The sequence below is a fragment of the Garra rufa genome, chromosome 12 (assembly GCF_049309525.1).
Source record: "Garra rufa chromosome 12, GarRuf1.0, whole genome shotgun sequence".
Taxonomy (NCBI): Eukaryota; Metazoa; Chordata; class Actinopteri; order Cypriniformes; family Cyprinidae; genus Garra; species Garra rufa.
This window is the reverse complement of record NC_133372.1, coordinates 33,469,015-33,538,212: the sequence shown is the minus strand read 5'-3', so window position 1 is coordinate 33,538,212 and position 69,198 is coordinate 33,469,015. Positions and strand designations below refer to the sequence as shown.

At 36.2% G+C, this 69,198-nt stretch overlaps 9 protein-coding genes across 13 annotated transcripts in view; 5 read left to right on the top strand and 4 right to left on the bottom strand.

Annotated features, from left to right (window-relative positions):
• The window catches only part of p4htmb (prolyl 4-hydroxylase, transmembrane b), a 7,751-nt gene extending 7,523 nt beyond the window's left edge, over positions 1-228 (top strand). The window contains exon 9 of the mRNA XM_073851522.1: positions 1-228. This exon is cut by the window's left edge and continues 1,525 nt beyond it. The gene's annotated coding sequence lies outside the window, so the exon portion shown is untranslated.
• Positions 229-363: 135 nt separating this feature from the next.
• slc26a6l1 (solute carrier family 26 member 6, like 1) lies at positions 364-9,445 on the bottom strand. Its single transcript, XM_073851523.1, has 19 exons — positions 8,571-9,445; positions 8,346-8,485; positions 8,150-8,260; positions 7,822-7,997; positions 7,538-7,702; positions 7,305-7,457; positions 6,917-6,999; positions 6,573-6,720; positions 6,376-6,489; positions 4,920-4,997; positions 4,751-4,846; positions 4,274-4,380; positions 4,094-4,163; positions 3,819-3,911; positions 3,086-3,196; positions 2,428-2,841; positions 2,298-2,352; positions 2,054-2,199; positions 364-540 (listed from the first exon to the last, which is right to left on the bottom strand). Exons 1-19 carry the CDS (start codon positions 8,702-8,704, stop codon positions 517-519), a joined length of 2,418 nt encoding a protein of 805 aa, XP_073707624.1. The 5' UTR covers positions 8,705-9,445; the 3' UTR covers positions 364-516.
• Positions 9,446-11,032: 1,587 nt separating this feature from the next.
• Positions 11,033-16,176, top strand: kbtbd12 (kelch repeat and BTB (POZ) domain containing 12). The gene is made up of 6 exons (XM_073852120.1): positions 11,033-11,185; positions 11,436-12,602; positions 13,235-13,505; positions 13,699-13,849; positions 14,825-15,022; positions 15,156-16,176. Exons 2-6 carry the CDS (start codon positions 11,518-11,520, stop codon positions 15,323-15,325), a joined length of 1,875 nt encoding a protein of 624 aa, XP_073708221.1. The 5' UTR covers positions 11,033-11,185; positions 11,436-11,517; the 3' UTR covers positions 15,326-16,176.
• Position 16,177: 1 nt separating this feature from the next.
• On the bottom strand, positions 16,178-19,966 carry ccdc36 (coiled-coil domain containing 36). Its single transcript, XM_073852121.1, has 7 exons — positions 19,911-19,966; positions 19,610-19,766; positions 18,678-18,829; positions 18,487-18,535; positions 18,309-18,396; positions 17,280-17,377; positions 16,178-17,188 (listed from the first exon to the last, which is right to left on the bottom strand). The coding sequence occupies exons 1-7, from the start codon at positions 19,964-19,966 to the stop codon at positions 16,178-16,180; spliced, it is 1,611 nt and encodes a 536-aa protein (XP_073708222.1).
• A 2,088-nt stretch (positions 19,967-22,054) lies between these two features.
• Positions 22,055-27,276, top strand: c12h1orf159 (chromosome 12 C1orf159 homolog). 2 transcript variants are annotated; one of them, XM_073852091.1, is made up of 8 exons: positions 22,055-22,107; positions 22,788-22,872; positions 23,808-23,894; positions 24,378-24,419; positions 24,533-24,667; positions 25,929-25,954; positions 26,064-26,094; positions 26,270-27,276. In XM_073852091.1, the coding sequence occupies exons 2-8, from the start codon at positions 22,833-22,835 to the stop codon at positions 26,380-26,382; spliced, it is 474 nt and encodes a 157-aa protein (XP_073708192.1). In that variant the 5' UTR covers positions 22,055-22,107; positions 22,788-22,832; the 3' UTR covers positions 26,383-27,276. The 2 variants fall into 2 exon arrangements, with proteins under 2 accessions (XP_073708192.1, XP_073708191.1); XM_073852090.1 differs by having other exon boundaries at positions 22,072-22,633.
• A 2,624-nt stretch (positions 27,277-29,900) lies between these two features.
• LOC141347493 (RING finger protein 223) lies at positions 29,901-32,629 on the top strand. The gene is made up of 2 exons (XM_073852509.1): positions 29,901-30,083; positions 31,296-32,629. The coding sequence occupies exon 2, from the start codon at positions 31,320-31,322 to the stop codon at positions 31,995-31,997; it is 678 nt and encodes a 225-aa protein (XP_073708610.1). The 5' UTR covers positions 29,901-30,083; positions 31,296-31,319; the 3' UTR covers positions 31,998-32,629.
• A 782-nt stretch (positions 32,630-33,411) lies between these two features.
• On the top strand, positions 33,412-42,337 carry perm1b (PPARGC1 and ESRR induced regulator, muscle 1b). Of its 2 annotated transcripts, none has more exons than XM_073851270.1 (4): positions 33,412-33,518; positions 36,668-39,112; positions 40,859-40,975; positions 41,114-42,337. In XM_073851270.1, exons 2-4 carry the CDS (start codon positions 36,673-36,675, stop codon positions 41,179-41,181), a joined length of 2,625 nt encoding a protein of 874 aa, XP_073707371.1. In that variant the 5' UTR covers positions 33,412-33,518; positions 36,668-36,672; the 3' UTR covers positions 41,182-42,337. The 2 variants fall into 2 exon arrangements, with proteins under 2 accessions (XP_073707371.1, XP_073707370.1); XM_073851269.1 differs by having other exon boundaries at positions 36,668-39,118.
• rereb (arginine-glutamic acid dipeptide (RE) repeats b) lies at positions 41,038-54,354 on the bottom strand. 3 transcript variants are annotated; one of them, XM_073851267.1, is made up of 17 exons: positions 54,083-54,354; positions 53,206-53,254; positions 52,407-52,531; positions 52,146-52,245; positions 51,900-51,998; positions 51,672-51,752; positions 51,444-51,597; positions 51,218-51,310; positions 50,047-50,243; positions 49,793-49,969; positions 49,592-49,702; positions 47,453-48,606; positions 47,019-47,271; positions 45,497-46,187; positions 45,277-45,417; positions 44,447-44,624; positions 41,038-43,407 (listed from the first exon to the last, which is right to left on the bottom strand). In XM_073851267.1, exons 1-17 carry the CDS (start codon positions 54,106-54,108, stop codon positions 43,395-43,397), a joined length of 3,642 nt encoding a protein of 1,213 aa, XP_073707368.1. In that variant the 5' UTR covers positions 54,109-54,354; the 3' UTR covers positions 41,038-43,394. The 3 variants fall into 3 exon arrangements, with proteins under 3 accessions (XP_073707368.1, XP_073707369.1, XP_073707367.1); XM_073851268.1 differs by having other exon boundaries at positions 41,038-43,364; positions 45,322-45,417; XM_073851266.1 differs by having other exon boundaries at positions 41,038-43,364; positions 54,083-54,353.
• A 1,266-nt stretch (positions 54,355-55,620) lies between these two features.
• On the bottom strand, positions 55,621-61,647 carry eno1b (enolase 1b, (alpha)). The gene is made up of 12 exons (XM_073851390.1): positions 61,518-61,647; positions 60,619-60,707; positions 60,422-60,517; positions 59,281-59,339; positions 59,108-59,177; positions 58,166-58,299; positions 57,662-57,884; positions 57,375-57,572; positions 57,095-57,296; positions 56,265-56,373; positions 56,109-56,167; positions 55,621-56,011 (listed from the first exon to the last, which is right to left on the bottom strand). Exons 2-12 carry the CDS (start codon positions 60,701-60,703, stop codon positions 55,945-55,947), a joined length of 1,302 nt encoding a protein of 433 aa, XP_073707491.1. The 5' UTR covers positions 60,704-60,707; positions 61,518-61,647; the 3' UTR covers positions 55,621-55,944.
• Between the last annotated feature and the right edge of the window lie 7,551 nt (positions 61,648-69,198).

The window sequence follows — 69,198 nt, the reverse complement described above, 5'->3', positions numbered from 1 at the left end:
GTTTCTTACACTTATTCTCTCTCAGATGTTCCTAAAAGAAGCATGTAAAACTTGCACAATCTTGTATGAATTATTTGGATTTCAATTATTTATTTTGTAATGTTTTTTCTTGTCTTGTTAATTGCAGTGCATCCAAAGACTGACTGAAGTTAACTTATTCTATTTATTTGTTGGAGTTGAATCACATTGTTGCACAGAATCACTTTGTCAAATAAATTATTAAAATGACCAATCAGAGACTAGATTTTAAAATTTGACATTTTGCAAACAGATTCTTATACAATGGAATCTGTATTATTCACAACAGTTCCAAACAATACAAACACAAACAATAATAATATGAATAAATTGAAAACCCTATGTTTCATAATTAAATGAGAAAAAAAACAGACATGTTTCATTAGTGTCAGCTCCTGAGCCAAATTCTATTTGAAACTTCATGGAGAGGTTCAGTTTTTTATACCTTAAATAAAATCAGAAGAGCTTGTAGAACAAGAAGAAATCTGATGACTTCTGTCATAGTCGGGTCCCACTCATATCCTGTAATAAGAAGGTTGAAATCATATATATGGCCATTCTACAAAATTAGAAATGGCTCCAAAAAGATTATATGCATGCATATTGTATAATATCCAAGGAACAACATTTCTAGTAATTGTGCAGTTAATTCTCACATTGTATTTTCAGAAAGTTTTGGAATATTTGTTCTCCCCAAATTTGTCATTACTGAAATACAGTAATAATAATTTAATTATAAGTATTATATATTGACCAATTATGATTTAGTTTACATCTGCATTGTAAATATATTTTTTGGTATTTTATAAAATAAGTAAATCAATAACAATAATTTTTTTAACAATATTTCAAATGTGATTTATTTTACATTTATTTTATTTTTTATTTATTATTTATTTATTTTATTTTATTTTCATTTTATTGGATTTTAAGTCCAATCTTTCTTTGTAAAAGGCCAATATTTGATCTTACTGATTTCAAAGTTCATGATTCATTAAATTATACATTGAACTAAAAATTAACATAACATCTTAGTTGAGAATTCAGTATACTTTATTTTTGACAAAACATTCAATTAATTGGTAGTGACTACACATTTTCCGTAGTGACAATAATGCTTTGGTAGCGACCACATCACATTACAGAATTTTGACTTGCATACTAAAACACTACTAAAACATACAAAATACAAAAAATTGCATAAGTTTATTTCCTCCAAATAAAGGATTATGTGTTTCCTTTTGTCACTACCAAAACAATGACATGTTTCAATCCTGATTGTTTTGGTAGTGACAGTTTTATGGGATTAACACCCAAAAAAAAACAAAGATGTCACTACCGAAATAACATGTTTTGGTAGTGACAATTTTAGATACTTTTGAACCTAGCTCAAAGATGCTAATCAGCAACTGGTTAGCTAACAGCACACCTCTGAATAGTGGTGCACATATAAAAACTAAATGTTACGAAATAACTCCTAAGAAAGTGTGCTAAATTGCAAAAAAGGGTGTTAAGTAGTGACCGTCCTTAAAGTTACACAGATTTTCAAACTTTTGAAAACAATTTACCACAAAATTATGGGACTTAAGTATTTACCCCTTGTAGCTATTAGAGAGGAGGACAGGAATACTTTCTGATCATAAATGTAAGAGTGTAGTTAAATCAGTCTCAGTTTAATGATTTACAAAACAAATATAAAATCAAAAAATATATTTTTAAAAACAACAATAGAATAAAATGCAAACATTCTTTCAATATTGTTTTCATGAGTTGAAATGTAGGGGTTAGGGTTCAGGATAGCCACCTCCCAATTGAAAGTACCCAATAAATGCTGATTTTATATATATCAATAGATAATAAAAGAATCTTAAATTTTGAATTCTTAAATGCTTTTTTAAATGTGTTTTTTGGTTGTGGGACAGCAGTTTGCACTAATTATGTAAAATGGCCCAGATAACTCATTCCACTGTAATTCCATGTACTGTATACTATGTGTGAATGTGATAAAAGTGAGTGCATATATTGGTAAACCTACCAGAGCATTCTCATAGCAGTGGATGGTCTCAGCTCCCCGATGTTTGAGACAATACAGAACTGCATCATGCACAGTAGCAAAGACACGTCCTTCAGTAATGACATCAGAGAAGAAGCCGCCACGTTCAAGCTGTTCCACCACCAGAGCTTCGGTGAAAACACAGACATTTTCCAATCATTCACTGAATTTAACACCAGACGGGAAGGCTTCTCTACAAAGTTCACTGTGACCTTGACACTCTTACCTTGACAGCCTGCCAAGTAGATATCCACACCAATCTCCCCAAAATCATGGAATATCTACAAAAAGAGATAGTGATAAGAGGTCGGCTCCAATGCACAGTCACTTTTCTGATAGACCTTTGAATCACTTACATTTCTTAATGTCTTAATGGCCACTGTATCAATAAAGTTAGCAGTGGAGAAATCCAAGATGATTGAGTGGATGTCCCAGGTCCACTTTCCCAGGGATCCCAGAGAAACCCTCTCCAGGTCATGGCTTAAAGTGTCCTCGCTGCTGGAGTCTAGAGTGGTGGTGTCCCCATCATGTAGATCTGACACTGACCCCAGGGTGGTGGTTTCAGGGTCAGTGCCCTTAAGGTACATCCAGGTGTGATGGCCATCAGATGTCCTCGCTGTCTCCGGTATTACAAACACTGTACTGTTTTCCCGCTCTCTCCAGGCAAGCTCTACTTCTCTGTGCATGTCTCCATTCGACTGCCCTGCTTCCTCTTCAACTGAAAACACAGCTTTTTTGGATCGCCGAGAGGCTTCCCTTAAAGCTCTTTTCTGTAAAAGAAGGATGATCTTATCTATTATCTATGCTGCAAGTATTTGATCACAAATATCTCGACAGAATGCATTCTGGGACTGCCTTATCCACAAGGATGAAGCTGCCTTAGAATTTGCACAAAATTTTCGGAACTGGATACTGGATTAGGCCCAGCTCATGCTAATGGAGTGGTTTGTAATATCATGGATATTAAATATCAGTTTATATTAACCATGTAATCCATTAGCAGAGATCATCTACCTGTCTTTTAGTCTCTCTTCGGGCTCTTCGCTCTGCTCTCCTCTCTCTGCGTCTCTGCTTGGCCTCCTGTCTGCGCTTATAGGTAAGCATTTTCCCGATGTCCAGGCCACTCTTTGTGTAAACATCACCAATTAATATGCATTAGTGATAATAATATAGGTATAACTTCTTTCTCCAAAAGGCCCCCATTGTCCACAACAATATTCAGAGGCCCTCTAGTTTTGTTTTTAATCTATGGCAACTCCTCATTTCTGTAAATCACAAAAAAATGTAACTGAAATTAAAAGAATTCCAGAACGTTTGAACCTTGTGTAACAGTTGCGTATGAGTGCCTCAGTTGTCCTCAGTGTGAAAAGATGGATCTCAAAATCATACAGTCATTGTTGAAAAGGGTTCAAATGCACTAAAATGCTGAAAAACCAAAGAACTTGTTGGACCTAAAGGATTCTTCTGAAGAACAGAACTGTTGAGGACAAACAAGGGACTCATGAACAACTATCACTGAAAAAAAACACAGCTGTGGATCATTCAGGTAACAACACAGTATTAAGAATCAACTTTTTTTTTTGTAAACTTTTGAATGGGGTCATTTTTATAAATTCAACTATTATTTTCTTTTGTAGACTATATGTAAACGTCTTTTGTGACGTATATATATATGTGTGTGTGTGTGTGTGTGTGTACTGAAAAAGACATACCCTATGACTACCAAGTTCAAAATAAAGAATTTTACCTTTTTTTTAAGGGCCTCAAGATAAAGTTCAGCATTTGCGAAGTACATGGTGGCAGATGAGCGAAATATGGTGATACCTGGTACCTCCCTTACCTGCAAAACACAAAGCACATTTGCGATATCTTAATAAATTGATTACGAAAGGTCAAATAGGCATAATGAAGGCTAGTTTGCTATTAAAACCTGATATTTCTGGAGTTATAGTGAGACAAATTTACAAATCATCAAAAATAGCATACAGTTCAACATTTCAGTGCAGTCAATGTAAACCTTACCTCCATGTGTGTCTCCAAATCTAAATACAGCTCAGTGCCAGGGAGGTGTCCCAGCAGTGAGTAAGTGGGCCTGAGAGACAGAAAGAAGTCATGTGATAAGGTCAGACATGATGCAGTAAGAGAATGGAGCAGATGACAGTAGTGAGAAACAATGCTGAACCACTAGGGAAAGACTCCAACCGTTGAGTTCTGAAGATAACAGTGAGCAGAGCAAAACCCATGGAGGCTCCCAGACCCATATCCAAATTAAAGAGCACAGTGGATACATATGTCACCAACCATATCAACTACAAACACAAAAACAGAGCAAACAAATGAATGTATAAATAAGTTTAATGGCAAACCAGCAATCATGGAAATGATCAGAGTCATGGTACTCTGACACAGAAGAGAAGACATTATTGAATAAAGTATTTTTGTTTTCTTTGCACAAAAAAAGTATTCTCGTAACTTCATAAAATTAGATTTGAACCACAAATGGACTATTTTAAGGATGTCCTTACTACCTTTCTGGGCCTTGATGGTGGTAGTTGTGTTGCTGTCTATGCAGGCTCAGAAAGCTTTCAGATTTCATCAAAAATATATTGGAACAACACCAGGGTGAGAAACTAACCACTAAATACTTGTGGCTGAAAAAGCTACTTCAGCATAACTTACCAGATCAATCTTACTACTACGCCACAGTGTGACTATGTCGTAGTACTGCTTGAACATTCCCTTCAGATTCACAAATACAATGGCCGCAAGAACTGCCTAGACAGACACACAAAGAATGTAAATTCTAATCACACTTTATTCATAGCTCGTACCTAAATAAAGCACATACCTTGGGCAGCTCTTGGAAAAGTGAGCCTAACTTTAGTACCGTCACCAGTACTATTACACCAGACACTACTCCTGCGATCTAAAATAACATAAAATCATGAACAAACATGTATACAGTTGAAGTCAAAAGTTTACATACGCCTTGCAGAACCTGTACAATGTTAATTATTTTACCATTAACTGTTAGTTGTTCACGAGTCCCTTGTTTGTCCTAAACAGTCTAAAACTGTCTGCTGTTCTTTAAAAAAAATCCTTTAATTAGGTCCCAAAAATTTGTAGTTTTTTCAGCATTTCTGTGCATTTGAACCCTTTCCAAGAATGACTGTATGATTTTGAGATCCATCTTTTCACACCGAGGGGGCTCCAGAAGGAAAAATGATGCATTAAAGGAGAAGTCTGGTGTGATATTGACCTAAAGTGTAATGAATCATGATACCGAGTGTGAACTTACCTTTCATAGCTCATCTCGGCTTGTCCCCTGCACTCCGAACTCTGGCGCTAGTTAGCCGATGCTAACAACAGATTGTCGTTGAGGGTGCATCGGGCATCGGACTAGCCATGTAAATAAATCACTGTTTTACACCGTTTATGAGGCACAAAGTAGCTCCACACTTCATTGGTAGACTTCCAAGGGCCCTGACATTTAAAACAAGACATTGAGAACTTTGAAAAAGCACTGGTAGTTTATTTACCAGAAGGTTTATACACACAGTACCTTCAGGAAATTTACCGTTCGCCGCCATCTTGAATTTAGTCAGGATAAGTCGAGTGACGAGCATGAACGAAACTACAACCTGATAAGTCATGTGAGTACTCGCGTTACTTTTGGACTGGAGTTAGTGCAGACAGTTGGCAATTGCAAGGATGTCGGACGATGAAGCTACTGAGTTTTATGAAGTAGTAGTTTAGTTTCCTTCCTGCTCGTCACTCGACTCATCGTGACTAAATTCAAGATGGCGGCGAACAGTAAATTTTCCCCGAAGGGGAATTTTCCCCTGTGTGTATAAATCTTCTGGTAAATAAACTACCAGTGCTTTTTCAAAGTTCTCAATGTCTCGTTTTAAATGTCAGGACCCTGTTCACACTCGGTATCATGATTCATTACACTTTAGGTCAATATCACACCGGACTTCTCCTTTAAGAGCAAGGGGTCTAAACATCTGACTGGAAAGAGGATGTATACATTTTTCTTATTTTGCCTAAATATCATATTTATTTATGTAGTACTCCCCTTCAGAAGCTTCAGAATATTCTTACTTGTTTTCCAGAAGACAAAATAAGTTAAATCTACCTTAATATTTAAAAAGTTTTCACCCCCTTCCTTCTGAAGCATCAGTTGAGTGTCCCTCAGTTGTCTTTAGTGTAAAAAGATGGATCTCAAGATGTAGGTAAACTGTATATAAACCTGTATATAAATGCATGCATTCACAGAGTTTGTACAAGTGTATCTGTCTTGCCTGTGTCTTGCCTCCTGTGCTTTCTTGTATGAGACTGCGAGACATTGAAGAACAAACTGAAAAACACTGGAAAAAACCTCCAACTGTATTACTGAGACCCAAAGCTACCAGCTCCTACAACAATGAGAGAAAGACAGAGATCAGGTGTGCAAGTGTCATTATTTGTTTGTACATATGCATTATTTTGATTTACCAACCTGGTTGCTTTCTACTTTGTAACCGTGTTTGAGAGCAAAGGTTTTGCCCAAAGAAATGGAAATTGCATAACCCACAATGGCCATGGCCAAAGCATCCAACACCACCTCAGAAAAGACACTGGCGTTTGGAATGCTTGGAGACTGAAGTCTAAGAAAACACATCAGAATGACTACAGTAAAAGAAATATCAGAACTATTTCTGTATTATTTTAAGATATATAAATTGATCTGAAGAAAATCTGAGTCAAAACATTGCTATTGTGGTTGTCATTGCCTTCCGGAACACCATTAAGAAAAATACCTTTTATTTAAAAATACAACATATTTTAGATGTGAAAACTCACCCACTTGGGATCTCGCCAACGACTGATATCTTATAGCTTTCATTCAACTGGGTGTAGAATGATATAACTGTCGCCACTACAATCTATCATAAAAAAAAACATACACAATTTCATGAACTAAGGATAAAATTATGTTAATGATTCATGTGTAGTGAATGAGAAGCCAGACTAGTTGCAATAAGTTATTGCTAGGATATAATGCAAACACTATGAAGCAGAAAGCTGAAATGCTGACTACACAGATTAATAACAGAAAGGTCATTAAGGACATGCACTACTGATAGATACAGAGTTACTCAAGTATAACAAATGCTGCATATGACTGAATCAAACAATGAAGAAGATAAAGAGATGGTATTTAAAACGTAATTTTTCCTTGATTACATACAGTGCAGAGTTCCACCGGAATAGGCACCAGTAGTTTTTGCCTAAGTGCATTGTTAAGCTCTTTGGCAGTGATGAGAACCACAATGGACACAACACCGGCCAGCAGAGTTGGGAGATGAGTCTCTGGCAACAGCGTAAACAAGTCTGCTAGAATCTGCATAGAAAGATGACAGAGAAATATTAAATAATGCATTGAGGCATGCACATCCAATGCATGTATTTGATTGTACTCACATAAACAATAGACAGAGGTCCACTGAAGCGCTTAGGTGAGACTCCAAGGATGTACTTTAACTGTGCTACTACAGCATGAGCAGAGGCAGCTGTGGTATAACCTCTGACCAAGGGCTCTGAGAGATACGTACCAACAAACCCAAACTGCACCAAGCCTAAAACAACCTATTGTGAGAAACCAAGATTGTATTTACATCTGAAAGTAAATTATGTATCTATACATTATTAGGTACAAATTTTTGTGTGCATCGGCCTGAGTTTGTATGTGGGTATTTATTTATTACCTGAATAAGTCCTCCCAGTACAGTGGTGGCAGCAGCAACCTGCACTCTGTATAAGTCTCTAGATATGATATCCACCTCCTCAGTCACATTAGTGCCATTGTAAATAAGGAAATCTGAATCAGGAGCCAGTCTCTCTGTCACACTACCAATCATAATACTGAGGATAGTAAATGTGCCTATGTGTACACAGACAATCAAAATTCAAAAGCATTATACAAATTCAAAGCATTACAAGCATCAAAAATTTGACAATTCAAGCTAAATTTAGACAGAAAACAATGCATTTTGAATATAAGTTTCAGCAATGTTCAAAAATAAATGATCTCACCTATAGATATGTGTCTGGAGGTCCCAAAAATAAAATAAATCAATGGAGGATAGAGCGATGTGTAGAGTCCAAATACTGGAGGCAATGAGGCCAACAAAGCATAGGCCATTCCTAAAATACACAAAGTCTTAAACACCCACAAATGAAGATTATATTGTACTGTCGGTCATTAAAAAGTACAGAAACATGATCTTACCTTGTGGAAGGTGCATGATGCCCACACTGATGCCTGAGATAAGGTCTGGCATGCCATAGTCCCAGATGGAGTAACGTGGCAACCAGGACAGAACAGGCAAGAAACCAACTATGCTATGTTTTAGTCTGTGTGTAGAACAGCTGGTACAGAAAGAACATAGATTAAAATTGGTGTCAATGATGTCTAATTTCTTTCTAACACTTGTTTTTATTGGCTGTATCCTACCTGAGTGATTTCTTCAGTCGGTGAAAGATGGGAAGGTTGATCTGGGAAGGGTCCATTCTCTGAGATCGCTCTTTTAGCCTCTGTTCATCTATAATTTCTCTCTGTACTCGATACTCTGCATGTCCCGAGTCCATTTTCTTTATTTTGTGCTAAATAGCTACTGTAAATAGCTTTGTCAAGACTTAATTACAAATCACAAAGTTACACTGACCTCAGTCTAGAAAAAAACTTCCGAAAAGACTTTCTGCATGTCATCTGTGATTTACCTCTAAACCTGTGAGGGTTATTTAAAAGGGAAGATAACAGGGTTGGTTTGTATTAAAAAGAGGCTGTGCTGTCTACCAATAATTAACTTAAGAACTATTAACTATTAACTTAATAGTGTATACTAATTTGAATGGATATATGCAATTTCAGAGGAGTTAAAAAAGCAAAACAAGTTAATAAAAATATTGCCAATGTGCATTTTATTCTAGGAAAAACTTAAGTGTATCTTTCAACTACTGTCTTATTTTATTAAGTGCAAATGCTGACTCAGACTTTCCTCTTGTGTTCATTAGTAGTCATTCGTTTTTGTACTGGTGAACTGCAATGGAAACTTATGCTGTTCCGGTAGAAAATTCCACAGTGATGTGCAGCATATTATGAACTGATGACTTAAAAAAAGAGGACAGGAAGAGATCTTTTGACGTCATTCATCCTGTAATTTTGCAACGCATTAAGTGTTCCTTAAAAGGGCTTAAAATAAATGAGATGGGTTGGTACAGGGGGTTAAAAGTTTAACATCTCTCCTCTGTGGTTAATATAGTGTTTAATAATTGAGTAGACTAACATCTTTAGGCCTCTGACTTGTACTGATTGCACTTATGTTCCCATTTTTATATTCTGGGGAGCTATAAAAAGAAATCTGTTAGTTTACAGTTAGTGTAATATGAGTTCAGGGGAAAATTTGTACTGAAAAAACTATTGGCTTCTAATCTTGTCACATTTTGGAAAAAACATGGCACACTGTAGAGTTCAAAGGGCGAATTCACCCAAAAAATTATCTGTACAGAAAGTTTACATACACCTTGCAGAAACTGCAAAATGTTAAAGAGGAATTATACAAAATGCATGTTATTTTTTATTTAGTATTGACCTGAATTTATAAAAATGTTCAAAAGTTTGCATACACTTGATTCTTAATACTGATGTTACCTATTTTTTGTGATAATTGTTCACAAGTCCCGTGTTTTTCCTGAACAGTTCAGAAGTCAGAAAAATACTTCCCAAAAAACTCCCACAAATTCTTTGGCTTTTCAGCATTTTTGTGTATTTAAACCATTTCCAACAATGACTGTATGATTTTGAGATTAATCGTTTCACATTGAGGACAACTGAGGAACTCAGTGCAACTATTACACAAGGTTCAAACACTCACTTATGCTTCAGAAGGAAAAAAACATGCATTAAGAGCCAGGGGTTGTAAACTTTTGAATGTAATGAAGATGTGTAAAAATTTTCATTTTGTATTGCCCTTGAAGAAACTAACATATTTCATATACTTTTTCAAATTCAAAAAGTTTTCATCCCCTGGCTCTTGCATTGATTTTCCTTCTGAAGCATCAGTGAGTGTTTGAACCTTTAGTTGCATGTCCCTCAGTTGAGTCCCTCAGTTGTCCTCAGTGTGAAAAGATGGATCTCAAAATCATACAGTCATTGTTGGAAAGGGTTCAAATACACAAAAATGCTGAACAGAATTTCTGGCACCTGAATGATTTTTCGGGTAACAACACAGTATTAAAAATAAAGTGTATGTAAACTTTTAAACGGAATCAATTTTATAAATTTAAATATTATTATCTTGTGGACCATATGTAAACATTTTATGTAAAATATCTTATTCAGGGCAGTACTGAATAAAAAAATTACATGAATTGTGCATGATCCCTCTTATTTTGGTAAAATAATTAACATTTTGCAGATTCTGCAAGGTGTATGTTAACTTTTGACTTCAACTGTATATGTATATTAAAAAAAATGTTTACAAATAAAATGTGTGGGTTTAATATTGTGCAGTATTAAGAAATAATAATTAAATCACAAAGTTCTGTTTCATTGCTTCATCAATAAAATGATAATACTTCATAAATAGCTATAACTGCATCAAACGTAATGCTTAAGAAGCTCCATTAAGGAACAAATGCTTACACACAGATTGTGTGGACCCTTTAAGAGCGTGATGGGGTGAAATTTGACCTCAGCTCTTATGTACTGAGGGCCTTTCCCCGATTCATGCCAGAAATACCAAAACATAAACATTGCAAACACACTGAGCAAAATGAGAATTTATCGTTATATATATATAATCTTGTAGGCATGCTGTAATATCAAGTAATGGTTAGTGTTCATGTATACTTGTTGAATATATTTTGCTTGTTCTCCCTTTCGCCAGTTTGACAAATCATGTTCTATAATTAGCACTATTGCTTAGCTGAAATGGGCATGGAAGGTTGAGCATGCTCCCTCTCCCAGTGTTTACTGTCAGTCGCAAGGCAGGCAGCGTGTTTGTGTCGAGTGTGGGTAATGGACGAATTGTTGCCTGAAGGCAGACACCACAGGAAGCCAGAGATCTGGTACGATTCACTGATGCATGTGCTAATATAATGCAATAGACTTAGGTTGTTGTCAATACTGTGACTGATACAACAATAACTGCCTTCTTTTGACATGTCGGAGCACTGACCTGTTTAGCACTGACCCTTAGAGCAAGATAAAATTATTGGTGCATTAAAATGCGCCAACTTTCAATACGATTCTGTGGACTTTTCATTAGTATGTTGTCATTTAGCTGCATTAGCTAATAATTCTTTTTTATCTCTTCAGATAAAACTTGTGAAGGACATCCAGGATGTATTTGGGCTAACGGTAACACTACTCTAAGTTGTAAGCTGAAAAAACACCCAAAATGGATCTGAGAGCCAAGCATGGTTTAACGCTGTTGGAACAGCTAAATCGAATGCGGGATGCTGAGCAGTTAACAGATGTGGTTCTAGTCGCTGAAGGTGTTAGCTTCCCATGCCACCGTGCGGTGCTTTCTGCCTTCAGCCCCTACTTCCGTGTAATGTTCACCTGTGGCCTGCGTGAGTGTACCAACCGTCAGGTGGTGTTAAGAGACATGCCAGCCCCAAGCCTGGCCCTTCTGCTGGAATACATGTACAGCTCCAATCTTCCACTTACCACAGCCAATGTGCAGGGAATCTCTGTTGCTGCTTTTCTCCTACAGATGGACGATGTTTTCAGTCGTTGTCAGACCTACATGATTGACAACATGGATGCTTCCAATTGCCTGGGCATCTATTATTATGCCCGCGATCTAGGGGCAGAAGAATTGGCCGACCAGGCTCAGCGATATCTGCGGCAGCACTTCACTGAAGTATGCCTTGGGGAGGAAGTCCTTGAGTTGGAAGCACACCAGCTAGGGGCATTATTGGGCTCAGACGACCTTAATGTTTCACGGGAAGAGAGCATTTTGGATGTGGTGATGCGCTGGGTTAAGTACCGTCCAGGGGGTGTAGGGTCAGAGGATGAAGAGAACCGGGCCAGACACCTTCCAGAGCTCTTAAAGAAGGTACGTCTTCCACTGGTGGGTGCTGATTATTTGAAGGGGACGATGAAAAGGAACACGGCACTTCTAGCTGATGCCGAATGTCTTCAGATAATGGAAGAGGCAGTTGAAGCAGCGAGCTTGGATTCAGATGCTCCACCCCGCAGACTGAAGCTGCGCTATGGCATGGAGACCACAGATCTTCTGCTCTGCATTGGTAATGATGGCGGTGGCATTCGCTCACGTTACGGAAGCTATACAGAGCGCAGCTTCTGTTATGCTCCCAAAACAGGCCGGACTCTTTTCATCACCTCCCCACGATATGGTGACGCACTTGGATATGTCTTTGCTGGGGTGGTGACTGAGAGGAATGACATTATTGTTGCAGGAGAGCTGGGAGCAAGAAGGATGTCAAGACAGAAAGAGAGAAATGTTGAGATTTTCATGTGAGGCTTTGGCAGGAGAAAATGACAATACTATATATGTGACCCTGGACCACAAAATAAGTCTTAAGTAGCATGGGTATATTTGTAGCATTAGCCAAAAAAACATTGTATAGTTCAAAATGATTTTCCCTTTAATGCCAAAAATCATTAGGATATTAAATAAAGATCATGTTTCATGGATATATTTTGTACATTTCCTACCATAAATATATAAAAACTCAAATTCTGATAAGGATTTTTTGCACCCTCAGATTCCAGATTTGCAAATAGTTGTATCTCGGCAAATACTGTCCTATCCTAACAAACCAAGGAAAATGTATTTATTAAGCTTTCAGATAATGTATAAATCCCAAATTAAAAGAATTAACCACTATGAACGTTTTTGTGGTCCAGGGTCATACATATGTTTTCAACATCAAATATATGCAGCCAAACCTTAAACTAGGGGTTCTCAACTCTGGCCTACAAGATATTGCTGCAGAATTTAACTCCAACCTTGATCAAACTCACCTGCCTATAAAATGGGTCACAGGCCAGAGTTGAGAACCCCTGCCTTAAACCTATCTGTTCATTACAGTACAGACAGTAAAACTTACAATTTAAGAACCTATTATTTGCTACATCCCTTTCAGGTACAACAAGGAAGCTCAAGGGTCCTGGAAACAATTGAGCTCAGCAGAGTATCGTGATTCTTACGCATTGGGCTCTTTGGGAGAAAACCTCTATCTGATTGGGGGTCAAATGAAGCTGAAGAACCAGTTCCTCATCACCAACAGTGTTGAGCGTTGGTCTCTACAGGGTGGACCATGGCGTAGCGCTGCCCCTTTGCCCATGCCCCTGGCCTATCACAGCGTAGTTCGGATGAAGGGCCGCCTGTATGTGCTCGGGGGGCGGACGCCACAGGTAATACACCAAAATAGTGCAAATTTAGCATCTTTAGGGTACGATCTGCAAATATATTGCAAGAAGAGTCATAAGAATGTAACATCGATGGTGCAAACGAAACAAATAAAAACAAGTGGGGATCACAGTAACTGTCTGTGCCTTCTCTCTTTCCCTCTAATGCACCTGTCCTGCCATGTCTCATGAACGTCAGTCATACCGCACAGATGACGAGCCTGACCGTATGAGTAATCGCCTGCTTGAATATGACCCAGAAACCAACAAGTGGAGTGAACTTGGCCCTATGAAGTATTCAAAATACCGTTGCAGCGCAGTCACACTCAATGGGGAAATCTATGTACTGGGTGAGAATGTACAATGTGATAACTTACTTTATTTAAAAGTATCAGTTTTTGTGATTGTGGGTTAATATTTCCATAGAATGAGACTTGCGGATTAACTTAATATCGCTTAATGCAAGGCGCTTATGACAGTTGTCATCATTACAATGGTTTATTCACTTTCATGAAAGCATAATCTCACCTATAGTTGAAGTCAAAAGTTTACATACACCTTGCAGAATCTGCAAAATGTTAATTATTATACCAAAATAAGATGGATCATACAAAATGCATGTATCTTTTTATTACTGACCTGAATAAGATATTTTACATAAAAGACGTTTACATATAGTCCACAAGAGAAAATAAGAGTTGAATTTGAATAAAAATGCAGTGTTCAAAAGTTTACACACACTTGATTCTTAATACTGTGCTTTTACCTAAAAAGATCCATAGCTGTGTTTTTGTTGTTTACTGATAGTTGTTCATGAGTCCCTTGTTTGTCCTAAACGGTTAAACTGCCTACTGTTCTTCAGAAAAATAATTTTCACAAATTCTATGGTTTTTCAGCATTTTTGTGTATTCGAACCCTTTCCAACAGTGACTATGATTTTGAGATCCATCTTTTCACACAGAGGACAACTGAGGGACTCATATGCAACTATTACATAAGTTTCAAATGCTTACTGATGCTCCAGAAGGAAAAACAATGCATTAGGAGCCAGGGGTGCAAACTTTTGAACAGAATGAAGATGTGTACATTTTTCTTAGATGTGTACATTTTTCATATTGTTTTCATTTAGCAGTGCCATTCAGAAGCTACAGAAAATACTTTCCTAGAAGACAAAATAAGTTTAATTTACCCTGATCTTCAAATTCAAAACGTTTTAACTCCCTGGCTCTTAATGCATTGGGTTTCCCATCAATTGTTTCAATTTCGGAAATAAAGCAATATCAAAAGCATACCCCTTGAATGAATTTCAGTGTCTCCTCCTGCAGGTGGTATTGGGTGTGAAGGTGTGGATCGTGGCCAATCACGTCACTGCCTTAATGTAGTGGAGATCTACAACCCTGATGGAGATTTCTGGAGGGAAGGTCCTCCTTTACCATGGTCTCTTCTATCACTTCGAAGCAATGCATCAAATGCTGGTGCTGTTGACGGAAAACTTTATGTCTGTGGATACTACAAAGGAGCAGGTAAAATGCGTTAATATTGTAATATCAGTATTAGTTAACTTACTTCAGCCTTTAACTTGAAGTTAAATTCATGCAACCACAAAATTTAATTCAATACTTATTTACATTTACATAAACATGTCTCATTTCCAAGATCGTCACGATACCATCACTAAAGACATCCTGCAGTTGGATCCCTGGGAAAACGTATGGACTGTTGTGGCAAAGCAGGCTCTGATGCACGACAGTTATGATGTGTGTTTGGTGGCAAATCTGAATCCTCGTGGACTCATGCCCCCTCCTGCTGACTTGGTAGAGGAATGACAACACTATCCAACAATGATTTCTCATGAATTTTTTTTTTTTTTTTTTTAATTCACAAGACAACTTTTAGAAAACTGTAGATATAGGGAGAGGAAGGCTTTCATATATAGTTATGAAACCATTTTGATTTAAAATTCTGCAAGTGCATTAGTGATTATAACTATGATATGATTTACACTTTTGGATTTCAGATAATATTAGTAATTGCTGAGGTATATAGTATGAGTTAAGATACGTGTCAAATGATTTGAGATACACAGCTCAGATTAAGTAACACTCCAAAGATTTTACTTTACTAGCAAAGTAAAAATGTATTGCGTAGAGTTGCACAATACAGTCCATGTACTGTAACTTTAAGCAGTCAATGCAATTTATTAAACATGTTACAACAGCTAAATCTATGTCAAGTTTCAAATGCAAACAAAGTTGAATATATTTTAGAACTATTTTATACCTGTTGTTACATTGGGGCTGTCTAAAATATTTACAAGGCCTAAACAAATTATGCACAAATTTCTTGAATATGACATGCCTAAGTTACAGGATGTGCTTATTATGTTATTGCTTTCAAAGCATATGGTATGAGAAAAACAGAACAGAATACTTTTAGATGTAGTAAAGTCTGCCTGTTTGTGTTTAAGTTTTTATAATGTCCATACTTCAAAAAGAAAATTGAATGTAAAGCAACAGAAGAGGAACAGATGTCTATAGGAAAGTGGTTAGAGAACAAGGTTTGCATGTTCACAGGCAATCTCTAGTTTTAACATACTAAAAAAATTAACATAGGAGATACTGTAGAAAATTTCTCAAATGCAAGTGTATTCAGAATACAGTATGAAAGTATTCTGCATCTTATTCTGAGTCATCAGTGGAGTCAAAGAGCTTCCAAAGCCCACCTTCTTCTTCAATGACACTAGCTTTAGGCTCAGTCACCACATTTTCCCATTCAGACATCTTGTATTCCACCATCATTTGGGAGCTGTCTGTGTCCTCAGACCACAAACTGAAGGGGTTGAGTCCTTGTTCAGCTACACATCTGCTGACTGGTGCGATGGTTGCTTGCTGCTGTAGTTTTAAGAGATTCTCTACAACAGGCTTGTTGATGGTTTTCCAGTTGTCACAAAGAGAAGCCAAAGGCACTCTGTCTTTTTGTTCGCACTGAAGGTCTTCATTCTGCTGGCTGTCTGAGAAATTCACTGGTGCTTTTTTTCTCACCGGCTGTCTTTGTGGGAGAACCAAGGCTCTCTTTTTCCACCTGTAATTCAGTGATTTGTGGCGCCTCTTAGGTACTTTCAGTGGTGGCACTGTGGCAACAGTGGCAACAGTGACAAATCGGTTTGTCACTGACCACTGTCCTCCGTGGTCCTCGATGGATGCAGTGGACTGAACATCTACAAGTGGGCTTGAAGGTCTAGTCTCAAGCCCACTTCTCTGTGTGCACCACAATCTCTGTGAAGCATCAGGGGAAACCTCCTCGGTGACTGCTGTCTGCTGTTTTTCTACAGGCGCAGCATGTGCCTTTCTGTTTTGTGTCTTCTGTGTTGTGAGTGGACAATGGTTCTGCTCCGTAGCTTTTCCTGAATAAATGACAGGCCTGTTGCATATCGTCTTGCTTTCGTGGTGTTTTTCAGCTGACATTAAACAGAACCTCTCTAGCAAATCAGGTGATGTCTGGACCTCACTGTCAATCATTCTGGCAGATCCAGGTCCTGTCATTGGCTTGTGAATAGAGATCAAAGTGCTAAGCTCAGATAGAATTTTTCCCAGCATGCCCTGCTCCTTGCTCTGCTCTGTTTTAAGATATTCCAGATCCCGTTGGAGGTTAAGCATGCTTGAGCTCAACTCTTTTGCAGCCAGACTGCTCTGTTTAATAGAAAAAAGTGTGGCTTTAATGCAAATGCAAATATAAAATACATTTTAAAACCGATTGTTTCTGTTATATGACAGTTCTTACCTTGGTTTCCCTGTCCGCAATTTCTGTTTGTGTTTGGCTCTGCAGTGTCTCAAACTGACATGTTATACCTTCCTTCACACTGTTTAAATAACCTTCAACTGCAAAAGACAACAATGTCATAGGCTATAAATAACATCTACAACATTTAAAAAAAAAAAATTAAAATATGTATCTGCTATTACAGTTGTGGTCAAAAGTTTACATACACCTTGCAGAATCTGCAATATAGATAATATTTTACCAAAATAAGAGGGATCATACAAAGTGCATGTTGTTTTTAATACGGTACTGACCTGAATAAGATATTTCACATACATATAGTCCACAAAAAAAATTATAGTTTAATTTATAAAAATTACCCTGTTCAAAAGTTTACATACATTTGATTTTTAATACTGTGTTGTTGCCTGAATGATCCACAGCTGTTTTTAATGAGTCAATTGCTTGTCAAATGCTCACTGATGCTCCAGAAAAAACAACAACGATGCATTAGAAACCAGGGGTGTAAATGTTTTAACAGAATGAGGATATGTACAATTTTTTTTTTTTTTAGTACTGGCCTTAAGAAGCTACAGAAGAAACATGTTCCCCAGAAGACAAAATAAGTCAAATAAACCCTGATCTTCAAATTCAAAAAGTTTACACACCAAAATGTTTACAATCCTTCTGGAGCATCAGTGAGTGTTTGAATGCTCAGTTGTCCTCAGTGTGAAAAGATGGATATCAAAATCATACAGTCATTGTTGGAAAGGGTTCAAATACACAAAAATGTTGAAAAAACTTGTGGAACCTGAAGAATTGAACAGGGCATTTTTTTTTATAAATTCAGATATTATTTTTCTTTGTGTATTATATGTAAACATCTTTTATGTGAAATGTCTTATTCAGGTCAGTACTAATAAAAAAACATGCATTTTTTTTATGATCCCTTTTATTTTAGTAAAATAATTTACACTTTGCAGGTTCTGCAAGGTGCCAGCATTGGCTAACTGTTAAGAACCATCTACATATAGTTAAAACAAAACATACTTGTTTTTGAAAAAGTATCCATTTTCTCCACTACAAATTTGGTTATGTCATTACTTCCTTCAATGCGACTTAACAAAGTCTCTCTGGTCTAAAAGGGAAAATATAAGTCAAAGTCCTGTAGTATAAAAACCATGGCTTGTAATATAAACATTGCGTTTGCCTTAAATACAATACTTACGCTCTCCAGGGATTCCTGCAATTGTAGAATTCCATGAGTGAGAATTTCCCTAAAAAGGGAAAAAGAGCATTAAACAATATGTCAGAACCAAAGCAACATAAAAAAAAAATTGCAATAGGAAACTTAGAAATGGAAACCAGGATGGTTAGAATAGTTTTTCATTGTGCAAGGATCAAGAATAATCTGATTACCTTTCATATTTTTCCTTTGCTTTTCTCTTCTCCTCCTCAAATCTGTCCAACATGCCAGCAAATTTGCCACCAGTGAAGTTTGAGATTTTTCCATCACCACCGAACAAAAACGGCTTAGAACTATAACTGCTGGCCACCATCATTTCCTTCATCTGTAGAATTTAGACAATTTGGAAACTTAAAATATTATAAAATTGTACAGACTTCTTCACAACAACATTGCATTTATTTTCATTTATTAAAGGTTAGTGGGCTAAGATAAAAAAAATCAAGGACATGTTTGCTATATTATACTAGATAAAACATGGCATGTTCAACGGACCAAAATAAAAAGATAGTTTAGGCATGAAATATTGTGTTTTCACAACTTGTCTTCAATCGGCCATATTGGTGGCACTTAAAGTAAACAATGCCGCTGAACCAAATAACACTTTTTTTTGCTGCTTATTGCTACTGAAAATGGTCAATTATTGTCATGTTTTGGGCTGTACTAATCGGTTGGACCGGGAAAAACATTTGTAGTACTATAGACTTATAGACATTTGTAGTACTATAGAGTTATAACAAATTAAGCAAAAGAGTGCAAAAAACTGTCTGAGGGAAAAAAAAAAAAAAAAAAGGCATTTATGGTTGGCCAAACTGAACCACGATTTCCAGGGCAATAATCTTGACAACATTTGTGTTTGGTCTTATCACTTCGTTTTTCAAAATATTGTGCACTTTCCTGCTAACTAAGTCATTCTCTATCTGATTTAGAAGCCTCCAAATGTTTTTAAACATGGTTTAGACAGCATCAATTAGCAGAACAACGTATTCAGTTGAACATTAACCATGCAATCCATGCTGTTGCTTACATCCGAGTATCGCCAATATGGCCGCACATCCGGGTAACTGACCAAATTGTGACGTAAGTGCAAACCCTCTATATTTACCTCCTGTGAGGTATGTTGAGAACCTCTGCTCTGTCCACTCATCTCCTGAGTAAACCCTTGTGAATTGTCAGGCCACATTTGAGAGCCCAACAGAAACTGGGAGTCACTCAGACTGGAGTAGTCACTTGTTCCCAGACCCTTACCAGTTTTGGTCCCTCTATAACAAACAGAGAGCACAATAAACATAAACACTACATTATTAAGCCCTATTTCAAGGTAAATGATTAGGTAAGTGTAAAAAAATAAGAAAAGTTAGCTGAAAAATTCTCTAGTACAGAATTCAGTTCTGTAATAGACATACCCAGACGTTGCGGGGATATTCAACATCTCCTTTATATTCCAGACATTGGGCTTCATTTCCAGGCTTTGAATGTCAACACATTTACTTCCACTAGAAATAATAAACATAGAAACTACTGCCTATGTTTTTGTTTTTATTTAAACAATGACTTTATGAATAAAAATATTCTAGAATTTATCTGAGCAAACGTCAAATGTTAAGCGACGCAGACGGCTGCGGTCACCAAAGCTGAGCTAGTTTTCTTGACAAATTAGCTACACTTATTTAGTTCATTTCAAAGAAGTGACGCTTACCAGAAAATTACTTGTTTGATATGCAGAAATGATTCTGAGGCAACGTAAATAATTCTGGTGCTCGTTGATGCTGACCGTTACGGTTTAATCAAGCTACGTGTGCTTGTACGTTTTCCCGGGCTACAGAATTTAAATAGTTCACGCGGCCAGTAAACATTTACACCTATGTTTCTTCTTTATTTCTAGGGGGAAAAAAATCGCTAGGTGGCGCTATTTAAGTACTTATAATGTGAGTGGAAATATTGTGGTTTGTACCAAAGTAGAATCTATGAATGCTAGATTTATTTATTTATTTATTTTATTTTGGTATGTATGCATTTTCTTTGCATACATTTAGTCTGGTATTTACACTACCAAAATTTTTTGAACAGTAAGAATTTTTTTATTGTTTTTTAAGTCTCTTCTGCTCACCAAGCCTGCATTTATTACATCCAAAGTATAGCAAAAACAATTCTGGAAATCTTTTACTATTTAAGATAACTGTTTTCTATTTAAATATATTTTAAAATGTATTCCTGTGATTTCAAATCTGATTTTTTAGCATCATTACTGCAGTCACATGATCCTTCAGAAATCATTATAATATTCTGATTTGCTGCTCAGAAACATTTATTATTATTATGTTGACAACAGCTGAGTAGATTTCTTTCAGGTTTCTTTTATGAATAGAAAGTTTAGAAGAACAGCATTTATCTGAAATAGAAATCTTTTGTAATATTTTAAATGCTTTTATCATCACTTTTGGCTAATTTAAAGCATCCCTGCTAAATAAAAGTATTCATTTCTTATACTTTCTTTCTTTTTTATTATACAGACTCCAAGCTTTTAAATGGTATATTGTATGATGTTACAGCATATCTTTATTTCAGATAAATGCTGATCTTTGGATCGTTTCTATTCATCAAAGAATCCTGAAAAACCTGTTTTAAATATTGATAAAATGAAAACGTTTCTTAAACAGCAAATCAGCATATTAGAATGATTTCTGAAGGATCATGTGACACTGAAGGCTGGAGTAATGATGCTGAAAATGTAGCTTCGATCACAGGAATAAATTGCATTTTAAAATATATTCAAATAGAACGCAGTTATTTTAAATAGTAAAAAATATTCACAATATTACAGCTTTTGCTGTACTTTAGAACAAATAAATGCAAGTTTGGTGAGCGGAAGAGAATTCAAAACATTAATATCTTACTGTTCACAAACCTTTGACTGGTAGTGTATAAAATCATAATTCACGTTGTGATTCAGTTGGCACTGTAGTTTATTAAATGGGCATTTGCAATGACAATATGATGGTACAGTGTCTGATGTAAATCTGCTTGCAAAATTGAAAAGGTTAATGGATATGATTTATTAAACGTTCACCGATCAAATCCCACTAGTCTATCTGCGGTTACTGATCTTGTTAAACAATCACACTACTATGACATCTTCTTCAGCATATAAGCGGTGTGGTTCATCACAAACCTTGCCATTGTTGTGAGCTAATAAACTGTATCCTAGCAACCAAAACTACAAAAGCTACTACCTTCATAATAAAAGTCATAGAGCTTAGAAGATATAAAGCAACTCATCCTGATACTGCATCTCACGTCCATTAATTTCATCACGAAAACACACCGATATATTTTTGAGTAAAAATTAATTTAATGCCACAACATATAATCTCTATTCTTACGATATTGATTTCTAAAAAGTTGTTTCATACGTTACTAAATGGAATTCGCATCACAGCCTGAGCGTAAATTAATAATGATTTTTTTCTAATAATGATATAAAAAGTTAAATCTAATAATACAACAGTGAAAGACTTGTATTTTGGCAGTGCAGTTTATTAATCAGGAAGTAAGGTCCCGCTGTCAACAGATTTCTGACACATTAAAACTTGCGCTTCGCAGGTAAGCTCACGTGTTTATTATCACTAAATCTGTATTGTGTCGTCGGTAAACAAAACCGTAATGGCTGCTGTTTTATTTATAGATTGTTTTGTATCATGGCATCCTAGATATCCACACAGCAAGCTAAAGTAATTAGCCAGCTGCTCAGTAAATACTGTTGAAGAACTTGTTTGGTGGGTGGCTTGTTTGCCATACTGTACAATGCCTTCATAATTAATGGTAAAATGTCATTCTTTAGAGAATACACACCTGCCGACCCAAAAAAGAGACAAATTTGCTTTATAACTGTAGGATTAAACGCCTCGGAAGGTGTCCGGTCGCTTTCCTTGATGATGCCAAACACTTAATATATAAAATGATAAATTGACCAGAAAACGGCTTCCAACTGTGGCATTTTAGAACATAAATATAATGGGTTTGAGATCCATATTGACTCCATCTAACCCACAGGAGTAATCTCACCATGAGTAGAGTCTACTTCATCCTCAGTGCTGCTCTTTTTGTGTTAGAAATTCCAGAGACCAAGGTATCTGTTGTCTTTTCTCTTCAGGAATCATTTCACACAACATTCACTACGTGAGAGCCATAACTATTGTAAATGCATTGATTACTGTAATTCCATGCTCTAAAACGTAATTTAAGATCACTCTTAATGTATTTTGGTTATGCATGTGTTTCAGGCGCTGCTAGAAAACTCCAATGACTGCTGTGAAAGAATAAAAAGAATGAATGAAACCTGTGTGAATATTACACTCTGTGATCCTGGTATGTTTCTAATGTAATGTTATTAGTAAAACTTAAACCTTTTTAAAACAACATGAGCACATTTTGTTTCTGTGAAAAGTTATATGTGACCCTGGACCACATGGGTATATTTGTAGCAGTAGCCAATAATACATTGTATGGGTCAAAATTGTATTTTGTTTTTTCATGCCAAAAATCATTAGAATATTAAGTAAAGATCATGTTCCATGAAGATTTTCCTATCGTAAATGTATATAAAAAATTATTAGTAATATGCATTGCAAAGAACGTCATTTGGACAACTTTAAAGGCAATTTTCTCAATATTTTGCACCCTCAGATTCCAGATTTTTGGCCAAATATTGTCCTATCCTAACAAAACCATACATCAATGGCAAACTTATTTATTCAGATTTCCGATGATGTATAAATCTTAATTTGTTGGCCAGGGTCACATATGTAATTGACATAGACATTTGGTATAATTGATATATGTGACCCTGGACCACAAAAGCAGTCTTAAGTCGCTGGGGTATATTTGTAGCAATAGCCAAAAATACATTGTATGGGTCAAAATTATTGATTTTTCTTTATGCCAAAAATCATTAGGAAATTAAGTAAAGATCATGTTCCATGAAGATTTTTTGTAAAATTCCTACTACAAATATATCAAAATTTTTGATTAGTAATATGCATTGTTAATAACTTAATTTGGAGAACTTTAAAGGTGATTTTCTCAGTATTTTGATTTTTTTGCACCCTCAGATTCCAGATATTCAAACAGATGTATCTCGGCCAAATATTGTCCTATCCTAACAAACCATATATCAGTAGAAAGCTTATTTATTGAGCTTTCATATGATGCGTACATCTCAGTTTTGTAAAATTTAACCTTATGTCTGGTTTTGTGGTCCAGGGGCACATATGTATATTTTGTAACCTTGAATCCTCCTCTAGGGCTCCTTCAAGTTCAGGAGAACAGTACAACATTTTGTGTGTCCTGTGACTCGACAGAGCAGGGGAATTCAACTTTACTTAACGATAGTAAGTGCTAACACAGTAAAACACTCTTTATGCAAATGCATGCATCATTTGTCTATCTTGCTTTTTTGAAATGTTTAAGATACATTTTGGGAGTTATTTGACTCCAGGAGTCATTTGTTTCATTGTAAAGAAATAGTTCACCTAAAAATTCAAATTTGCTGCCACTGAATTTGTTTCTTTATCGAAACAATTTTGGAGAATTTGGCATTACATCACTTGTATCACCAGTGGATCCTCCGCAGCGAATGGGTGCCGTCAGAATGAGATTCCAAACAGCTGATGAAAACATTGCAATATGCTACAAGTACTCCACACAATTCCAATTAACATTTTGTAAAGTGAAAAGCATGTTTGTAATGTACATTTTTGGGTGAACTATTTCATACAACACTAGCAAGGGCTCATTTTGATTTATTTTGTTTATTATACATATGTGTTTTTTTATCTTTTGCTTTATTACATTGTTTTCATCTCCTCTTTTAGCAAGGACTAGTCACATTCTAGTACCTTTATTCACAGTGATTGGTAAGTTACTACCCTTTTTTAATGATAGTTATATGGACAGTACACAAAAACAGCTTTTAAACCCTATTTCTATATTGATTTGTACCTTTTGTGCATTGTGTCTGTCATGGCAGGTGGTCCAGGGGTTGCAGCTTCTGTTCTTCTAGGAACTCTACTGATCAGCCTGGGTCTCATCCTCTCAGTTGCATCTTTCTTTTACCTTAAGCGTTCCAACCGCCTCCCCGGTGTCTTCTACAGGCGCAATAAGGGTAAAAAAAAAAGTCATAAGTATGTATTAATGATATTTTATATATGAATATGTACAGTTGAAGTCAAACGTTTACATAGATCTTGCAGAATCTGCAAAAGGTGATCATACAAAATGCATGTTATTTTTTTAGTACTGACCTGAATAAAATTTCACATAAAAGACATTTACATAGTCCTCAAGAGAAAATAATAGTTGAATTTATAAAAATGACCCAGTTCAAAAGTTTACATACACTTGATTCTTAATACTGTGTTGTTACCTGAATGATCCACAGCTGTGTTATTTTTTTGTTTAGTGATAGTTGTTCCTGAGTCCCTTGTTTGTCCTGAACAGTTAAACTGCCTGCTGTTCTTCAGAAAAATCCTTCAGGTTCCACAAATTCTTTGGTTTTTTAGCATTTTTGTGTATTTAAACCCTTTCCAACAATGACTTTATGATTTTGAAATCCATCTTTTCACACTGAGGACAACTGAGAGACTCATATGAAACTATTACAGAAGGTTCAAGCACTCACTGGTACTTCATAAGGAAACGTGATGCATTAAGAGCCAGGGGTGTAAACTTTTAAACAGAATGAATTATGTATTCATTTTTTTCATTTAGGACTGCCCTTAAGAAGTACAGCAGATACTTGCATGTTTCCCAGAAGACAAAATAAGTTAAATTTACCCTGATCTTCAAATTCCATTCGATCTTCATTTCATCCTCCGGCTCTTAATGCAATGTGCTTTCTTCTGAAGCAACAGTGAGCTTTTGAACCTTCTGTAATAGTTGCATATGAGTCCCTCAGTTGTCCTCAGTGTGAAAAGATGGATCTCAAAATCATACAGTCGTTGGAAAGGGTTCAAATTTACAGTCTATGGTTCAAATACATAAAAATCCTGAAAAACCAAAGAATTTGTTTAACTGTGTAAACTAAACAAAAAAACAACAACAACAACACAGTATTAAGGATCAAGTGTATGTAAACTTTTGAACAGGGTCATTTTTATAAATTCAACTATTATTTTCTCTTGTGGACTATATGTAAACATCTTTTATGTGAAATATCTTATTCGGGTGACGACTAAATAAAAAGTAACATGCATTTTGTATGATCCCTCTGATCTTGGTAAAATAACGTTTTGCAGATTCTGCAAATTTCAACTGCACATATGTATTAATTAGTAGTAGCAGTAGTAGTGTTGGTAGTGTTTTGGGGTGTTTTTATTCAGGATGAGTTTTAGCAGATTGTAAAATTGTTTAATTTTCTATTCCAGCTTTTATATTCCAACCAAGTGAGACGGTAAGACATCTATAATCAATTTGTTTTTGTCTAAATGTTTTTTGATGTTTTAAATAAACACAGCATTGTGTGGATACCAAAGTATTTACTTGTTTATTTTTCTTACTAGGCTGTCATGATTCCTGAAGCTACATCTTCAGGTAAAATTTGTGAAATTTGCTTAATCTTTGTTTTGAATTTAACCAAAGTTCCAAAACATCTATTGGGAATATCTGATTATTGAAAACTTTTAGTAAACTTACTCTGTTTAATGTATACTGTAGGGTCGATGTGAGCTTTCTGTTCTTACTCATATATTTTTTAAATGGTCTACAGTTCGCAAGCCAAGATACGTCAGGAGGGAGAGGCCGTCAGCAACGTCAGCAACATCAGCATCCAGCAGTGCTACTGTGGCAACAGGAGCAGTAACCAAGGTATACAATGTGTGACCAGCCTCCAAGAGCCAGCTATTTTAAAACATGGGTATGTCCTATAGCACTGTTTTCTTATAGGATTTACTTTTATTGGTGAAACTTTCCTTTGTAGGCTACATGAAGAATGATATGTCTTGATGTAGGCTTTATCTTTTTTCTTTTCATCGAAGCCAGTTATTTATTTCTATTTATATATTTTACACACAGTACGTTGTTTCTTTTTTTTTTTTTTTTTTAAGAGACCAGGTGTTGCACTACTAGAGTATTTTTGATTGTTAAGCTATGATTCAGTCTAGTAACTTGTTTTTTCAATGAATTTTGTAATGTTTATATTTATTACCAGTATTTTTGTGTGATATTGTACTTTTGAATCTTGTGACATTGTAACTAGGATCCAAAACAAGACTTCCACAGTTAGTCATATTTGCACACAACCTACTCCTCAAACCTCATCAAATAAAAAAAGACATATTTACGTGTACCATTCGGTTAAAATAATTGTTTTGTACCTGTATACACAAATAATACATTTTCTATTAACCAATCACCACCAATTCCGTTAGCACTTACTAATGCCATATTCATATGCTGGAAGATACAGTTAACAGCATACATGTGCATGACATGGCCACGTTAACAATAGCACATTCCTCACTATATTCAACATGAAAGGTTCTGGCTTGCACCAAAGGTTTTCCCTCTAAGTCCTTAAAGTTGCAAACTACTTGTTATTACACACTATATATCTCAAAAACTATTGCCAAACACAGAGACACCTATTTATCCCATCTTTTCATTGTGTAAGACAAAAGTGCCATTAAGCGAATGTGCTAATGTATGAAGACCTACAGTCACCATTTTTGATTTTGTACATTTTATACAAACTCAGAATGTAAAATTATGAAAGAACTTAAAAAACAAACAAAATGCTTGATATCATTGTAGTGTTATAAAGAGAGTAATACACTGGTATTTCTATTTCTATTATAAAAGGACCGGAGAAGTCAGTTACTTTATTTTATAGGTGTTTATTGCAAAGAGTGGCCTTTAAAATGCCATATTATCCCTTATGCCTATATATATATTTATGGTTTACTGTGTAGTTTTTCTTATTTGTAATGGTTTTGTTTATTTAAAGAATTATTTTGATTTTTCTACTTCATTTTAGGAAGGGTATTTGAACATTGTATTGTGAAGTTGAAAAAACTTAGTATGCTGGATTAAGTAAAAAGCTAGGAATGTTTACTTGAGGTGAAGGTAATTATGTGCTTTTTTTAATGGGGATACATCAGAGCTACTGATTCTAAAAATATAACCACTTAAATTCCTAATTTCTCGTCATTTTATTGGCTGTTGTGCAGCGACTGGAACGCATGTAGATTTTGTATATGAATTCTGTTTAGATGGATGTTGATGAACTTTTTTTGTATGCTGTATGTCCTAACAGAGTGAGTATTGATCACATATTGAATCATGTTTGAAGAAGATTTCAGTGTTTACAGAAATAAAAGATATTTTGATTTATGAGAAACAATGGCGTGTATTTAAAAAAAAAAACAACTTAATATCATATAATGGCAAAATATCATCCACAGTGCACAAAATAAACAGTCCAGGTGGTGGCTGGTGTTGATCATTAAAGACTCAATTGCCATAGAGAGGTTCTGGGAAGGGTTGGGAGTGGTGGTTGTGAAACTCTTTTAGGCATTTTAATTGCTGGCGAGTAATTTCATTGTTTTATCATCTGTCGAATAATTATTAAAATAATAAAATATTAGGGCTATTGGACTTGTGTCAAAAACAATTTCAGGAAAGCGCTCCTTTGAGTGTGACCAATCACCAGTTTACATCTGTCTTTGGTAAACAGATGGACGGACTTTGATCCCATTTTCCTATAAAATTAAAAGCACTTCCTTATAAGACAAAATAGTAGATCAAAATAGAGCAAGAACCATGTGACTGCCTTTCCATTAGTTCAATCCTCTGTTTGATGTTTGTCATGTCTCACTATTTAATGCAACTGCAAACATACAAATTGCTAAGGGATTACTTACAGCATTCAGCACAAGTGAAGTCAACAATGGTTGGCACACTACTGTAAAAAAAAAACACAAAGCTTCACACGGTACACACACCCTCAGTAAGACCTCGGAGGCAGAAAAAAAAAAAAACGTGACTGTTGTTGCACATGTAAACATATCCCAGCCATTTTCCTTATACCTGGCTGCTTATCTCCAAGTGAGATGGACAGTGGTAATATAGGCTATTTAATCAAGAGTCATGTGACTTTGAAAATGATTTGAATTTATGGTCATTTTCTTTGTTATTATGTTTATGGTTATGGTTAAGCACGTGCAATGTCTTATCATTTCCCATAAGCACTGTTTTTGTGGAATCAGATGAATAACAATAAACATGAAGACTGTTGTTGTTTGTCAGCAACATTTTATTAGAAGATTGCAGTTATGTTAAAGGGACCGTTCATCTAAAAATAAAGCTACTGTCATCATTTACTCACCCTCAGTTTCTTACTTTTATTAAACACAAAAATAATGTTTTTTCCATACTATGAAAATGAATGGCTACCGTTAACTGTTTGGTCAACAACATTTTTCAAAATATCTTCTTTTGTGTTCAACAGAAGAAAGTAACTCATACAGGTTTAGAACAACTTGCGGCTTTTAATGACAAAAATTACATTTTTGGGTGAACTCACTTTAAAAAAAAACATATGTGACCCTGGACCACAAAACTAGTCATAAGTGTAAATTTGTTGAAATTGAGATTCTTATGTCATCTGAAAGCCGAGTAAATAAGCTTTCCATAGATATATTGTTTGTTAAAATAGGACAATGTTTGTCTGAGATACAACTATTTGAAAATCTGGAATCTGAGGGTGCAAAAAAATCTAAATATTGAGAAAATCGCCTTAAAAGTTGTCCAAATGAAGTTCTTAGCAATGCGTATTACTAATCAAGTTTTTATATATTTATGGTAGAAAATTTACAAAATATCTTTATGGAACATGATCTTTACTTAATATGTTAATGATATTTGGCATTAAAAAAAAATCTATAATTTTGACCCATACAATGTATTTTTGGCTATTGCTACAAAAATACCCGTGCTACTTAAGACTGGTTTTGTGGTCCGGGGTCAAATTTGAGACAAAATATTCTGTTGCAGCACCTGCCTTACTTTAAAATGAAACTATTAAATGTGAATAATGGGCTTGAACGTTCTTTAAAAGTTGTGTGAAACCATTGTTTGCTATGCTTTGTCATTCTTACGTTAACATAGTATTCAATGACACTGTGTAATTTAATCCCATCGGAAAACCAGTTTCCTACTTCCCTCTTTGTCATCCATCCTACTTTTCCATAATTTGCACATGTACGTGTTTCAGATGGTGTATGTGTAAAGGAGGGGTGGAGAATCAGCCAGAAAGAGAGAGAGAACAAGCTAATGATTTATGGTTTAACTCACCTGAGTCACAGCTCAGAAGTATATTTCAAACTACTGAAGAACAGGTAAAGGCAGATACACTTCGCTGGAAGACCGAGACAGACAGGTCTAGAGAAAGACAGGCGTTGAAATACTTGTTTTGGGAACTTTTCAAACTTTTCAGCCATATTTGAATACATCTGAACAAAGGAGAAGAAGAAGAAGAAAATATCAACAAGATAAAAAGAAGAATATTGTCGTTTTCTTTTAAGGTAAACTTTTTTTCTTTTCAGTTAACCAGTTTAAACTGGTTTATGCTGAGCTAATGAAAACAACAGCCAGTTTAGCAACTATTAGCATTTGTTTGGGCAATTTGAACCTGCTTTTCATGATTATTATATTAATTACATTTCATGTTTAAACTAAAGATGCGTTTACTTGTTTAGTCACAGTACAATAAATGTGAAAACAAGCAAGTCATAATGAACTTGATCCTAGTTTGTCTATATGTTTGTCTCAGCATCACCTCATATACACTACCAGTCAAAAGTTTTTGAACAGTAAGATTTTTAATGTTTAATGTTCTTCTGCTCACCAAGCCTGCATTTATTTGATTCAAAGTACAGCAAAAACAGTAACATTAAGAAACATTTTTACTATTTAAAATAACTGGTTCTATTTGAATTTATTTTAAAATGTAATTTGTTCCTGTGATTTCAAAGCTGAATTTTTAACATCATTACTCCTTACATGATCTTTCAGAAATCATTCCTATATTCTGATTTGCTGCTTGAAAATCATGTAGTATTATTATTATTATTATTATTATTATTATTATGACGAAAACAGCTGAGTAGATTTTTTTTTTCAGGTTTCTTTGATGAATAGAAAGTTCTGAAGAACATTGACCTAAAACAGAAATCTTTTGTAACATTATAAATGTCTTTATCATCACTTTAGGCCAATTTAAAGCATCCTTGCTAAATTAAAGTTTAAATTTTTTATAGTCCCCTCCCCCTCCCACAAAAAATACTGACTCCAAGCTTTTGAATGGTAAAGTGTTTTATTAAAGCTTTTTATTTCAGATAAATGCTGATCTTTGGATCTTTTTATTCATCAAAGAATCCTGAATAAAATTACTCAACTGTTTTAAATATCGATGATAGTAATAATAATAAAAAGGTTTCTTGATCAGCAAATCAGCATATTAGAATGATTTCTGAAGGCTCATGTGACACTGAAGACAGGAGTACTGATGCTGAAAATGTAGCTTTGATCACAGAAATAAATGACATTTTAAAATATATTCAAATAGAAACCAGTTATTTTAAATAGTAAAAATTATTTCACAATAGTATTGCTTTTGCTGTAATTTGAGCAGAAGAGAATTCTTTAAAAACATTACAAATTTTTTGACTGGTAGTTTATCTTTTAAGTAATCATTGTGCCAGTGAATAACTTCAAGGATTCATTTTGCATTTTAGATTATCCTCTGATCACACAACAGGATGGAGGAATCGGAAGTACCCACAGTATCCCGTTCTAATTCGCTACGGCACCAACAAAGGACAGTGGCCTCCAGTGATGACCAGGACAATGCCTGGGATGCCGGTCCAGAGTGTTCAATCTGCTTTTGCGCATACGACAACACCTTCAAGACACCGAAGCTTCTCGAATGCACCCATACTTTCTGTTTGGAATGTCTCAGTCGCTTTGTGGCTGTTTCACCAGAGCAGCAGGGTACCCAGATCACCTGTCCTCTCTGTCGGCGGACAACATCCGTGCCTGAGCACGGCACTCCAGATCTGGCCACCAGCCAGGAAGTGTTGTGCCAACTCCCAAGCGACCAGCAACAAGTGGAGAACCTTTTTCTAGACGGAAAGAGGCTGTGCTACTCGAACCCAATGGCACCCGACTGCGTCTGCATTGACATCGGAGCGCACAAACCAGTAGAGACACCAAGGATAGAAGAGACAAGAGAGGGTTTTGGAAACAGGATGCTGAGATTCTTGGGGTTTTATGGGAACTGGAAGAGGCTTGTGATCTTCGTCATAGTGCTTCTTGTGATCTTATTCATTATTCTGTGGCCTCTCCAGTGCTTTATCATCTCAGGCTCCATGTCAGAATGCTTCAGAGAATCACCAGGGAATCCAACCATGATGGTGAGACCTACAGTGGCTAACTGAGACACACAAGTGGGCACAAGAAGTTTTTATTAACACATGAAAGCAGTTTGAATTTCATGAACTGCAGATGACATTCAGGTTGCATGGGTTTCAGTCAAAAGCATGGCTGATAAGCTGAAACCTCAGCCACAACCTTTACACCTTCATATGACAGGAAACCTGCACTGGTTAAAGTTCTACTTTCTCCTTTTAACTCAATATTTGTTGCATGAAATTTCATTGTCATATCTCACACTTCCCAAATGCCACTGTAAATACTGAAAATTCTTTGCTGTGTTTAAAACAGATGAACAAAATGAACACTAGGGTTTTAACACTTACAGGTTTGATTGCTTTGGCTGGAACACTATTAAAGCTCTTTGCACATTCTGTAAAATAATACGCCTGCAATATTTGCAAAACTGATATTTTTTAATTAATTAAGCATGTATATAAACTGAGTTTTTAAAATGTTTTTTAATTGTGAAATATAAAAAAATATTTGTAATCGCATGTATCTTTTTATAAAATATTTTGCACTATATCTATTCGTTATGTGTATTTTCACTACGAAATTAGTATTATTTTTAAGGCAAATTATGATGCTGAAATTGTATCTTTGATCACAAGAATAAATTACATTTTAAAATATATTTCAATAGTAAGCAGTTATTTTAAGTAGTAAAAATATTTCACAAGATCACTGCTTTGCTGTTTTTTGGATCAAATGTGCAGGCTTGGTGAGCAGAAGAGACTTCTTTAAAAAAAAAAAAAATCTTACTGTTCAAAAACTTTTGACTGGTAGTGTATATCATATACAGACAGCACTGCATTAATGCCCATAGTAATCATATTTAAATGTGGTCGTTATTTGCTATGTCAGATATGGTGGCTTTCCATATAACCATTTGAGATTGTAAAATTAGCACTATATTTTGAGTTTCACCAAGTTTTTTAATGCCATGCTTTAACTCATACATGCATTCACTCAACTCCCTTAACTAATGTACAATTAAAAACAATAATAATATTTTCAAATTTTTTCTTTTAAAATTAATTATTGCCCATTTTTCCTCTTTTTCCTCTCTTTTGTAACTGAATATATTCTAGAAATATTCTTCTAATTTACAGTAATACTTCATGACACTATATAACACCATCAGACTTTTATTACCATAGATAAGATTGATCCTAACTTGTTTTTACAGAGCTACTTCCTTTAAACCATAAAAGTGCAGGATTTTCCGTCCCGTGTGGTGTTTAAGGATTTAACCCTTTATAGAATAGCAGCTTAGCTGATCAGTGACAGATTCGTACCATCTCCCCAGAGAAACCCTATTTATAAATATGAAACGGAATGCCCCTCTGAGAATGCAGGACACACGCACACTTCCATGTGATCAGACACATAGCTCTATTTATAACAGACCTGGATGTCGGGCCCCTTTCTCCTACACGCAAGGACAGTGGGGTTTTGGAAGGTGTGCCATGCCAGTGTCGGATCAACATTGAAGTGTTTCAAAGCATGACTAACGACTAAAGGTAGGAAAAAACATAAAAGAGATGAGATGTTGAAAAGATGTTTAATGGAAGCTGACTAGATGCGGAGTTTGCAGAGCTAGCTGTTTTTGTGTTTGGCAATATTTTCCATTTGGCCTGTGTTGTGTGTACTAGTGCTACTGTCACAAAATGAACCACCATGTACGCAATGGAAAAGGACATTATGCACTGGGTATCATTAATAATAATACGCTAAGAACTAAAGACTCAGTTTGTGTATTAAGAATGACAATGGCTATATCCAATAATATTTACACAGCAGAAAGAAAAAATAAAAATGTGCATAGATGAATGCATTATGCTAATAATACTGTATTTTAAATGCATCTCCACGCCCTATGAGCTAGATAAGATAATACTGTTTCTCAATAAAAGGTTGTAAACTATGACTATTCTCGACATCCAAAAACACACCTAGGTCATTTCTAAGCAATTGGATCATGCAAATTATTTGTAAAAGGAGAGTCACCCAAATAATGTTTTATGTGTTGCTATTTCCTCTGACTGACCTGTTTTAATGCACAAATCACCTTGCGGCGAGTTGTTTTGAGTACTCTTGGTACAGTCTGCTTTGGAGTCAGCTTACAGTCAAAACAAGATCACCTCACAGGGGCTTTGGAGATAGTTTGAGTGTATTACAGTGTTTTGTTTGAAATATTTTGGAATTTGTGTTACTTAGAGACAAAAGAATATTTCTTATTTCTTTTGTTGAAAAGGAGTTTGGGCTCTCACCTATAGAAGCCTGTTTCTGCCATTAATAAAAAATGTAAAAAGGTTATTGCGACTTTTTATCTCGCAATTGCGAATTTTTTCTCAGAATTGCGAGATACAAAACTCGCAATAAACTCACAATTGCATGTTATAAAGTAACAATTCTGAATTAAGAAATGTGAGATATAAACTTTTTTTCAGAATTGCGAGTTTTTATCTCTCAATTGTGACTTATAACACTCAGTTGCAATTGAATTGTGAGATATAAACTCGCAATTCTGAGACTAGTCAAAACTGGACTTTGTAACTCGCAATTGCGAGTTTATTTCTGAGAAAAAAAAGTCTAAATTGTGAGATATGAACTCTAAGTTGCGAGAAAAATGTCAGAATTGCGAGTTTATATTAAGGAATTCTGAGAAAAAAGTCTGAATTTACTTTATTTCTCAGAATCGTGAGTTTTTTTTTCTTTTTTCCAAGTCAGAACTGCAAGATTCACAATTGCATGAACAATTACCTTTTTTATTTTTTATTTAGTTGCAGAAACGGGCTTCCATACTCACCTGTTGAATGACCTACTGAAAAAAATATATTGGGAGATTTTGTCTTTTGAACAAATGAAGCCTTTTCTGTATGTTTGAGACGTTTTCTGTACAATATTTCTTTTTAGTTTTGTGTGTGGTGGCCACTGTCAAAAAATGTTTAATATCCAATAAGTAATGACACAGGGTTTTTTTTTGGTTAATAGTCTTATTTATCTGTTTAATATAGATCTTTCTATATAATTTTATTAGTGGAATTAAACTGTTTGGGAAATTTTCACACAATACTTCAAGATTCTTAAATTATGTTTGGATGTAATATTAATAATTTCCCTACTGTAAAAGTTTGATTCCTTTAAATTTAACTCCAGCAATTTCACTTCTTGCTGGTCAGAAGCAGCGTTGGGGAAAGATATACTTTTAAAAGTAATGCATTAAAATATTGCATTACTCCCTAAAAAAGTAACTAATTGTGTTATACTTTTTATGCAAAGTAATACGTTATGTTACATTTGCATTACTTTTTCTTATCTAGGCTGGGCTTGCTTGTTTGCTTTCATTATAGAAAAAACTTAGCAAATGTAAAAGCACAAATATTATGTTTATCTAAAGTAATTTTTGCTTATTAGTAAGGTTGAACTGGATCATTGAGATGCTGGTTAATAAATTTGTATAGAATACATAAAGTATATTTGTGTTATTTAACACATTGTCACGGTATGTAGGCTAGGAAGTGAGGAGACGTAGAATAAACTTTACAGAAATGTCTTAAATAAAGATCCAATGGAATAACCAAAACTAAGAGTCACGGGAACAGAACGAATGACATATAACAGTGAACAAAGAAACTGAGGACAAAACACTCCTTAAGTACATAGCAAATAAAACGGAAGACAAGGCACACCTGGAAATCAATCAAGACAATGAAAACAGGAAACAGACCATAAAAGGAAAGACAGGAACTAAGGCTGGGGAGAAAACATGGAACATGGGTTGTGACACATATTCTGAGTTTGCATCTCACTGTTTTCATTCATTTAGAGGAATACTGAATCTGTTTTTGTGCAAGTAAGTAAATGCATGTGACCCTGGACCACAAAACCAAGGTAGTAGTAGCACAGGTATATTTGTAGCAATAGCCAAAAATAGACTGTATGGGTCAAAATGATAGATTTTTATGCCAAAAATCATCAGGATTTAAGTATAGATCATGTTCATTTAAGATATTTTGTAAATTTCCTACAATAAATATATAAAAACCTATTTTTTGATTAGTAATATGCATTGTTAAGAACTTCATTTGGACAACTTTAAAGGCAATTTTCTCAATTTCTCAATTTTTTGCACCCTCAGATTCCAGATTTCAAATAGTTGTATCTTATATTGTCCCGTAACAAACCATACATCAATGGAAAGTTTATTCATTCAGCTTTCAAATTAAGTATAAATCTCAATTTTGAAATCTGCACTTATGAAGGTTTTTTGTGGTCCAGGGCACATTTAGTCTAAGAACTACAGTAAGCATCATGTTTACATAGCGCACACAATACCTCTGCACTTACTACCAATTTCTCTCAATATAGAGACAGGAGAACGGTCAGTCAGAAAAAAAAATGCATTACTTTCCACTTGAAAAAGTAATCCCATTACATAACTTGCATTACTTGTAACAACACTGGTCAGAAGTTTGCATTAATGACAGATGTAAAAAAAAATGTAGCCTATGTAAAAAAAATAAAAATGAAAATTGAAAAATGAATTGAAAGATGCAGTCTATAATGAACAGATGAATAAGAAACATTACTCTTCAATGTTTTTGAACAGTAAAACTGTATAACAGTGTATTTTTTGGTAAAAAAATTTTTTTATTTTTTTTTCCAGATGTCATGACAAACCTTTTGAGTGCAACTGCAATGGATGATTTAGATCACAGTGTGCTGATAGCAGAGCAGGACTGGGACTGTTTCTGCACAGAGAGCGAGGAATGCTCTATTCAGCAGGCCAAGCTTGCATCCTTAGATGAGTCTGGCTTCAGTGATACTGACGATGGCAAAACCTTCGTTCCCACTCAGAACAGCCCTGACCCAAAAGATAGGGTAGAAGGACAAAATCAGCATCAAGAAGAATTTAAATCAGAACCTACATCTGAGAATTCAAATTTGATTGAATATCCTAATCCTAATACAGAGCCAAAGAATACCAGGTTTGCTGAGCAGACGTCCGATGCTGAAGCAAACAAACCTGGGGCTACATGTGAAGACAGCAACCTGACTGAGAACTTAGAGAAACTAAGAGTAAATTATGAGAATCGAGATAATGGTGAGAATAGATCAAGCCAAACCATAAACAAGCCAGTCTCAGAAATGTCTATAGAAGAAATAAAGCATGAAAAGAGTATGGCTGGTATAGAAACATTAACTGATTATTCACCAGTGGCCAAAAAAGAGAAGGAACGTTGGTTTGTGACTGTAAATGACAGCCCGGTCCGTCTGAGAGTAAAGGATCCAAGTAAAGGTTCAGTCCAAAAAAAAAGAAGAAAAAAAAAAACTTCTAAAAACTTCAGACACAATAGCGGCATGATGGAGAAGTGCTCTTCCTTAAATAACGAATCAGAACCTGAGAAATTTAAACAAGAAAATGTGTACTCACCCAATATGCAAAACTCACTTCATATCCAAGATATTAAATGTATTTTGCCCACTGGATCATCTGAGAATGAAGAGGAAAAAACAAGCTGCCCAATTAGTCTAAAAAAGCAAAGCATGATAGAAATGCCAGAAACAAATTTAGAAAGAAATCCCGCCGACTCTTTAAATTTACTTTTAACCCCCAAACAGATGCCACAAACCCTATTTAAAGATCTCAGTGGCCCTTTGCCACAGTACTGGGATCATGAAAGCACACTGTGTGATGAAGATTACAAATCCATAGATTTTAACTGTGAAAGTCAAAATACAACTGATAATTTAAGCAACTTTAATAATGACACAGGTGTGGAAAGTCCCAGATTTATTCTGGGTGCCTCTAAACCCACCGATCCTTCAGATACTGAAGGAGAAAGAACAGAGCAGAAAGAGCCCTTAGAAGAATCATCCCAGTCGTCCCAAGTGTCACAATCCTCCAGCAACAGTGCCAAGACGTCAGGTCCAACTCCACCCATATTTGCTATTTCCTCCTTTTGGGATGAAATGGAAAAACTGACAATAAATGATATTTTGCAACTAAGAACAGTTAATAACACGTCTCTACTGACAGAAAGCACCATTTCAGAAGAAAGCAGCCCTGCGGTTGAATCTAAAGATGATAATTTAGAAGATGGCCTGCTAGACGACGCAGCAGATTCAGACTATTTTACACATTTGGATGACTCTAAACCAGACCGATCAAGCTGCGAATTCTCAACTTACTCTGATTTCGATGACGAGTTTCTCCAACTTCTTCATGCAAGTGAAAACCCTTGCCCTGAATCCCTTGAAGGCAAAGAGCAAACCCAAAGGTTTCTTGAGTCTAGCATGGATTTAGAAGAAACTTGTAAAAGTGAATCAAATGAGATTGTAAAGCTGTATCCTGAGAGTGATCCCTTTGAATATTTGTATTCAGAGACAGAAGCAAAGATGCAAGACATATTCTTAACAACCAGAGAAGATGACATGAATACCTTTCTATTAGACCACTGTAGCACAAGAAAATCAACACCTTCACCAGTTTTATCAATTTCTGATATTCTAGACGATCAGTGTCTGGAGACTCTCTTTGAAATCTTGAGAAGTGACAGCGAAGCAGAGCAGTACAAGACTTGGATTTCAGACCGAAGCACTTCGCTTTGTTTTTCAGAGAGATTATCTCTGGCTGAGACTTATGATGACTTCTTCTCAGACTTTGAAGTTGGGAATTTTCTCTTTCCTACAATTCATGTTTCAACAAAGAGTGAGAAAACACTGATTCCAATCTATTCCTCTTCTCATTCAGTGGTGAAAGACCTAGAATATCCAGAGGTAGAAGAGGTAATACAATCAGATTGTGCCCCAGTCCAAGTTAAAAGGTGTGCAAGCCCCTCTGAAACATCAAACACGTGCTTTATCACTAGCCAGAGAAGTACCTGGAGAAACCTTTCTCTAAGACACAGTAAACTTCTAATGGGAAGGACCTGGTGTAGGTTGGCCACCTCTTGGGGTTTTCCCAAGACAGCTGACACAGACTACAGTTATAAAATGAGAACATCAAGTTCTTCTATAGCTCAGCCAAAGCTTCCAGAGCTTTTCCTAGAGAACCAGGCCCTCGGAAAAATGACACAACATCAGATACTTGTTGAGGCAACTGTTGCAGGTGCAGGTACATTCTTAAAGAGACAGTCCACCCAAAAATGAAAATTCTGTCATTAATTACTCAATCTCATGTCGTTCCAAACCCATAAGACATTCATTCATCTTCATAAACAAATAAATGTGAATGTGCATCGAACACTGACACAGAGAAGAAATTGTTGAATAAAGCTGTTTTTTTCTCGTAGTATTCTCGTAGCATCGTAAAATTACAGTCGTACAAGGTGCTTAAAGCACTTGAATTCAACTTTTTAAAATTTAAGGCCTGGAAAACCCTTGAAAACAGCAACATTCCTGAAGTGGAACTTGAAAAGTGGTTGAATTACTGAAGCACAATGTATTTATGAAATAAATGTAAAAACAATTTCAAAAAGCACACATCTTTTCACACAAAATTCAAACAATTAAAAAAAAAAACATAAAAGCCAGTAGTAGTGTTGTGCAAATATGTCTGAAGATGCAAAGAGAAAAACAGATGAACCAAATCAAGTGCTCCAATCAGATTTTGGAGCGGGTTTGCAAGTCATTTGATTTTGATTGGAACTTTGGAGCATGGTTGGTGAATGTTTTGCTTCAAATCAGGACTTTGGAGCTTGTTTCATAAATCATTCCACAAATAAATGAGATCGGGACTTCGGAGTGCAGGTCGTGAATCATTTGATTTAGATTGGGATTTCAGAGCAGGTTTGCGAGTGATTTGATTTAGATTGGAACTTTGGAGTGGGTTTGTGAATGTTTTGCTTCAGATCGGAACATCAGAGCGCAGATCCCATTGGATTTAGAATGGGATTTCGGAGCGGGTTTGTGAATTGTTTGATTTAGATCAGGACTTCGAAGCAGGTTCATAAATTATTTCGCGAATAAATGATTCGCAATACGCACTCCAAGCCCTGATCTGAAATGATGGTTCATGAAGCATCGTTCAGACTGGAACTTCAGAGTGTGAATCCCGAATCATTTGCTTTAGATTGGGATTTCAGAGCAGGTTTGTGAATCTTTTGCTTAAAATGGGAACTTTAGAGTGTGGATCCTAAATCATTTGATTTAGATCTGAACTTATGAATCTTTTGATTTAGATTGGAACTTTGGACCGGGTTCGTGAATCTTTTGATTCAGATTGGGACTTCGAAGCCGGTTCAGAGATCATTCCACGAATAAATGATTCACTATCCACATTCTGAGTCCTGATCTAAAATGATGGTTCGTGAATCATTGTTCAGATCGGGACTTTAGAGCGTGAATCGCGAATCATTTAGCTCAGAACTTTGGAGTGGGTTTGTGAATCTTTTGCTTCAGATCGGAACTTCGGAACACAGAAATTTGCATATCATTTTATTAGTATATTTTTACTTATCTAATTTTTTTTTTTTTTTTTTTTTGAAAGATAAGAGATTGTTTGATAAGCAGTATCTCAGATTGAACTCCTTGAAAATCTAAAAAGTAGTGCTTGAAAAGTTTTACAGTACAGTATCTGTACAAAGCCTAAAACTAATGTCACATAGACTATTTTATCGATGTTCTTACTACCTTTCTTGGGCTTGGTCAGAAAGCTCTCGGATTTCATTCAAAATATCTTAATTTGTGTTCCTGAGATGAACAAAGGTCTTACAGGTTAGGAACAACATGAGTAATTAATTACAGAATTTTCATTTTTGGGTGAACTATCCCTTTAAGGGAATTTTCTGAGATGAAATGGAAATGAAATGGATATGAACATGTCAAGTCTAACGTTGCAAAATTCTGCTTACAGATAGAGATCGTTTCTTTTTTTCACTAAAGCAAACAGACATGTGCCTTGTTTGCATTGCTTTTGCGTCATGGGTACTGAAGTCAAGCGATCCACAATCTACAGACATGTGGAAAGCAGGTAAGATCAGCATGTGGATACTGTATTTCTGCAATGAGACACAATGATCAGGCTGTTCCATATTAAATTAGCCAATTTATTCAGATAATATGAGCACACAAAATTAACATGATCCTTTTTCCCTCTATTATTTCTCAGCTCTCCTGGCAAACGTGAGCGCGATATCTGCCATCCAGTACTTGCGGCGATACGTCAAAGAAGGATGAACCATAAAAATCTAGTATTAGAGCTTTCTGAGGATTTCTCACAAGGGGCCAGTGTACAGGAAAGGGTTAATTTTGCACAAATTCACAACAAACACTTTAGTAAATACACATATTAGATTGTATTCCATATTTACTAACAGTCTAATATTTTCATGTTTAATATATTCATGTTACAAAATAGGTGTTCATTCAATAAATAACTTATCAAAGGACAACTTTGTTAAAGAAAAGCATACAAAGCAAAGGAGGAAACATTAGTTTTTTTCCGTACAAACACTTGTTCTGTTAGAAGACATATATTGCTTTAGATATTATGTTGATATGGACCAGAAATGACAACTGGTAAGTTTGTTTGCGTCAGTTATATTCAGGACTCAAGCTGTGCTATACATATTTATGTAATTCACAAGTAAACTATTTTGCAGTGTACATATAAAAAACATTTTCAATGATAATCACTCTAGATGTATCTATTAATGCAAAAACATCATGCGGCCAAAGCTTAAAAAAAAGCTCATATAGTTTTTGAAGAAACAGATCTGAGCACATTTCATGAAGAATATAAATTTGCACATAAAATATAGTTGGAAGTTAAGGAGGTATCAGAAAGTGCCAGAAAAATATGACTGCTGCTGAGTGTCAAATATTTCTATCAAACATAAGTGTGATAAGTGTACATGAAACAGCCTCAAAAAAGTATGCTTACAAAAAACTAATTAAGTTCATATGACATAATGGATAAGTAAAATGATTCAAGCTGTTTGTAATCATCATGCATTCATCACTGAAATAAGTTCTGAAATAATTTCCAACTATAAGGTAATTGCAACCAGACAACACTGCATGTAGAGACAAGTATACATAAAGACATGGATAATGAGAATGTATTTCCCATTAAAAATATCCATTATCTTTGTAAAATGCTAGTACAAATGTTTAGTGTTAATTCAAAGAAAATAATGACTTTTTGGCAGTTTGGGAAAAAAAGTGACCCATCAAAGTTCCACAATAATGGTGGCGTTAACAGATAACACTCATGTCCGCTTCGACACATACAAAACAATGGCACTCCATTTCATGTTTTCTATTGTTATTTTAACAATTAATAGTAGCGCACCACAATACACTTGTATTGCATTAAACCATCACAAAATTACTTTCTCTCTCTATTGTGTTTATAATGTATTTCAACTTATTCTAAGAATGCTGTGCTCTTTCCCAACCAGCCCAAGTATGAAAACGTAACTTACTAAACAGTAGCCCGGTTGTTTAATTGGCCAAGTGCATATGCTGAGACTAAAGCTGGTAGTGGTACCCCTCTAGAAATGAACTTCCTAAACTTCTGTCCCAAGTAGGGGTGACCTAGGAACTGACCTGCTCTATCAAATTGTGTCCTCAAGCATGGTGGTATACACTGCAAGCAGCTGAATGTCGTCCTGATCAGTTCCATAGCATCGTATGACCATGGCAGTGAAGCAACTGTTCTCCAGACAGGGAAAGGTCAACACTACAGTCAGCATACTAATACTCAGCCTGCATTTGGTCTACATTATTAAATCAAATAAGATAAATTGCTGAAAGAATAAAGTATTGTGGAGTTTACTACATGTGGGTTTTACTGTATACTAATGAGGTATACTGTAGGTAAAGAGGCTGTCAGGGAAAGGGAAGGATAGAGTATGTAAAGCATGCACTTCTTGCACACAGGTCATGTGAAGTTTTTGTATCCAAATCTATCATTGCAACAGTTAATATATTATTTTAAACATATAATATTTACAATCTTAAAACAAATGTTTCAATAAACTTTGAAACTAAATTGTGATAAACTCTGGATATTGGACAGCACTTTTCAAATACTTAGCAAATCTACAGTATTGTGCTTTTAGCACAATAACGACGTTACATGGGAATTTCATTTTTCGTACAGAAACTTCTAAATTACAGAAATTTCTAAATAGTGTTCATGCAAGGAAAGCAATTTCAGTGTGCTCCAAAAGGCTAGTTATTTCATACAGCACAAAGGAGTCGGTCGAACGTTTATAAGTGCCAAAATGGGGATAAACCCACGCTGGGTTTACTGAAATAAAAGGCCTGATACCCTGAACACAGAATCACTCTGTAATCCACAGTGGAGGATTTGTTCATTTCAGGACTGCTTGTCTCCCTCTTTCTTCAAACGGCTGTCAACGAGACCACAGAACAACATGTTGTCATTTAAGCATCCTAGTAAACGGATAAAAACAAATAAAATAAATAATTCTGTGTACTGTGGGGTGACATACAGTAAAAATGTACATACACCTTGCAAAATCTGCAAAATGTTAATTATTTTACCAAAATAAGAGGGATCATACAAAATGCATGTTATTTTTTTTATTTAGTACTGACCTGAATAAGATATTTCACATAAAAGATATTTACATATAGTCCACAAGAGAAAATAATGGTTAAATTTATAAAAATTACCCTGTTCAAAAGTTTACATACACTTGATGTTTAATACTGTGTTGTTACCTGAATGATCCACATCTGTGGATCTTTTGTTTAGTGATAGTTATAGAAAAGTGATAGAAAAGCCCCTTTTTTGTCCTGAACACTTAAACTGCCCACTGTTCTTCAGAAAAGTCCTTCAGGCCCCACAGATTCTTTGGTTTTTCTGCAGGATGAGGATGTGTACATTTTTCTTATTTTGCCTAAATATCATATTTGTTTCCATTTAGTACTGCCCTTCAGAAGACAAAATATAAAAAACATGTGTATGTTTCCCAGAAGACAAAATAAGTTAAATTGGTCTGACCCTTCAAATTCCAAAAGTTTTCACCCCTGGCTCTTAATGCACCGTGTTTAAAAAAAAAAATGTTGGAAAAAAGCAGAATTTGTGGGATATGAAGGACTATTCAGAACAGCAGGCACTTTAACTGTTCAGGACAAACAAGGAACTCATGAACAACCATCACTAAACAACAACAACAACAAACACAGCTGTGGATCATTCAGGTAACAACACAGTATTAAGAATCAAAAACTTTTGAATAGGGTCATTTTTATAAATTTAACTATTATTTTCTCTTGTGGACTATATGTAAACACCTTTTATGTGAAATACCTTATTCAGGTCAGTACTAAATAGAAAATAACATGCATTTTGTATAATCCCTCTTATTTTGATTCATGCTGCATGCTACCTTTAAGAAAATATGTTTACAAAGTTCTTATTTACACATGCACTATAGAACAGAACTTTAAGGTCTCTGTGGTTCACCTGTAGTAGTCTTCTTGGCTGGGGAGAGCAGCACTGTGTAAGTGTGCATGTCCATGTAGCCACTGCTGCTCCAGTGCCAGCCTCTGCAGCTCTGCTGACTGCGCCTGCATTGCCTGCAACTGATGCGCAGCCGACATCGGAGCCAGGGGTCCTGGTAACTCTCTGGGGAATGGTGCTCCTATTAAAGAAAGGCACAGAATAGCTTACTTCAGTTCCTCTACCCTCCAATAACTGAGAATGTTTTCCTACCATGGGACTGTAATGTGTAACAATAAACAACAACAGGTTGACAAACATTATTGCATTACATTAGGGATGCACATTTCAGCCATTCTGGCTCTTTGAGTAATAAAAATCACAAATGATTATCATCAGCATGTCACATGGACTATTTTAATGTCCTTACTACCTTTCTGGGCCTTGAATGTGTCAGTTGCATTGCTGTCTATGCAGGGTCAGAAAGCTTTTGGGTTTCATCAAAAATATCTTAATTTGTGTTCGAAGATGAACGAAGGTCTTACAGGTTTGGAACGACATGAGGGTGAGTAATTAATGGAGGAATTTTCATTTTTGGGTGGACTATCCCTTTAAATCTTAATCTTAAACAATTTCACAGAATGGATTTAAACATGGTTAAATGTGTTAAAAGGAGCATGCAACTAATGGAGATACGGCTAATCAGAAGATGGGGTGTTTCAAATCTGCTCAGCAGTGGACAAAGAATTGCGTTTGAGCTTGGCTGTATGCATTGGAAATGTTAGTCATTCAGAATTAACTCTGAACTTTCTTTTATACTAAAAGTGAAATGGGGAGTCTATTTGGTGACTCACCAAACAGAGGGTGGCGGAGCATTTCATGCTCATGGGGTAACTCACTGAGTAGGGGGTTGGAGATGGCACCTGGTGGGTAGGGGAATCGTGCCAGAGGTGGGCCAGCAGCCAATGGGTCCACCAGAGGATGAGGCCCTTGGCCTGAAAGACAAATACGTCAATATTTCCATTTACTTTATTAAAAAAAAAAGTTGTTTGCCAACATCTCTGAAATTCTCACCTTGATTGAGAGGGTCCTGTTGGTGCAGATGAAGATGGGAGTGTATATGTGAGTGCTGGTGGTGGTGTGGTGTAACATTGAGCATCTGTAGCCTTGCAACAGGGTCACCAGCAGCAACAGAGGCCATCCTTTCAGCATGGAGCCTCTCAGCCGTCAAACGCTCAGCATAGCTGATTTCTGGCCGAGGCGGTGCCGCTACAGCTCGGTCCATGGCTGGGTGGAATTGGGCAAAGGGGTGAGGCCCAGCCACATGAGGCAGAGGCAGGGCCCCATGGCGGGCGAAATGCTCCATGGGATTTGCCGACGGATGAAGCGCGTTCTCCAGCTCTGGTGGTTTTACCTCAAATCCAGGCTTCATTCGTTCTCGGATCTCTCTTTCTCGGAGTTCACGAAGCTCTCGCTCTCGAAGAGCTGGGTCTGCTGCGTAGAGCCCCGGCATGTGATATGCCAGCAGGTGCTCACCTGGCCCGAGTGGCATGAAGAAAGGATGGTTGCGGTTGGTGGGCGACATGACGTGGGGGCGGGCGTACTCACTGAGTGTGCGGAGGGCTGGAGTGTCAGGGCCGAGATATGGTGGAACTGCAGCCACGGTGGTGGGGGGAGGAGGTTCGAATGACGGACGGCCTTGTTGGACATGGGCAGCAAGCAGGTGGTCACCTATTCGGCCATCGTGGGATGAGCTTGAAGCACGCTGTGTGAAAAAAAAAAAAAGTGTTTTATGAGCAAAAACATCTGTGTAATATGTGTAAATATACAAAAAAATTACCCTGGACCACAAAACCAGTCTTAAGTAGCATGGGTATATTTGTAGCATTGGTCAAAAATACAGTGTATGGGTCAAAATGATTGATTTTTCTTTTATGCCAAAAATCATTAGGATATAAAGTAAAGATCATATTCCATGAAGATTAACTTAATTTTTTGATTAGTAATATACATTGCTAAGAACTTAATTTGGACAACTTTAAAGGTAATTTTCTCAATATTAAGCACCCTCATATTTTTTTGCACCCTCAGATTCCAGATTTTCAAATAGTTGTATTTTGGCCAAATATTGTCCTATCCTAACATGTGTAGTTTTATATTAAGCTAAAAGGTTATATATATTTTATATAAACTTCTTTAAAAAGAGATCTTTATCAAAATTACTAAAAAGACAGATTTTTTAAAGAGACAGCAAATCTGTAATTGGCAAAGTATATTAAATACAATTTAAACATTGTCGGTATAAAAGGATAAATCTAATAAAAGCATGATATGTTTTACTGCAAAATGAAATCCAAACCAACCAAAAAATGTATAATATATATATATATATTTTTACTCTAAATTTTTCTTTTAATTTTCTTTCCAAAAAAAAAATCTTTTGCATCATATTACTTGGCATGGCATTTTATACATTACAGTATTGAGTAACAGTATTATTTAATAATAAATAAACTACATAAAAACAGTTTTAATAATTATTTTTTAGGGTGAATGAAATGTGTCAAATTCAAAAGTAAACATCACATATACTTACAGAGGCTTTATCAGAGTCTCTCTCCCTTTCTCGCTCTCGCTCCCGCTCTCTTTCTCTCTCCCTTTCCCTTTCCCTCTCACGCTCTCTTTCTCTTTCTCTCTCCCGTCCCTGTCGAGCGCTCAGCTCTGCTTCTCTTCTAGATCTTTCAGCAGCTTCCTCTCGTTTTTTGGCCAGTTTTGAGGAGGCCAACGGGGTGAAGTACAGGTCTGTGCGAGAGCAGGAGTTGTAACCTCGGTTGAGGTGTTTGATGAATCTGTAATTGACAAAACAGAATTTACTATGTGTTCTGAATTGCACAACTAATATAATACATGTAAATGGCATTTTGAAATGTTTTTAAAATAAGTAAAAAGTAAGAAACAATTGATCAAAATCTGTTTGGAATTTAATGAAATATTAAAATTTTTAAATATTGACAAATGTGATCGCCATACCTTGCTGACTGACTTGCATGACTGGGTATGTCAACCACTGTCGGCACCGGAGAGGGACTCCTGCGAGGAGGAGGTGGGCTATCGCACTCCTCCTCCTCATCAATTGGCTCCTCTTTGATATGAGCCTGTCCAACAGGAGTGCTTGTTGAGGAGGACAGGGAGGGCTGATGGGCAGGGATGGGAGAAGAGTAAAGAGGGAAAGAAGCAGTGGACTCAGGAGCAGGACGATTTTGTGGAAGCGATGGATGAGAACTAGCTGGAGCCGGAGGGGCACCACTACTGTGACTTTTAACCTGCTGGCTCTGCGACTGAGTCAGAACGGAAGGCTGAGCGGGGTGAGTTTGTGGAATTATATGCAACGGAGGAGGCTGCGAACAAGGCAAGTGCTGTGATGGCAGGGAAGCAAGCGGTTTTAGAGCAGGAGGTGGAGGCAAATTGGGGTGGATTTGCAGGAAATGAGGTGGAGGGGCAGAAAGGTGAGGGGGCTGCTTGTGAGAAGGTGGAATTGGAGTGGTCGGAGGAGGCTTGATTTGGGATGCTGCTGTAGGGGGAAGAGGAGGAAGAGGGTTCTCTCTTTGAAGGTGCATTGGTCTGGAAGCAAACCCCGGTGGCTGATTCGCCCCTGATGAAGGATTCTGCAGCTGACCTGGATTGTGCTGATAATGGGGAGGCACAGGGAACGACTGTGACTGCCCTTGCCCTGGACACTGCACCTGCTGAGACGTGGAGTTTGGATAAGAGGTGGGGACTTCAGGTCCCCTGGGACCACTTCTGAAAGCAGGTGGAGATGGAGCCTCCTGAGAAACCTCTATGGATGGTGCCTTCGTTGTAATTGTAGAAGCTCCAGGTGAAGGTGCGGATGAGGATGCAGGCAGAGTGGGCTGAGGAGATGGTGGCGTTTCAGAGGGGACGTGTGTTGTGGGGGTCGCAACAGGCTGCTGGGGTTGGGTTTGTGGTGGTGGGCCTGGTGCAGGGGGCGGTGCTGGAGAGTCCGAGTCACTTTCGTTGGCCTGGAGGGGACTGGCCAGGCTGGGGGAAGAGCTGCGGTTGTCCTGATCAATGTCTTTAGCGTCGCTACTGCCATCGTCATTAGCACTGCGGCTATCGGAGCTCTCGCCTTCACCCTCACCTTCTGATGGAGAATCAGGACCCTCCTAGGTTAAAGAAACATTGCTTAAAAACTAGACACCATGGCAGAACTATATGGTATAGACACTGTTGCCAGTGATGGCAAATAAATGCCCAATATTAAAGTCAGTGTTGAATAAAGTCGCTATTTTTGTTTTCTTTGCGCACAAAAAGTATTCTCGTAGCTTCATAACATTAAAGGATTACTCTAATTCCAGAATAAATTTCCCTGATAACTTACTCACTCCCATGTCATCCAAGATGTTAATGTCTTTCTTTCTTTCTTCAGTCGCAAAGAAATAAAGGTTTTTAAGGAAAACATTCCAGGGTTTTTCTCCATATAGCAGACTTCAATGGTGCTCAACACCATTGAAAAATTGTTTCAATGCAGCTTCAACGGGCTATACACGATCCCAGCCAAGGAATAAGGGTCTTATCTAGTGAAACGATTGGTTATTTTCTAAAAAAAAAAAAAGAAAGAAAAAAAAAGAAAAAGAAAAAGACTTTCTACTCAGTTACGGTAGGTTTAAAAACTCCCATCTCATTTTTCCCTCCAACTTTGCATTGAAACTGCATTTTTAACCTTTAATCCGTTGAGCACCATTGAAATCCACTACATGCTGGAATGTTTTCCTCAAAAAACTATTTATTTGCAACTGAAAAAAAGACAGACATGAGTATCTTGGATGACATGGGGATGAGTAAATCAGCAGGAAATTTTTATTCTGGAAGTGGAGGTTGAACCATTGATGTCACATGGACTATTTTAACAATGTCCTTACTACCTTTCTGGGCCTTGAATGTAGTAGTACTGTTGCTGTCTATGCAGGGTCAGAAAGCTCTCGTATTTTATCAAAAATATACTAATTTGTGTTCCAAAGATGAACAAAGGTCTTACAGGTTTGGAACAACATGAAGGTGAGTAATTAATGACAGAATTTTTATTTTTGGGTGAACTATGCCTTTAAGACTTTATACTCCACTAACAAGATAGAAAAGAGTTTCTCTTACCTGATTCTTGGGTCGTTTCATGTTTTTTCTTTCAGGCTCATCGGCATCTGGAGGAGCTGACTCTCTCTGTCTTTTTACACCTTTTACTATAGATGCCTCTACTTTTATTTTCTGAAGTTTGATAAAAAAAAATTAAAAAAAAGTTAAACAACACAAATAATACAAACTCTAAACTAAGCAGGTTTCTTTTTTTATCTCTACCTTGTTGGTCTTCCCAGCCACTCCATTCTTGATATCAGAGCTGGAAGCCCTGGTTGCCATAGCAGTTGAACTGGCTCTGGGGGACTGTCCATTAGATCGTACATCCTCGGTGGTGGGAGACATGCCCCTGTCGGGACTTCCGGTTGGTCTGTTGCGCCCACTTCGAAGGGATGACATCTACATGTAGACACATATGACTAAATTAAGCATATTAGTCTTCACATCAACACAACTAAAGTGCAAGCGAGACCTACATGTGGTGGCACCCGGCTCCGACGGGTCTTCATCCCATGTCTGACTCCCTCTTCCTCTTCTTTGACAGGTTTGAAGAGGTAGGGCGGATCTGCTGGTTTGGGAAACGGTGGAAGGCGCCGATGCTTGCTGAAGTGAGAGTGGCAACTAGAGCACAGCAAAACATTGTCTCTCCCTCCATGATGCCAGTCTTTGGAGTCTGAGAGAAACATTTGTGTGAGTCGTATTGAAAGAGAAGAATCATAGTACATACAAAAGTCAGAAGAGTTAAAAGGCTGCTGGTTAACATCAAAGTCAACTGATGTCAATTGACATTTTATTTCTGTAATTTTAACATATTCCACCATTGAAAGGTTTGCTGAAAAATAAGTCTCTTATGCTCACCGAGGCTGCATTTATTTGATCTGAAATCAGATAAAAACAGTAATCGTAATATAGTATGGCAATTTTAAATGTTTTCTATTTTTAATATATTTAAAATTGTTATTTATTCCTGTGACAGCACTGCTGAGTTCCACTCAAGTCAGTGTCACATGAGCCTTCAGAAATCATTCTAATATGCTGATTTGGTGCTTAAAAACAAACTTTTTTTTTTTCATATTATCAATGTTGAAAATAGTTTTGTGGCTTAATATTTTTGTGGTCTCACCCATAAACCTACTTCTGTGTTGAAGAAAAAGGTGGATAATGCATTTTTTCAGGATTCTCTGAATAATAGAAAAACAAAATTTTTTGAAATAGAAATATTTCTTAAGATTGTAAGTTTTTGTCACTTTTGATCAATTTAAGGCGGCCTTGCTAAATAAAACTAATAAGTTGCTAAAAAAAAAAAAAAGAACTGTAGTGTAATTCTGAGTAAAATTACAGAACTTGATCCATTGGGAATTGTTTGGATTATGAAAAATGGGACAAACATTTTCACAAGTCCAGGAATGTACATTATGGAAATAGGGTCAATTTTGTATCTCAAGTTCACTTCAAGAATTGCAAACCTAAGCAGGTTGAATCCATTCTAGGGTGACTAAGTAAGTACTGCAGAAAGTGACTTTCAGAACAGAGTGATGGTTTATGGACACAAGCATATGATCAAAAAATTATAAAGTATAAACAGCATTCTCAATACAGACGCTATATATACACACCACTGAAGAAGGGTAAAAAAAAAAAACTTACTAGTGGTTAGACAGTGACTACAGGCTTGTCCTTTGCCACCCTGCTCACTGTCCTCACTGTCCAGATCATCTTCACTCGCTGAACTAAGCTCCACTACAGACAGGAAGACAGAAAATACAAAAAGTTACTATAACTATATCAGACTTAACTATATCAGACTATAGCTATCCTGTTTTGGCAGTCCGCAATAAATGAACAGACATATGGTGCATATTGCTGGACGTACTGGAAGAAGTGCGAGATGTTGCATTGGCTGCAGCTGTCGCGTTGCGAGTTTTCACTTTGCGAGACACCGGCTGCCTTCTCTGCTGCCGATGAGGTCGTGATGCCACGGCTTCAGGAGTTTTCTTCCAGTAGTAGTAGAATGTGATCAGTTCACCCTGGAAAGACAAACGTCTTTAGAAAATAAAAGACTTCAATTGGACATAAGATTTGAAAAGGCAGGTTTCCATACCGTTTTCTTACTAGGAAGTAGTTCCTTACGGATCTTGAAGAAGTTTTTGCCATACTGTCTGAGACCTTTGATAAACCGTTTCTGTAATTGAACATGTTAACAGATTGAGAAATCTGAACTAATACTCTCTGGACAGTTCTAGCATCACACTTCTACACATAAATTACCAGGCTGTGTCAAAATATGCCCAGATATAAGTGAAAAATACAGATAGAATCAGTTTCTCACCACTTCATCTTCCGACCAGCATTTCTCAATTAGTTTTGGAACTGGTTTCTTTACCAGACACTGCAGGGCTTTGGCGGCATCATATTGGCTTTCATGGAGCTGGGAACAAAACAAAATTTACCCTATATGTTAGTTGCACAGCAAATAATTATAGTTGAGGTAAAAAGCAATATAATACTACAATGAACTGAATTAATTTGAAATCTAAAGACAAAACAGCACAAACACAAAATTCTAAGCACTGACCGTATTTAAAGCATTTAATGTGGTATCGTCCCGTGAAGCTGCAAGACAACCATCCTCCGTTGAACCTCCGTCACACATCCCTGCAAAAGCTGCCATGCTCCTGTTTATTCAGAGAACAGAGAACAAAAATGCAGAAGGTTATGGTGAATCATACATCATCCACAGCCACCTCAGATCCCCTTTTAGACACACCCTGAAGCGGTTATGAAGATAAATGTAAAACAGTGAATAGGAACTGGCATCCCGCCAAGCAGCCATTACCTGGCAGCCCGTAGGTACATGAGAAGGTCACAGTCATTGACCCCAGGTGCCCACACCAGCTCCTCATTGTCTGTGATGGAATCTGCTCCGTGAGCAGGTGGTGGCTGTAATTCAGGTAGCTTAGCCTGTATACGACAATATAACAGACAGTTATATTAAAGGACTTTTAAAGGTACACTCAGTAAATACGTTTTAACATTTTGATTCGTCCCATTACTACCAATGGATTTAAACTTTCAATGTGGCTGTTGCCACTTCAAGACTGGAGACGTATAACACAGACGCAGACATATATCAATTTTCACAAAACCAGTCTTAAGCAGCACGGGAACATATATTTGTAGAAACACCCAAAAATACATTGTACGGGTTAAAATGATAAATTTTTCTTTTATGCCCAAACTCATTAGGATATTAAGTAAAGATTGTGTTTCATGAAGATATTTTTCGCAATTTCCTACCGTAAATATATCAAAACCTAATGTTTGTTTAGTAATATGCATTTGAAAGAACTTAATTTTGACAACTTTAAAGCCGATTTTCTCAATGTATACATTTTTTGCACCCTCAGATTTCAGATTTTTAAATAGTTGTATCTCAGCCAAATATTGTCCTATCATAACAAACCATACATCCATGAAAAGCTTATTTGTTCGTTTATAAAATTGGCCCTTATGACTAGTTTTGTGGTCCAGGGTCACATTTATTTTAAAAATTTTAGTCTCAAAAATTACTGACTGAAAATTTAATACACTGCATATCTCCAAAAACTTTCGGAAACTATTCATAACCATTTTACCTGATGACTTGGTCCCACTCGAATCTCTCCTTGTGTGCTGTTCAGCTGCCTGAAAGACAAAATTTAATTTACTAGTTAGTTATTAGAAATATGGCTGTGCAAGCGCATTAATCAATCAATACAAGCAGCAACACTTACAGACAATATTCCATAGGTAAATACTAAAAAAAGTACGTCTGTAATAAACAATACAACAAATCAGACACATACTAAGTTGACACATACTAAGTAAACTTAAGTCCCTGTCATGTGAGGCGTTTCATGTCGCTGTTTTCCACCCTTTTAAATCGCCTCCTTTCAGTGTTAATCATAAAATGTGATTTGCCTATCAGCAGTGGCGATGATCAATCCAAATCCCGCCTACACAGCACAACCAGCCAATCAGCGTCCGACTTCTCCGTTCCCTCCAAAGGTTATATAAACGGGGGCTTGGACGTCCAGTTCATATATTTTAACATAAATCATTACATTGCTGCGTGCAGAAATCAAACACAGTGCAAATCGAAATCACTACGTTGAACTTACAGTGTGATATGCACAAACACCGTTCGCTGTCTAATCATTTTGCCCGAAAGAAAATATTATGCTACAAACAATTTCCTGGACAAATATTTACAGAACAGACGAACAAAACTAATTCGTAAGAGTAGCACTCGTTCAACATGCATTAGCAATCAGCAACAGTAGCCACACGAGATCTGCCCTATTTTATCTCGTCAGGCTCCTAGCTGGCCTTTGCGTGTGTGTGGCCGAGCGAGACGAGCTGTCAAGTTCAAAATCATCTCGATTTGCACTAGAATGCAAAAGTATTCACGATGTCGCAAAAAGCGCTGGCGCGCGCAAAAGCATACATATGTAATGAAAAGAAGCAACAAACCTTCGCGGACTGAACAGGTCGTCCATGGCAGAGGCTGTTTCGCTAGTGTTTACAGTTTGTTTGCTGCGGCGGCTCAAAACTATGCGTTCCTCTATTTCATACTACTCAAAATGGAGGCTGCGCTGAGTATTTTTTCCTCAGCGCAGGCGATGACCTCAGTGTTCACGCACAGCCTACTGAGATCCCCTTCAACGAGCATAACTGAGCATGTGCCGCTGCAGCCAGCGCTAATGGGATCATCTCCGTGTCCGCTGTCTATGGAGATCAGCTTCAGGGAGATGTGTTTGGCCATCCTCCCGTGTCAATATTCACACACCAGTATGGATGTCTCAATACATTTAAACACCCTAGTCTTGATGGCATTCCTTTGCATATTTGATAGAAGGCGCCATGCACGAACGGTGAAGAATAACAATCTCGTCTTGTTACAGTCAGTGTGTGGGTTGTAGGATATAAATACAGTGTAGATTTAAAGGACTGCCACTGTGGAGACGTGGATTTATTTCGGCTCAGTGGAATTAGGCTAGACGCTTTAAATGCAGGGCTGTCTGCTTAGATGGCTTCATACATCTACAGCTTCACAGTTAACAAGAGGGCCGTGAATCTGATTAAATTATACGTTTTAATATCAAATTTCTATTGAACAATAATTGTAGTAAAGTAATAATAATAACAATAATAGTGTTGTTTTTATTAAATAATTATTACCTTTTTTTTAACTAATTCAAAAGCATTATTTTACCAGTAGTTGTGTGATACCCTTTTAAACAAACCAGAAAAATTTGTATTAGTGATATGGAATTGCATTTGGGTCACGATTTGGTCAATTACCCGGATGCACGGCCATGGTGGCAATACTCAGATGTAAACAACAGCATGGAATTGCAAGGCTAATGCACTACTGAATACATTGTTCTGCTAATTTATGCTGTCTAAACCATGGGGGGGAAAAACAGACTTAGTAAGGAGGAAAGGGCGCAATATTTTGAAAACTAAAGTTAATAGGTGGTAAATATACATAGGAGCAGTATTAATTAATTGATAATAAGATAAGACATTAGCCTAATATTTCATATAACTGGCCGGATATTTTAAGAACAAACACAAATGTTGTCAAGATTGTTGCCCTGGAAATCCTGGTTCAGTCTGGTCAACCATAAACACCTTGTAACTCAGTTTTTTGCACTTGATTTGGAATAACTTTTGGCAGTCTATAGTACTATAGTACTCCGAATGATTTCAGCTCCAAACATGACAATAATTGACCATTTTCAGCAGCAATAATCAGCAAAATATGCAGGCTTTGTTTGCTTCAGTGGCCTTGTTTACATTCAGTGCTGCCAATATGGTCGATTGATGACGTGTCATGAAAACACTCTATAGAAGTGTCATCCAATCAGAATCAAGCATTCAAGTGTAAAAAAATAGCAGTTCACCACAATCAAAAGATTGGTATTTCCGTCTGCACAAGACATGCTCGAACCTGTCTGAAACTGGCAAACGGGAAACTATTTAAATTATAATACTACACCAAGGCCTTTCAATAGTTGAGGTAATGTTTTTATTTTAACAGTATCCACTATTACAAGCACAAACCTCAGGAATATGCTATGCAGCATTTACAGGAAAATACTTTTTGCTCTTTTTTGCAGTACAATCATCATCACAGTACATGTAACATTCATCTTAATGGACACCATCAGAAAGTTTATGATGCTTGTTTTTGTATCCTTCATGATACACTCTCTGTATCCACCCAATCTCATTCTGCTTTCTGTTTTCTGGTATTGTCACATCTTGAACTGAACTATTAGTACATTTACTGTAAGAGGTTATGTAGTTCTATCTATACTGTTGTGGTCTCAGTTCAGTGGATTTCTGAAGTTCTTCCCAGCAAACTGAGCTTTATCCCCCAGTTCCTCTTCAATTCTGTGCATGAAGAAAAGTGAAACACATAGGCTTATTAATGCCTATAAATTTAGAACCAAAAATATTTCTATTCTAATAGAATTATCTGTAAGCTTACCTGAGGATCTGGTTGTATTTCGCCAGACGCTCTGAACGACATGGGGCTCCTGTTTTAATCTGAATAAGATACATAGAAAAAATAGGCACCTGAGCATTAATAGGTAACCTTATAATGAAATTCTTAGTTTTTATGATTAATATAAAGCACAATTACCTGTCCAGTGCAAAGTCCCACAACCAGGTCAGCAATAAACGTGTCCTCTGTTTCCCCTGAACGATGACTCACCATCACTCCCCAGCCATTAGACTGAGCCATCTTACACCTGTGGGGTGGAATGGTACAAATAGTTAACAACACAATTCTTTCAGGATAGAACTATATAGAGTTTTTCATATTTTTGCATATAGAGTTGAGGTGAAACGTTTACATGCACCTTGCAGAACCTTTAAAATGTTAATACTTTTAGCACAATAAGAGGGATCATACAAAATGCATGTTATTTTTTATTTCACATAAAAGACATTTACATATAGTCCACGAGAGAAAATAATAGTTGAATATATAAAAACGACCCAGTTCAAAAGTTTACATACGATTCTTAATACAGTGTTGTTACCTGCACGATCCACAGCAGTTTTTTTGTTTGTTTTGTTTTTTTTAGTCATAGTTGTTCATGAGTCCCTTGTTTGTCCTGAACATTTTAGAGATCCATCTTTTCACACTAAGGACAACTGAGGGATTCATATGCAACTATTACATCAGGTTCAAATGCTCAGAAAATGCTCCAGAGGGAAAAACCAGGCATTAAGAGTCATTTTTTTTTAATTCTATATGTAAACATATTTTATGTGAAGTATCTTATTCAGGTCAGTACTAAGTACAAAATAACATGCATTTTGTATAATCCTTTTTATTTTGGTCAAATAATTAACATTTTGCAGATTCTGCAAGGTGTATGTAAACTTTTAACCTCAACTGTAATTTGGTTTTAAACTTTTGGGGACCATTGTACAAATGTAGGATGATCAGGGTTTTAAACTTACGCCTGCAGGGATTCGGTAACACTTCCGATCTGGTTGACTTTGAGCAACAGGCAGTTGCAAGCCTTCTTCTCCACTGCGTCAGCAATGCGTTTGGGGTTGGTGACCGTAAGATCATCTCCCACCACCTGTATGTCCGTGCTGTTGGTAAAATTGGTCCAGGCATCCCAATCATCTTGATCAAAGGGGTCCTCAATAGAGATCACTAGAGTAATGATAAAAACAAATTCACATCTCTGTGTCTGGACTCAATTAAAAAAGAAAGCAAATGATTGATGAATACCTGGATAATCCTGAATGAAACTTTTGTAAAGGTCAGAGAGCTCATCAGGGCTGATGTATCGATTGGGGTCATCGGGAGACTTGAAGTCCAAGTCGTATTTTCCATCACGATAGAATTCAGACGCTGCCACATCCATGCCAATCACAATCTCATCTGTGTATCCAGCTTTACTGATGGCATTCTTCAACAGCTCTAGGGCTATTATAAGCATACAGAAAACAACAAAAAATGTTATAAGTCATTTCAGCAGTATAGTCTCAACCAGTGTGATTTGTTTGTTCAAATACCTTCTTGGTTCTCCAGGATGTTTGGTGCGAATCCTCCCTCATCCCCGACGTTGGTGGCATCCTTGCCATATTTCTCTTTAATAACATTCTTCAGATTATGGTAAACCTCTGCACCAATGCGCATGGCTTCCTTAAAGCTACTGGCCCCGACCGGCAGAATCATGAATTCCTGCATGGCCAGTTTATTGCCAGCATGTGAGCCACCATTGATCACATTAAAGGCCTTTGAGAAAACAATAAGCAAAATTTGAATGGGAGCATAACAATATTTCATCCTATAATTAGCTTTCCTACTTTCCTACTAAGAATTACATTTCAAAAAAAGCAAATAGTAAAAATGTCTGTATGGCTTAGGTTACTTTTAAAATCTGAAATTATTTATGAGGACAAAGCTGGTCTGCACCTAAATACCCTCTTAAAATAAAATTGCATAATCTAATTAATGATCTATAAATGATACTTTCCTTTGTACAGCTTCAAACACAAGACTGTTATGTTTCTCACCGGCACAGGTAAGATGACCTCAGGGTTTCCAGCAAGGTCAGCAATGTGACGATACAGAGGAACACCTTTCTCTGCAGCTCCTGCCTTACACACAGCCAGGGACACACCCAGGATGGCATTGGCACCAAATTTAGCTGATGTTTGGAACAGACACAGGAATTAAAGGACTATGACTTGACACAGCACATTATATTTGCACTACTTTTGGGAAACTATCCCTTTTGTATTTGCCTTTTTTGTTTACTCTACCATTCAAAAGCTTACACTGTAAAAAAACACAGTTTGTTGTGTCAACTTAAAATAATTTGTTACTCTGCTGCCTTAAAATTTTTTGTTCATTCAACTCAAATAAGTTTAGTCAACTTGAAATGGTAAGTTGTACTAAGTGACAACTTAGATATTTGGGTTGACTAAACAAAAAATTGGTTTCTTAAACTTAAAAGCTGCATTTGTTACTCAGCTGCCTTAACATTTTAAGTTGAATCAACTCAAATATCTAAGCTGTCACTTAGTACAACTTAACATTTTAAGTTGACTAAACTTTTTTGAGTTGACTGGACATTTTTAAGGCAGCCAGGTAACAAATTATTTGAAATTGACTCAGTATAATATTTTTTTTCTAAAGTTTTATCAGCTCACCAAGGCTTCATTTATTTGATTAAAAATACTGTAAAAACAGTAATATTGTGAAATATAGAAAACTATACTTTATTTATTTAAAATAGGAATCTTTTGTATCATGAGAAACATGTTTACTGTCACTTTTGATCAGTTTAATGCATCCTTGCTGATTAAAAAGTATTAAAATCGTCCTGACAATTTACTGAGTAACTGGGTGTAAGAAACTTTAAAAAGTATTATGTTAAGAGGAAACTATTTTATTGCAAAGGACAACTGCTTTCCTATTGCTAAATGCAGAAACATGTAAATATTATGAATTACACTTGTTATCAGTTCCATCCAGTTCCAGCATGAACTGGTCAATATTTTCTTGCTCAATCACAGGAATTCCCTATGTGACAGAGAGAAAGAAAGCAAGACATACAAGAAATATAATTAACAACCCAACAAACTTGGTTTTCTTTTCTTTCAGTATAAAATTCTATAATACTCACCTGGCTGATCAGGGCTGGTGCAATAGTTTGGTTCACATGCTCAACAGCCTTTGATACACCTACATTACACAGAAAAAGATATGATATAAGCAATATTCCATAGGTATAAACACACAGTTATTGTGGATTAAATGGTGATGCAATTAGACACATGCACATATCTACATTCCCTTGCTTGGTTTATGCCACAAAGCTGTAGATTACACATTAGAAAAAATCTTGACAATGTCCGCCAAACAAAAGCCATAAACAATCCGATTAATTCCATGCAAATATTATGCAATAAACAATATTTAAGTACCACAGAAAATATTATTGCATTATTCACTGATCTGAATCACATGCACAAGCATTTCAGATTTTACATATTTTTTCATAATACATACACTACCAGTCAAAAAGTTTTTGAACAGTAAGATTTTTAATGTTTTTTAAAGAAGTCTCTTCTGCTCACCAAGCCTTTGTTTATTTAATCCAAAGTACAGCAAAAACAGTACAATTTAGAAATATTTCTACTATTTAAAATAGCTATTTGAATATATTTTAAAATGCAATTTATTCCTGTGATTTCAAAACATTATTATTATTATTATTATTATTATTATTAGCAATAATATAAAAAAGCTGAGTACATTTTTTCAAGATTCGTTGATAAATAAAAAGATCCAAAAATCAGTATTTATCTAAAATAAAAAGCTTTTGTAACATTATACACTATACCATTCAAAAGCTTGGAGTACACTGACTAATATTCCATTTTATTACTGTTTTTACTGTACTTTGGATCAAATAAATGCAGGCTTGGTGAGCAGAAGAGACTTCTTAATCTTACTGTTCAAAAACTTTTGACTGGTAGTGCAATTTTAGATCCATCAAACCAAAAAAAAGAGGCTTCTCACAAGTTCACTAGGGTACCTGCTAACACAAGGCTGAAGCTTATTAATCAGTACATTTAATAAGTCCTCCTTTCCAGTCTAATAGGAAAAAAAAAAGAGAGAAACAGTCTTTTGTGTTCAGTAAACAAATCTAGTTCGACAAGTCTTGGTTATTTCCAAAACAATTAACAATAAATTCTGTAAAACCAGATGAAATGTCATTTCTAATTTCATTCTGAGTTCATCAGAAACATGAAAAGGCTTACCTTTGCCCAGGTAACGTGACTTATCATTGTCTCTCAGCTCCAATGCTTCATAGATTCCAGTTGACGCTCCACTAGGGACAGCAGCTCGAAACAGACCTGTTTCAAAACCAGTAGATGAGTTTTAGCTCTACTTGGTTCTAGTGTCAGTACACTAAACCATCTTGGATAAGTTTTCAATTTACATTAAGGGGAATCACCTTTCTCTGTGTAGAGGTCCACCTCCACAGTGGGGTTGCCCCTAGAATCAAAAATCTCACGGGCATGTATCTTCAGGATAGACATGTTCCTTAAAAAACAAAAATAGATCAGAATAAAGGGTGAGCTTCTGCTGAAATTTGTATCTCCGCAAACCTAACCACACATCTAAAGGAGATTTCAAGGAAACCTGAGAACACCATCTGCCTTACTGTAATACTACTGACCCACAGGGTCACTTTGTCAAATCCTCTTTCCTGCTATTAGGCCTAATCATTATTGAAGGGAAACATCTGCATTAATAAATCCACATCTCTTTCAAGCAAGTACATGGTTAATAGTTTTCCAATATGCACACAGTGTATTGAACATTGTGCTATCCCTTGGGTTATCATAAGAAGCTCTAGGTCTAATTAGATTAGCAGCTGTCACACTCTGGTCATTGTGCAGCCAACAGAAAACTAAAAGCTTACTGAACTGGTCTAGAGTTTTTGCATACACACAATACAAGCATCAGCAATATTATTTGATCAACTGTACAGTAATATGAGTGCAAATGGCGAGTCCCACAGCAATTTCCTTCCTGGAATCGGATTTCTTTCTCGTATAGTTTGTTCTGCAAATATTTAATCCCATTACAGTGTGTGAATGTGAGTGGGCGTGATGGAAAGCACGACTCATCACGGTCTTCAATGTCACGTGCTTATTCATGATGATGACTCTCATCCAGCATTTTATTAGTGAGACAAGAGATCGAAAACTTAATACTTTCTCTATAAATATTTTTTTAGCGTATTGAGATTGCCTGGGACTAACAAAAAGCTTAATTACAATATAAAACAAATGTAATGTTAGCTAGACGCTCATAATAAAGAGATATTTAAAATTCCATAGTACATACCTCAGTGATAGCGTATAATTATAGGACAAGATGAAGAAATCAAGCTTTTATTCAAGTTCACACTCACTGCCAGCGGCTCTGGTTTAAAGAGCTCAGCGTGTGCCTGCTCTCAGAGAAAACTCACCCATAGGGGGAGATCATAGAAAAGACTAGATACGTATGTCTTGAAACGTGTAGTGCGGAAATGGGCGGAGCTTCGAGGCGGGAAGTTGTCAGATATATATTTTTATTATAACTCTACTTTTTTAACACTTTACTGTATTTTTACAATTTAATGGATAATAAGATTTTGTTCATGAGTGAAATTCTGTTCAATCCGCAACTGAAAGGACCGTTGTTATCACGTGTTACCTGTTACTTTTCTCACCGCTGCTGAGGTTTGACCAATCAAGTCGCTGATGAGTAAGAGATGAAGACATTTTGCAATTTAATTTAATAGCGATTGCTTTTAATTGTTTTTATTTAGACGACAGGTTAGAACTTTGTAATTAATATATTTATTGCTGTATAATCGATTATACATGTAGAAATGTATACAATACGATAAAACTGTCTGAAATTTAAATAGAACTCAATGGAGAATTCGGCTTTCTGAGCATCCATGCGCTCCCTTGAGGAAGAAACTTTTGTCTCATAGGAAACGGTGATTATTTATCAATATTTTCAACTCAGTGGGTGGGGATAATATGATATAGTTGCAGTGTGTTCTCCAGCAATGCAACGAAATGCATTTTTCAGAATAAATCTGATTATATGACATGTTTTGTGTTTTCCGAATCTTGCTGAGACTTGAAGTCCTGGTTTTATGATTTTGTAGAAACAATATGTGACCCTAGACCACAAAACCAGGCATAAGGGTCCATTTTTATAATTTTTTTTATACATCTGAAAGCAGATAAGGTTTCCATTAATGTATGGTTTGTTAGGATAGAACAAAATATTTGTCAGAGAAACAACTATTTGAAAATCTGGAATCTGAGGATTTTGATATATTTATGGTAGGAAATTTACAAAATATCTTAATGGAACATGATCTTTACTTAATATCCTAATTATTTAAAAAAATGTATAACTTTAACCCATACAATGTATTTTTGGCTATTGCAACAAATATACACATGCTACGTAAGACTGGTTTTGTGGTCCAGGGTCGCATATAGAAGCAATATAATTTGGTAATGTACTTATGACACATAGACTAGCAAGAGAATGGTGTATAGTCCTACTAGGCCAATCTGTTGCTGAAAGCACTGTAAAGAATATCTCAAATTCAAAATCTCAGATTGTTAAATCATTAACCTTCTGCCATGTTCTTGTCTGTAGGGAGAATATATGCAACAACAAGTGGCACAATAGAGTGTTTGTGTGCTGGAGAATCCTGGCAACTCATTCCCTTGGGCCAGTAATCCCTCAGGTCATTGCCCCCACCCTCCCTCCTCCATTCCCTCTTTTTATCCCGCTCTTTTTCTACCTTTCCTCTCACACTCATACACTTCCTCGGTCCAGCTATTCTTTTACTTACTTTTTCTAGAATGCTCAAATCAGTCATAGTTTAGATCAGTTTCACATAGAGCTGCGTATTTTCCCTCATGCACGGTTTGTTTTGTGGAAACGGTTGATGGTTGGTGTTTTGTTGCTTCTTTCAGGTACAGGTTTCTCTAGGGGCCTTCATGGCAGCCAGCTGATCCCTGTGTTCCTCCGTCCTCTCGCCTCACAAATAAGACCTCAGGGATCTCATTAGCAATCCACACAGGTTTGTGGATGTAGTGAGGCATTGACCTGTTGCCTGGGTTACAATGCAGTCCCCGTGTCGCAGCATAAACTCCTGCTAGAGTTGAAACTCTCAGATCCTTTGTTCATTGCACAACGATGCATATTCTGAAATGTGGTTATTGACTGCACAAGTAGTATAAATAATTATTATTACATGCAGCAAATAGGCATCAAAAAACAGAGCTCAATATCTACATTACATATCTATCTATCTATCCATCTATCTATCTATCTATCTATCTATCTATCTATCTATCTATCTATCTATCTATACACACACACACACACACACATACATTTGAAGTCAAACATTTACATACACTTTGCAGAATATGCAAAATGTTAAGTATTTTACCAAAATAAGAAGGATCATACAAAATTCAGATTTTTATTTAGTACTGACCTGAATAAGATATTTCACAAAAAAAAACATTTACATATAGTCCAAAGAAATAATAGTTGAATTTATAAAAATTACCCTATTCAAAAGTTTACATACACTTGATTCTTAATACTGTGTGCTTACCTGAATGATCCACAGCTGTGTTTTATCTATTTATTTTTGTAGTGATTGTTGTTCATGAGTCCCTTGTTTGTCCTGAACAGTTAAACTACCCACTGTTCTTCAGAAAAATCCTTCAGGTCCCACAAATTAGTTTTTTTCAGCATTTTTGTGTATTTGAACCCTTTCCAACAATGACTGTATGATTTTAAGAGCCATCTTTCCACAATAAAGAACAACTGAGAGACTTATATGCAACTATTACAGAAGGTTCAAACGCTCACTGATGCTCCAGAAGGAAACACAATGCATTAAGAGTCAGGGGGTGAAAACTTTTGAACAGAATGAAGATGTGTACATTTTTCTTACTTTGCCTAAATATCATATGTTTTTCATTTAGTACTGCCCTTCAGAAGTTACAGAAGATACTTACATGTTTCCCAGAAGACAAAACATTAAATTTAAGCCTGATAATCAAATTCAAAAAGTTTACACCCCCTGGCTCTTAATGCATTGTGTTTCCTTCTGAAGCATCAGTGAGCATTTGAACCTTCTGTAATAGTTGCATATGAGTCCCTCAGTTGTCATCAGTTTGAAAAGCTGCATCTCAAAATCACACAGTCGTTGTTGGAAAGAGTTCAAATACACAAAAATGCTGAAAAAACAGAATACGAACTAGAATTTGTGGGACCTGAAGGATTTTTCTGAAGAACAGCAGACAGTTAAACTGTTCAGGACAAACAAGGGATTCATGAACAACTATCACTAAAATAAAATAAAAAAACAGCTGTGGATCATTCAAGTAACAACATAGTATTAAGAATCAAATGTGTGTAAACTTTTGAATGGGATCATTTTTATAAATTCAACTATTATTTTCTCCTGTGGACTATATGTAAACGTTTTATGTGAAATATCTTATTCAGGTCAGTACTAAATAAAAAAATAACATGCAATTTGTATGATGCCTCTTATTTTGGTCAAATAATTAACATTTTGCAGATTCTGCAAGGTGTATGTAAACTTTTGACTTCAACTGTACATTAAAAAATCCAAAGATTCATGGCCAGACAAGAAGTGAACTAACCTTTTATTACCTGCTCTTTTTGAAGCAGCTAATGCAAGTGAACCCTGAAAGGAACCCTGAAACCTTGTTTTGTAGGCCTGTCCTGAACAGACCTTTAGCACAAGTAGTTCATTGTCCCAATGAAACCTTAAATATACCTCTAAATGCTAAAAGCTCAATATAATAGCACTTTTACGACAGCATAGGGAGTGGATCCTTATTTTTATAGTCAACAATCTGCTGACAAAGTGCCTTTTTCCCTATATATTCCAGATTTATGTTCAAATGTTAGAAGTGGGACAGATTTACAGAATTACTTTCTCCTCATCTTTAAGTTATAACAGTGATCACAAGCTCACACTGCAATTTGAACTGATAAAGTCAGTCTAAGTTTAATAATCAAATTGTCTAAATCTAGCATAATCTTGCATAATCATTGTAAAAGAAAAACAATTTATCTAACATGTTTACTGATTATTTCTTTAATTTAGAGACTATTCATGTTTTTATTACAGGCAAATAAAAATAGAATAAAAAAGCATATTAGTTTCATTTCTGCTGTTTTCATTTTGTCTATGTAATGCCCCAGTGGAGTTTATTATCAGTGTAAGCAATGTAAATGATCATAGGGGCGCACAGAGGACACATTTACTGATTGCTGAATGTCTTTTTTTACAGCTCTAATCTAATGATGAGCACTGGAAAGGAGAGTAACACTGAATAAAGAGCAGAGGAGGCTTATTCTTGTCTGTTGCCCTAAAGTCTGACCCAGAACAAGAGAGACGGAGGATGGGGCGTGGACTTTTTGAAGGTTAAAAGCTTGTCTCATTTGTGTACTCAGAAACCCAGAGGCACTTCCACTCTAAACTAACCAATCACAGAACACAAGACACACCTGCTCTTAGAAGGCGGCCAGGGATTGGTCCCAGGGTAAAAATGACACCTGGGCAGGGCTCCAAGGTGTACCTGAAAACCTAGATGTTTTGTAGGAACAGTTTCTTCGCTTCAGGAGGTTTAGGAGATTGTGTTTCTTCTCGTGCTCAAGACTCCATTACTATTGTCTATACGTCTTCATCAGGTACCTTCAGACCGGTTCGAGAGGTTTGGCCTAGCGTGGAATGAGCGGTCATACCTTTAACAAGTGGAAGGAGCAGGAAGTGATCTTCCTCAGCTAAAGCGACGCTGCGACACAATGGCATCTCTTGTCCGGGACTCCATACTGAATGACGGCAACAGGAATTCATAGGGTAACTAATAGTTGTCTTTTCATTTGTAATTTGTAATACATTTTTTGACTAAATAATTCATTAATTGAAAAAAATACGTTTTTATATGTATCTCATTTACAGTAAATATTAATAGTAAACTGTTAAAAAAAGACAATGAGATTTAAAAATAAAAATTATACTGTGTTTTAAATCAACAAAATCATTCTTTAGTGAAAAAATCATGTATGAATCTTAGCATGAAAATATGAATAATTAAGATTTGTCAAACGTAAAGGACTATGAGTGCAAAGCATGTAAACTTTCACTTCCGTAATGTGTCAAACCAGTCTGATCAGTTTAAAACAAAGGGTATGAAGTAGAAAATGGAAAGCATTAAACTAAATTATGTTTGAAAAGGCAACAAAAGCTTTTGATGTTATAATATAAAGGTGGATTTTATAAATTAAATATAAATTAGATTAAATTAGAAGGTAAAAATCTATAAAAAATTATGACACATGCTCATAAAATCTGATTGCTGATACAATTTCTATTCTAGAAACACTATTTCATATTCAATTTTTTCGCTCTTAACTTAAAAGCATTCTAAAAAAAGATACCATTTGCACTTAATTGACTTTTTAATTTTACTGTGAGCTTTAACTGTGAACTTAAACAACACTAGAGCACTAGAACACTAGAGCGAGAGCCTCGCTTAGCTTGGTTTCAGTAGTAAGTAAGTTATCTAATCAAATCTTATCTGATCTATTGTACAGGTGAGGGGTCAGTCAGGTGCACACTCAGGTATAGGTGACAAAGATCAGCCATTTTGATTAGCATGACTAAGCGTTTCCTTACCACCTGTTGTTGTGTGGCTGTAATGGGATTTGGAGGCTGTAGACATGATTTTGTTTTGATGAAGGTGCGACCAATTAGCCAAACTCTCCCAGGTCATGGAGACGTCTCAAAGGTCACGGTTTCCAAGGATGCAGGCCCGGGGCGTACACCTAGGAAACAAACTTCTGGTGTTACGATGTGGATGTTTTTGTTCTTTCTAATAATAGCTGTCAAGAAAATGAGTAAGTGCATAGTGAAACTGGAAGTGGTCCAGTCCAAATGAACATACGCACGGTAATACGGCTGACATCAAAAGCCTTTGAGGTCTGTTACAAGATAAGCGACGTTTAAAGGAAATATATAATGCTATAAAAAAACAGGCCGGTCAGGAAAACAGATAATGATTAACAAACACGTCATAATGTCTTGCTAAAGTACAATAACTCTCCTTTTATAGTATAGTGATAGATACTATTCAGTTAGTTTCAGGCCGGACTGAAAATCGATGTGGCAAACACCGGAAGCCCATCTCCATCTTACAAGGCAGTTTTGGATGTTATATCTTTTCTAATACTGCCTGGTAATGATGCAGATGGTCCTCTACAGGCATCGTTGAAAATGCTTTGCATCTGGGTGTGGACTATGCAAATAAACACACACACAAATACACAAAGGAAAATATGCTGTTTTGTTTGACTGGATCATTTGAATACTATCATGCCGAAGACGCTCATTCGTTGTCTCTAGGGTCCATCTTACCTGACAGTGCTTGGCTGTTCAATGATGTTCTAACACTGTCTGGTAACGATGCACTCTGGAGACTAATAAACATAAATGCTTACAAGTATGGAAAGGAGCATATTTTGACTTTTTAATTGTTTAATAATGTTTAATTAATAAATCAATTTAATGATTTAAAATGGGATGAGACTGCTTGAGTGTAATTAAAAGAAGAGCTCCTCTCACTTAGCCATCTGTGGAGTTCTGAACCCCACCCTGTTATGTCCGAATGCCTCGGTGAATGCCACAAAAGTAATTCCTCCATACTCACACACCCTCCAATGTGTAATGTGCCATTCAGCGATCAGTTCATCCTCCTTTTCTTGCGTCTTATTGTCTGCATGACACCTGAGATCTGTGTGACAACACTAATTGAACTGCACCTACACAGTTCACCTTTCCTGATCGCTGTGCTCAAGAGGAAGTAATGCCAGTCAGTAAAATATTAAAAATAATTAGGGTTGATTTGTGTGTGTTCTACTGATTTGTAACCCATTTGACTTACTTTCCAGGTCATTATGTATTCTACGATGGAATGTGCAGAGAAAAGCCAACTTTTTAATGTGGTTTGAACAAGTAAAAGATGTGAACTTATATGACAAATTAGTTTCTGTGGAAAATATGTCTGTAGGCATGTACTCTGAATGTGAATAAGGAAATAAGATCATTTTCGGTCATTAAGTAGTTTCAGGGGTGTGTTGTTTACTGAGAAATTAAAATTCTGTCTTATTTTACTCTCCTTCATGTCTCTCCATGTCTCAGTCACAGGAGAAGATCTAATCGAGAAGATTTAATACATATAAAACGTACTTACCAAGCTGTCTCTGATGCTTAATTCTGTCAATGACTCTTTAAATCTTTGCTTGCATTTTCTTCAAGATCTTTCTCCCTCCTGAAAAAAAAAAAAAAAAACACTTTAATTCTGTCATTTTCTTTTTGTCTGCTTTTCTCTTCTACAGTCACATGACACCAGATCCTTTCTTCTGCCTCTCTGCTGCAGTAAAATCCTCTGATTTGTGTCTTACCAGGCAAGTTTAGATGTTGCTACTCTGTCTAATACTGCCTGGTAATGCCATCAATCACAAGGAATTTGATCACCATTTTTCCTTTTCCCTTCGCACCTACATTGCCACAATGGAACAGTTTTTCTTTTATTTATTTACTTTTTAAACAGTGTTTATCTTACACATGTATTATATGATTCTGACTCTTCCTTGTCAGATTGTTTAATTGTATGCTTATTTTGCTTAAATGTACATTTACATTTATTTATATTTTTTGACAATACATGCAATAAAACTGAATTACTATCAAAGATGTATTTGAGTTTTGTGTCAATTTGTAGATGAAACACAGGATTGTCCTTTTTTGTGAAAGATGAGTAAGGATGTTTAGACATAATTGAAATTACATAATTCAAATTGTATTCCAGGTATAATTTTTTTTTTAATGAACAGATTAAACAATTATACTTTGGTATGATCAGACAAGGTTATCACACCTTTTAAGCAACAT

Excerpts from the sequence above, each read along its gene's own strand:
- slc26a6l1 (XM_073851523.1), bottom strand. The coding sequence starts at position 8,704 with ATGGACTCGGGACATGCAGAGTATCGAGTACAGAGAGAAATTATAGAT. Across the intron at positions 4,164-4,273 it reads GTTATCTTCAGAACTCAACG|GCCCACTTACTCACTGCTGG; the intron begins GTTGGAGTCTTT and ends TCTGTCTCTCAG. Across the intron at positions 2,842-3,085 it reads GAAGAGAGACTAAAAGACAG|AAAAGAGCTTTAAGGGAAGC; the intron begins GTAGATGATCTC and ends CTTCTTTTACAG.
- kbtbd12 (XM_073852120.1), top strand. The coding sequence starts at position 11,518 with ATGGATCTGAGAGCCAAGCATGGTTTAACGCTGTTGGAACAGCTAAAT. Across the intron at positions 13,506-13,698 it reads TCGGGGGGCGGACGCCACAG|TCATACCGCACAGATGACGA; the intron begins GTAATACACCAA and ends CATGAACGTCAG. Across the intron at positions 15,023-15,155 it reads TGGATACTACAAAGGAGCAG|ATCGTCACGATACCATCACT; the intron begins GTAAAATGCGTT and ends CTCATTTCCAAG.
- ccdc36 (XM_073852121.1), bottom strand. The coding sequence starts at position 19,966 with ATGAAGCCCAATGTCTGGAATATAAAGGAGATGTTGAATATCCCCGCA. Across the intron at positions 18,830-19,609 it reads CTCAACATACCTCACAGGAG|ATGAAGGAAATGATGGTGGC; the intron begins GTAAATATAGAG and ends TAAATTCTACAG. Across the intron at positions 17,378-18,308 it reads GGATACTTTTTCAAAAACAA|TTGAAGGTTATTTAAACAGT; the intron begins GTATGTTTTGTT and ends TGTCTTTTGCAG.
- c12h1orf159 (XM_073852090.1), top strand. The coding sequence starts at position 22,571 with ATGAGTAGAGTCTACTTCATCCTCAGTGCTGCTCTTTTTGTGTTAGAA. Across the intron at positions 23,895-24,377 it reads TTCAACTTTACTTAACGATA|CAAGGACTAGTCACATTCTA; the intron begins GTAAGTGCTAAC and ends CTCCTCTTTTAG. Across the intron at positions 26,095-26,269 it reads TCCTGAAGCTACATCTTCAG|TTCGCAAGCCAAGATACGTC; the intron begins GTAAAATTTGTG and ends AATGGTCTACAG.
- LOC141347493 (XM_073852509.1), top strand. The coding sequence starts at position 31,320 with ATGGAGGAATCGGAAGTACCCACAGTATCCCGTTCTAATTCGCTACGG.
- perm1b (XM_073851269.1), top strand. The coding sequence starts at position 36,673 with ATGACAAACCTTTTGAGTGCAACTGCAATGGATGATTTAGATCACAGT. Across the intron at positions 39,119-40,858 it reads GGCAACTGTTGCAGGTGCAG|ATAGAGATCGTTTCTTTTTT; the intron begins GTACATTCTTAA and ends TTCTGCTTACAG. Across the intron at positions 40,976-41,113 it reads TACAGACATGTGGAAAGCAG|CTCTCCTGGCAAACGTGAGC; the intron begins GTAAGATCAGCA and ends ATTATTTCTCAG.
- rereb (XM_073851266.1), bottom strand. The coding sequence starts at position 54,108 with ATGGACGACCTGTTCAGTCCGCGAAG. Across the intron at positions 49,970-50,046 it reads GGAGCCGGGTGCCACCACAT|ATGTCATCCCTTCGAAGTGG; the intron begins GTAGGTCTCGCT and ends GTCTACATGTAG. Across the intron at positions 48,607-49,591 it reads TGAAACGACCCAAGAATCAG|GAGGGTCCTGATTCTCCATC; the intron begins GTAAGAGAAACT and ends TCTTTAACCTAG.
- eno1b (XM_073851390.1), bottom strand. The coding sequence starts at position 60,703 with ATGTCTATCCTGAAGATACATGCCCGTGAGATTTTTGATTCTAGGGGC. Across the intron at positions 59,178-59,280 it reads CACCAGCCCTGATCAGCCAG|GGAATTCCTGTGATTGAGCA; the intron begins GTGAGTATTATA and ends TCTGTCACATAG. Across the intron at positions 56,012-56,108 it reads AAATACAACCAGATCCTCAG|AATTGAAGAGGAACTGGGGG; the intron begins GTAAGCTTACAG and ends CTTCATGCACAG.